Raw genomic sequence first — 72,089 nt, 5'->3', positions numbered from 1 at the left:
GCTGTAGAGGATAGGGGACAGTGAAACAGTGAAACAGTCAGCTGTAGAGGATAGGGGACAGTGAAACAGTGAGCTGTAGAGGATAGGGGACAGTGAAACAGTGAAACAGTCAGCTGTAGAGGATAGGGGGACAGTGAAACAGTGAAACAGTGAGCTATGGAGGATAGGGGACAGTGAAACAGTAAGCTGTGGAGGATAGGGGACAGTGAAACAGTCAGCTGTAGAGGATAGGGGACAGTGAAACAGTGAGCTGTAGAGGATAGGGGACAGTGAAACAGTGAGCTATGGAGGATAGGGGACTGTGAAACAGTCAGCTGTGGAGGATAGGGGACAGTGAAACAGTCAGCTGTAGAGGATAGGGGACAATGAAACAGTCAGCTGTAGAGGATAGGGGATAGTGAAACAGTGAAACAGTCAGCTGTAGAGGATAGGGGACAGTGAAACAGTGAAACAGTCAGCTGTAGAGGATAGGGGACAGTGAAACAGTGAAACAGTGAGCTATGGAGGATAGGGGACAGTGAAACAGTCAGCTGTAGAGGATAGGTGACAGTGAAACAGTCAGCTGTAGAGGATAGGGGACAATGAAACAGTCAGCTGTAGAGGATAGGGGACAGTGAAACAGTGAAACAGTCAGCTGTAGAGGATAGGGGACAGTGAAACAGTGAAACAGTGAGCTATGGAGGATAGGGGACAGTGAAACAGTCAGCTGTAGAGGATAGGTGACAGTGAAACAGTCAGCTGTAGAGGATAGGGGACAATGAAACAGTCAGCTGTAGAGGATAGGGGACAGTGAAACAGTCAGCTGTAGAGGATAGGGGACAATGAAACAGTCAGCTGTAGAGGATAGGGGACAGTGAAACAGTGAAACAGTCAGCTGTAGAGGATAGGGGACAGTGAAACAGTGAAACAGTGAGCTATGGAGGATAGGGGACAGTGAAACAGTGAAACAGTGAGCTATGGAGGATAGGGGACAGTGAAACAGTGAGCTATGGAGGATAGGGGACAGTGAAACAGTGAAACAGTGAGCTGTAGAGGATAGGGGACAGTGAAACAGTGAAAAAGTCAGCTGTAGAGGATAGGGGACAGTGAAACAGTGAAACAGTGAGCTATGGAGGATAGGGGACAGTGAAACAGTGAGCTATGGAGGATAGGGGACAGTGAAACAGTGAAACAGTGAGCTGTAGAGGATAGGGGACAGTGAAACAGTGAGCTGTAGAGGATAGGGGACAGTGAAACAGTGAGCTGTAGAGGATAGGGGACAGTGAAACAGTGAAACAGTCAGCTGTAGAGGATAGGGGACAGTGAAACAGTGAAACAGTCAGCTGTAGAGGATAGGGGACAGTGAAACAGTCAGCTGTAGAGGATAGGGGACAGTGAAACAGTCAGCTGTAGAGGATAGGGGACAGTGAAACAGTCAGCTGTAGAGGATAGGGGACAGTGAAACAGTCAGCTGTAGAGGATAGGGGACAGTGAAACAGTGAAACAGTCAGCTGTAGAGGATAGGGGACAGTGAAACAGTCAGCTGTAGAGGATAGGGGACAATGAAACAGTCAGCTGTAGAGGATAGGGGACAGTGAAACAGTGAGCTGTGGAGGATAGGTGACAGTGAAACAGTCAGCTGTAGAGGATAGGGGACAGTGAAACAGTGAAACAGTGAGCTGTAGAGGATAGGGGACAGTGAAACAGTGAGCTGTAGAGGATAGGTGACAGTGAAACAGTGAAACAGTGAGCTGTAGAGGATAGGGGACAGTGAAACAGTCAGCTGTAGAGGATAGGGGACAGTGAAACAGTGAAACAGTGAGCTGTAGAGGATAGGGGACAGTGAAACAGTGAGCTGTAGAGGATAGGGGACAGTGAAACAGTCAGCTGTAGAGGATAGGGGACAGTGAAACAGTGAAACAGTGAGCTGTAGAGGATAGGGGACAGTGAAACAGTGAGCTGTAGAGGATAGGGGACAGTGAAACAGTCAGCTGTAGAGGATAGGGGACAGTGAAACAGTGAAACAGTCAGCTGTAGAGGATAGGGGACAGTGAAACAGTGAGCTGTAGAGGATAGGGGACAGTGAAACAGTGAAACAGTGAGCTGTAGAGGATAGGGGACAGTAAAACAGTGATAACAGTGAAGGGTAAGAGAGGAGGGAACAGTAATTGAATTACTGATGATACTGATTTAACCAGATCAGCGCAGCCGGGGTCCCAGAGGCAAGCAACACTTCTCTAACTCTTATATTAACATATACTGTGCTGGAGAACATCACTGTACAGTGCATTAAATACCCTCATTTTGTAATGTAGTTCTCTCTCTCTCTCCCTCCTACCCTTGTCCCTTACCCCTGCTGGGTAAAAGCTCAGTAGTTGTATTCAGCAGACTGCCTGCCAAAGAGCCAGTAGAGAAAGAGTACAACATTAAAGCAGTGTTTTACAGTGTGGCACGGCAGGGGCAGGGAGATGGGAACTGCAGCGGTGGCACTTTCCCACTTCTGCCCTCCTCTGCTGCCCCCCCCCCCCCACCCCCCCCCCCCCCCCCCACCCCCCCCCCCCCCCCACCCCCCTCCAGCCCCCCAGCCCCCAGGGACCTATAGCGAGTCAGCACTAAGGATCTCTAGATGCCACCATGCATAAATGTTTAATAGCAGGGAAAACATTAGCATGTGTAATTAAAACAATAATTTATTCTCAGACAACTTTTAGGAAACATGATCTTCCTCAGGAGTATGAGGGCAGAAAGACAGCAACACACACACACACACACACACACACACACACACACACACACACACACACACACACACACACACACACACACACACACACACACACACACACACACACACACACACACAGACTCACACCATACTGCATGCTTTCTGCTGAAACACAGTAATTAGTCATCACTTGATTGCACTGGAGCTGTAATTTAGACAAGACTTGGAGCGGAGTGCTGAAGTGTGTGTGTGTGTGTGTGTGTGTGTGTGTGTGTGTGATTGTGTGTGTGTGTGTGTGTGTGTCCTGGTTACTCTGTATGTAACTGTCAGTCATGTCTTGTGTCTACAGTGAGCACTGGTAAACACTGAGTTAAACATTGGCTGGACACATTCAAATATTGTCTGAGATCCCTCTGAGGATGATGGCTTGCTGTCCTGCTAGCCTACTTCTCTTCTCTCCCTTCATCCTTCTCTCTCTATCTCCGTGTCTCTCTCTCAGTTCAATTCAAAGGGCTTTATTGACATGGGAAACATATCATTACATTTCCAAAGCAAGTGAAATAGATCATAAACAAAAGGGAAATAAACAATCAAAAATGAACAGTGAACATGACACTCACAAAAGTTCCAAAAGAATAAAGACATTTCAAATGTCATATTATTTCTATATACAGTGTTGTAATGAACAACATAAATATGGGTTGTATTTTCAATGGTGTTTGTTCTTCACTGGTTTCCCTTTTCTTGTGGCAACAGGTCACAAATGTTGCTGCTGTGATGGCAGACTGGTATTTCACGCAATAGATATGGGAATTTATCAAAATTGTATTTGTTTTCAAATTCTTTGTGGGTTTGTGTAATCTGAGGAAAATATGTGTCTCTAATATGGTCATACATTTGGCAGGGGGTTAGGAAGTGCAGCTCAGTTTCCACCTCATTTTGTGGCTAGTGTTCACATAACCTGTCTTCTCTTGAGTGCCAGGTCTGCCTACGGCGGCATTTCTCAATAGCAAGGTTATGCTCTCTCTCTCTCTCTCTCTCTCTCTCTCTCTCTCTCTCTCTCTCTGTGTCTCTATGTACTAACCTGTCTCAGACCTTCGGGGGAAAGCCTCATTCTTTTTCATTAAACCACACTGATGGTGAAATGGCTCTGAGGGAAGATGATGTGTTTTTCTGTTTTACTGTGCTATCTAAAATCCTTATGAGTGTTATGGGGTCACGGATCGCTGATTTTGGTGGTTTAATGGTTGTGTTGCGTTTGTGTGTGTGTGTGTGTTTAATGGTTCTGTATAGTCGGACCCTTGGGATGGGGGCTACAGGCCCTGTGAGACCAAGAGCTCTCTCTCATCCTCTCTCTTTGGGTCTTTATAGCTCTTTCTCTCTCTCTCTCTCTGTCTCTCTCTCTTTCACCAGCTCTGAATGTTTCTCTCTCTCTTTCACCAGCTCAATCAGTCTCTAATACAATAGAACTACCATCTGTCCCTAATACAATATAACTACCATCTGTCTCTAACAAAATAGAACTACCGTCTGTCTCTAATACAATAGAACTACCGTCTGTCTCTAATACAATAGAACTACCATCTGTCTCTAACAAAATAGAACTACCGTCTGTCTCTAATACAATAGAACTACCGTCTGTCTCTAATACAATAGAACTACCGTCTGTCTCTAATACAATATAACTACCGTCTGTCTCTAATACAATAGAACTACCGTCTGTCTCTAATACAATAGAACTACCGTCTGTCTCTAATACAATATAACTACCGTCTGTCTCTAATACAATTAGAACTACCGTCTGTCAGTAACACAATAGAACTAACGTCGGTCTCTAATACAATAGAACTACCGTCTGTCTCTAATACAATAGAACTACCGTCTGTCTCTAATACAATAGAACTACCGTCTGTCCCTAATACAATAGAACTACCATCTGTCCCTAATACAATAGAACTACCATCTGTCGCTAACACAATAGAACTACCATCTGTCTCTAATACAATAGAACTACCGTCTGTCTCTAATACAATAGAACTACCGTCTGTCTCTAATACAATAGAACTACCGTCTGTCTCTAATACAATATAACTACCGTCTGTCAGTAATACAATAGAACTACCGTCTGTCAGTAACACAATAGAACTACCGTCTGTCTCTAATACAATAGAACTACCGTCTGTCTCTAATACAATAGAACTACCGTCTGTCTCTAATACAATAGAACTGCCGTCTGTCTCTAATACAATAGAACTACCGTCTGTCTCTAATACATTTTCCACATTCCTGTTTTTTTTTATTATGATATCTGGCCAAACAGCGATCTCCCCAGAGAGTGACCTCCTAAACATATGACCTTCCGACCTAATAAAAAACAACACTTTCTATTGGTTGTCTGTCTGGCTGTGGAATACTCCTCCGGTGGTGTGTCTTTGTCTGCTGACAGCTCTTTACTGTTTAATACTATTGAGTCATGTCACCTCCAAGTTATTATATGGCCCCTTGGAGGGAGGGAGGGAGGGAGGGAGGGAGGGAGAGAGAGAGAGAGAGAGAGAGAGAGAGAGAGAGAGAGAGAGAGAGAGAGAGAGAGAGAGAGAGAGAGAGAGAGAGAGAGAGAGAGAGAGAGAGAGAGAGAGAGAGAGAGAGAGAGAGAGAGAGAGAGAGGCACGCACGCACGCACGCACGCACACACTGATAGTCACATTCCTTGGTGTACTTGAACGCACAGGGACCTTGGTAATCATGTATTTGACAGGAACGCACAGAGACCTTGGTAATCATGTATTTGACAGGAACGCACAGAGACCTTGGTAATCATGTATTTGACAGGAACGTACAGAGACCTTGGTAATCATGTATTTGACAGGAACGCACAGAGACCTTGGTAATCATGTATTTGACAGGAACGCACAGAGACCTTGGTAATCATGTATTTGACAGGAACGCACAGGGACCTTGGTAATCATGTATTTGACAGGAACGCACAGAGACCTTGGTAATCATGTATTTAACAGGAACGTACAGAGACCTTGGTAATCATGTATTTGACAGGAACGCACAGAGACCTTGGTAATCTTGTATTTGACAGGAACGCACAGAGCCCTTGGTAATCATGTATTTAACAGGAACGCACAGAGACCTTGGTGATCATGTATTTGATAGGAACGCACAGAGACCTTGGTAATCATGTATTTAACAGGAACGCACAGAGACCTTGGTAATCATGTATTTGACAGGAACGCACACAGACCTTGGTAATCATGTATTTGACAGGAAGGCACAGAGACCTTGGTAATCATGTAAATGACAGGAACGTACAGAGACCTTGGTAATCATGTATTTGACAGGAACGTACAGAGACCTTGGTAATCATGTATTTGTCAGGAACGCACAGAGACCTTGGTAATCATGTATTTGACAGGAACGCACAGAGACCTTGGTAATCATGTATTTGACAGGAACGCACAGAGACCTTGGTAATCATGTATTTGACAGGAACGCACAGAGACCTTGGTAATCATGTATTTGACAGGAACGCACAGAGACCTTGGTAATCATGTATTTGATAGGAACGCACAGAGACCTTGGTAATCATGTATTTAACAGGAACGCACAGAGACCTTGGTAATCATGTATTTGACAGGAACGCACAGAGACCTTGGTAATCATGTATTTGACAGGAACGTACAGAGACCTTGGTAATCATGTATTTGACAGGAACGCACAGAGACCTTGGTAATCATGTATTTGACAGGAACGCACAGAGACCTTGGTAATCATGTATTTAACAGGAACGCACAGAGACCTTGGTAATCATGTATTTGACAGGAACGTACAGAGACCTTGGTAATCATGTATTTAACAGGAACGTACAGAGACCTTGGTAATCTTGTATTTGACAGGAACGTACAGAGAGACCTTGGTAATCATGTATTTGACAGGAACGTACAGAGACCTTGGTAATCATGTATTTGACAGGAACGCACAGAGACCTTGGTAATCATGTATTTGACAGGAACGCACAGAGACCTTGGTAATCATGTATTTGACAGGAACGTACAGAGACCTTGGTAATCATGTATTTGACAGGAACACACAGGGACCTTGGTAATCATGTATTTGACAGGAACGCACAGAGACCTTGGTAATCTTGTATTTGACAGGAACGTACAGAGACCTTGGTAATCATGTATTTGACAGGAACGCACAGAGACCTTGGTAATCATGTATTTGACAGGAACGCACAGAGACCTTGGTAATCATGTATTTGACAGGAACGTACAGAGATCTTGGTAATCATGTATTTGACAGGAACGTACAGAGACCTTTGTAATCATGTATTTGACAGGAACGCACAGAGACCTTGGTAATCATGTATTTAACAGGAACGCACAGAGACCTTGGTAATCATGTATTTGACAGGAACGCACACAGACCTTGGTAATCATGTATTTGACAGGAACGCACAGAGACCTTGGTAATCATGTAAATGACAGGAACGTACAGAGACCTTGGTAATCATGTATTTGACAGGAACGTACAGAGACCTTGGTAATCATGTATTTGTCAGGAACGCACAGAGACCTTGGTAATCATGTATTTGACAGGAACGCACAGAGACCTTGGTAATCATGTATTTGACAGGAACGCACAGAGACCTTGGTAATCATGTATTTGACAGGAACGCACAGAGACCTTGGTAATCATGTATTTGATAGGAACGCACAGAGACCTTGGTAATCATGTATTTAACAGGAACGCACAGAGACCTTGGTAATCATGTATTTGACAGGAACGCACAGAGACCTTGGTAATCATGTATTTGACAGGAACGTACAGAGACCTTGGTAATCATGTATTTGACAGGAACGCACAGAGACCTTGGTAATCATGTATTTGACAGGAACGCACAGAGACCTTGGTAATCATGTATTTAACAGGAACGCACAGAGACCTTGGTAATCATGTATTTGACAGGAACGCACAGAGACCTTGGTAATCATGTATTTAACAGGAACGTACAGAGACCTTGGTAATCTTGTATTTGACAGGAACGCACAGAGACCTTGGTAATCATGTATTCAACAGGAACGCACAGAGACCTTGGTAATCATGTATTTGACAGGAACGCACAGAGACCTTGGTAATCATGTATTTGACAGGAACGCACAGAGACCTTGGTAATCATGTATTTGACAGGAACGCACAGAGACCTTGGTAATCATGTATTTGATAGGAACGCACAGAGACCTTGGTAATCATGTATTTAACAGGAACGCACAGAGACCTTGGTAATCATGTAAATGACAGGAACGTACAGAGACCTTGGTAATCATGTATTTGACAGGAACGTACAGAGACCTTGGTAATCATGTATTTGTCAGGAACGCACAGAGACCTTGGTAATCATGTATTTGACAGGAACGCACAGAGACCTTGGTAATCATGTATTTGACAGGAACGCACAGAGACCTTGGTAATCATGTATTTGACAGGAACGCACAGAGACCTTGGTAATCATGTATTTGATAGGAACGCACAGAGACCTTGGTAATCATGTATTTAACAGGAACGCACAGAGACCTTGGTAATCATGTATTTGACAGGAACGCACAGAGACCTTGGTAATCATGTATTTGACAGGAACGTACAGAGACCTTGGTAATCATGTATTTGACAGGAACGCACAGAGACCTTGGTAATCATGTATTTGACAGGAACGCACAGAGACCTTGGTAATCATGTATTTAACAGGAACGCACAGAGACCTTGGTAATCATGTATTTGACAGGAACGCACAGAGACCTTGGTAATCATGTATTTAACAGGAACGTACAGAGACCTTGGTAATCTTGTATTTGACAGGAACGCACAGAGACCTTGGTAATCATGTATTCAACAGGAACGCACAGAGACCTTGGTAATCATGTATTTGACAGGAACGCACAGAGACCTTGGTAATCATGTATTTGACAGGAACGTACAGAGACCTTGGTAATCATGTATTTGACAGGAACGCACAGAGACCTTGGTAATCATGTATTTGACAGGAACGCACAGAGACCTTGGTAATCATGTATTTAACAGGAACGCACAGAGACCTTGGTAATCATGTATTTGACAGGAACGTACAGAGACCTTGGTAATCATGTATTTAACAGGAACGTACAGAGACCTTGGTAATCTTGTATTTGACAGGAACGCACAGAGACCTTGGTAATCATTTATTCAACAGGAACGCACAGAGACCTTGGTAATCATGTATTTGACAGGAACGCACAGAGACCTTGGTAATCATGTATTTGACAGGAACGTACAGAGAGACCTTGGTAATCATGTATTTGACAGGAACGTACAGAGACCTTGGTAATCATGTATTTGACAGGAACGCACAGAGACCTTGGTAATCATGTATTTGACAGGAACGCACAGAGACCTTGGTAATCATGTATTTGACAGGAACGTACAGAGACCTTGGTAATCATGTATTTGACAGGAACACACAGGGACCTTGGTAATCATGTATTTGACAGGAACGCACAGAGACCTTGGTAATCTTGTATTTGACAGGAACGTGCAGAGACCTTGGTAATCATGTATTTGACAGGAACGCACAGAGACCTTGGTAATCATGTATTTGACAGGAACGCACAGAGACCTTGGTAATCATGTATTTGACAGGAACGTACAGAGATCTTGGTAATCATGTATTTGACAGGAACGTACAGAGACCTTTGTAATCATGTATTTGACAGGAACGCACAGAGACCTTGGTAATCATGTATTTAACAGGAACGCACAGAGACCTTGGTAATCATGTATTTGACAGGAACGCACACAGACCTTGGTAATCATGTATTTGACAGGAACGCACAGAGACCTTGGTAATCATGTAAATGACAGGAACGCACAGAGACCTTGGTAATCATGTATTTGACAGGAACGTACAGAGACCTTGGTAATCATGTATTTGTCAGGAACGCACAGAGACCTTGGTAATCATGTATTTGACAGGAACGCACAGAGACCTTGGTAATCATGTATTTGACAGGAACGCACAGAGACCTTGGTAATCATGTATTTGACAGGAACGCACAGAGACCTTGGTAATCATGTATTTGATAGGAACGCACAGAGACCTTGGTAATCATGTATTTAACAGGAACGCACAGAGACCTTGGTAATCATGTATTTGACAGGAACGCACAGAGACCTTGGTAATCATGTATTTGACAGGAACGTACAGAGACCTTGGTAATCATGTATTTGACAGGAACGCACAGAGACCTTGGTAATCATGTATTTGACAGGAACGCACAGAGACCTTGGTAATCATGTATTTAACAGGAACGCACAGAGACCTTGGTAATCATGTATTTGACAGGAACGCACAGAGACCTTGGTAATCATGTATTTAACAGGAACGTACAGAGACCTTGGTAATCTTGTATTTGACAGGAACGCACAGAGACCTTGGTAATCATGTATTCAACAGGAACGCACAGAGACCTTGGTAATCATGTATTTGACAGGAACGCACAGAGACCTTGGTAATCATGTATTTGACAGGAACGTACAGAGAGACCTTGGTAATCATGTATTTGACAGGAACGTACAGAGACCTTGGTAATCATGTATTTGACAGGAACGCACAGAGACCTTGGTAATCATGTATTTGACAGGAACGCACAGAGACCTTGGTAATCATGTATTTGACAGGAACGTACAGAGACCTTGGTAATCATGTATTTGACAGGAACACACAGGGACCTTGGTAATCATGTATTTGACAGGAACGCACAGAGACCTTGGTAATCTTGTATTTGACAGGAACGCACAGAGACCTTGGTAATCATGTAGTTGTACAGGAACGCACAGAGACCTTGGTAATAATGTATTTGACAGGAACGTACAGAGACCTTGGTAATCATGTATTTGACAGGAACGCACAGAGACCTTGGTAATCATGTATTTGACAGGAACGCACAGAGACCTTGGTAATCATGTATTTGACAGGAACGCACAGAGACCTTGGTAATCATGTATTTGACAGGAACGTACAGAGACCGTGGTAATCATGTATTTGACAGGAACGCACAGAGACCTTGGTAATCATGTATTTGACAGGAACGCACAGAGACCTTGGTAATCATGTATTTGACAGGAACTTACAGAGACCTTGGTAATCATGTATTTGACAGGAACGTACAGAGACCTTGGTAATCATGTATTTGACAGGAACGCACAGGGACCTTGGTAATCATGTATTTGACAGGAACGCACAGAGACATTGGTAATCATGTATTTGACAGGAACGCACAGAGACCTTGGTAATCATGTATTTGACAGGAACGTACAGAGACCTTGGTAATCATGTATTTGACAGGAACGCACAGAGACCTTGGTAATCATGTATTTGACAGGAACGCACAGAGACCTTGGTAATCATGTATTTGACAGGAACGTACAGAGACCTTGGTAATCATGTATTTGAAAGGAACGTACAGAGACCTTGGTAATCATGTATTTGACAGGAACGCACAGAGACCTTGGTAATCATGTATTTGACAGGAACGCACAGAGACCTTGGTAATCATGTATTTGACAGGAACGTACAGAGATCTTGGTAATCATGTATTTGACAGGAACGTACAGAGACCTTGGTAATCATGTATTTGACAGGAACACACAGAGACCTTGGTAATCATGTATTTGACAGGAACGTACAGAGATCTTGGTAATCATGTATTTGACAGGAACGTACAGAGACCTTGGTAATCATGTATTTGACAGGAACGCACAGAGACCTTGGTAATCATGTATTTGACAGGAACGCACAGAGACCTTGGTAATCATGTATTTGACAGGAACGCACAGAGACCTTGGTAATCATGTATTTGACAGGAACGCACAGAGACCTTGGTAATCATGTATTTGACAGGAACGTACAGAGACCTTGGTAATCATGTATTTGACAGGAACGCACAGAGACCTTGGTAATCATGTATTTGACAGGAACGCACAGAGACCTTGGTAATCATGTATTTGACAGGAACGCACAGAGACCTTGGTAATCATGTATTTGACAGGAACGCACAGTGACCTTGGTAATCATGTATTTGACAGGAACGCACAGGGACCTTGGTAATCATGTATTTGACAGGAACGCACAGAGACCTTGGTAATCATGTATTTGACAGGAACGCAAAGAGACCTTGGTAATCATGTATATGACAGGAACGCACAGAGACCTTGGTAATCATGTATTTGACAGGAACGCAGAGAGACCTTGGTAATCATGTATTTGACAGGAAAGCACAGAGACCTTGGTAATCATGTATTTGACAGGAACGCACAGGGACCTTGGTAATCATGTATTTGACAGGAACGCACAGAGACCTTGGTAATCATGTATTTGACAGGAACGCACAGTGACCTTGGTAATCATGTATTTGACAGGAACGCACAGAGACCTTGGTAATCATGTATTTGACAGGAACGCACAGAGACCTTGGTAATCATGTATTTGACAGGAACGCACAGAGACCTTGGTAATCATGTATTTGACAGGAACGCACAGAGACCTTGGTAATCATGTATTTGACAGGAACGCACAGAGACCTTGGTAATCTTGTATTTGACAGGAACGCACAGTGACCTTGGTAATCATGTATTTGACAGGAACGCACAGAGACCTTGGTAATCATGTATTTGACAGGAACGCACAGAGACCTTGGTAATCATGTATTTGACAGGAACGCACAGTGACCTTGGTAATCATGTATTTGACAGGAACGCACAGAGACCTTGGTAATCATGTATTTGACAGGAACGCACAGAGACCTTGGTAATGTTGTATTTGACAGGAACGCACAGAGACCTTGGTAATCATGTATTTGACAGGAACGCACAGAGACCTTGGTAATCATGTATTTGACAGGAACGCACAGAGACCTTGGTAATCATGTATTTGTCAGGAACGCACAGAGGCCTTGGTAATCATGTATTTGACAGGAACGCACAGAGACCTTGGTAATCATGTATTTGACAGGAACGTACAGAGACCTTGATAATCATGTATTTGACAGGAACGCACAGAGACCTTGGTAATCATGTATTTGACAGGAACGCACAGAGACCTTGGTAATCATGTATTTGACAGGAACACACAGAGACCTTGGTAATCATGTATTTGACAGGAATGTACAGTCACTTAAAAACTTTGGAGTCTGTAACCTTTAGTTCAAGGCCGTATGGGAGGAAGAGAGAGCGTCACTGATAGTTCCTGTGTGAAATACTCTACAAAACAAATGTCATCCCCTTTATCCTGTGAGCTGCTTTGTCTTTGAAAGATGGTTTGATTAATTTAAAAATGATGAATTTTGTTTGAGATAGGATGTTTTCCTATTGAAGATAGAAGGTTGTCCTTCTCTTCCATGTGTACATATGTTGGATCAACAGAGAAGCTGCAGATTTGTCTGGTTTCTGTGAATTGATCCACTCTCTCCCTCTCTCTCTCTCTCTCTCTCTCTCTCTCTCTCTCTCTCTCTCACACACACACACACACACACACGAACACACACACACACACACACACACACACACACACACACACACACACACACACACACACACACCTCCATCCATCTCCCTGAAGTGATTGTTCCTCTCTTGTTACTTTATGTTCTAATCAATCAGCGTTGAGTGAAACGCCAGTTACACTGGCCCATCAATAGCAGCTACAGACACATGCTAGAGTTATGGCACAAGCCTTCACTGCAAATTGTCATTAAAGTATTTTTTTCCTCTAAAGAAGAGGGGAAGGAGGGAGGACGGAGGAGAGTAATGGATAATCATAATAAGGTGCATAGATTTAGCCATCCCATCGGTTTAATTGCTGACGATTAATTTTCTCTCTCTCTCTCTCTCTGTGTGTGTTTGTGTGTGTGCTTCTGTGAGAGAGAGAGGGGGAGGGAGAGAGATAGATAGGGAGGGGGTGGGAGACAGATAGATAGGGAGGGGTGTGGGAGAGAGATAGATAGAGAGGGGGAGGGAGAGAGATAGATAGGGAGGGGGGTGGGAGACAGAAAGATAGGCAGGGGTGTGGGAGAGAGATAGATAGGGAGGGGTGTGGGAGAGAGATAGATAGGGAGGGGGAATGGAGAGAGATAAATAGGGAGGGGGTGGGAGAGAGATAGATAGGGAGGGGTGTGGGAGAGAGATAGATATGGAGGGGGAATGGAGAGAGATAAATAGGGAGGGGGTGGGAGAGAGAGATAGGGAGGGGGAATGGAGAGAGATAAATAGGGGGGGAATGGAGAGAGATAAATAGGGGGGGAATGGAGAGAGATAAATAGGGAGGGGGAATGGAGAGAGATAAATAGGGAGGGGGAATGGAGAGAGATAGATAGGGAGGGGAATGGAGAGAGATAGATAGGGAGGGGGAATGGAGAGAGATAGATAGGGAGGGGAATGGAGAGAGATAGATAGGGAGGGGAATGGAGAGAGATAGATAGGGAGGGGGAATGGAGAGAGATAAATGGGGGGGAATGGAGAGAGACAGATGGGGGGGAATGGAGAGAGACAGATGGGGGGGTGGAGAGAGATAGATAGGGAGGGGAAGGGAGAGAGATAGATAGGGAGGGGGAATGGAGAGAGATAGATAGGGAGGGGGAATGGAGAGAGATAGATAGGGAGGGGAAGGGAGAGAGATAGATAGATAGGGAGGGGAATGGAGAGCGATAGATAGGGAGGGGGAATGGAGAGAGATAGATAGGGAGGGGGAATGGAGAGAGATAAATAGGGAGGGGGAATGGAGAGAGATAAATGGGGAGGGGGTGGGAGAGAGACAGATGGGGGAATGGAGAGAGATAGATAGGGAGGGGAAGGGAGAGAGATAGATAGATAGGGAGGGGAATGGAGAGAGATAGATAGGGAGGGGGAATGGAGAGAGATAGATAGGGAGGGGAATGGAGAGAGATAGATAGGGAGGGGGAATGGAGAGAGATAAATAGGGAGGGGAATGGAGAGAGATAGATAGGGAGGGGGAATGGAGAGAGATAGATAGGGAGGGGAATGGAGAGAGATAGATAGGGAGGGGAATGGAGAGAGATAGATAGGGAGGGGGAATGGAGAGAGATAAATAGGGAGGGGGAATGGAGAGAGATAAATAGGAGGGGGTGGGAGAGAGCTAGATAGGGAGGGGGAATGGAGAGAGATAGATAGGGAGGGGAATGGAGAGAGATAGATAGGGAGGGGGAATGGAGAGAGATAGATAGGGAGGGGGAATGGAGAGAGATAGATAGGGAGGGGAATGGAGAGAGATAGATAGGGAGGGGGAATGGAGAGAGATAGATAGGGAGGGGTGTGGGAGAGAGATAGATAGGGAGGGGGAAGGAGGGAGGGATGCAGGGAGCGAGGGAGGGATGCAGGGAGCGAGGGAGGGAGGTAGGGAGGGAGGGAGGTAGGGAGGGAGGGAGAAGGAGAGGGGAGGATTCTTCAATATTCCTGTCAGGTTAATCATTGATAGTTACGTGTAGATAAGCTCTAGGCCTTCATCACAGCTCAATACTCATCATAACAGACTTTTCAGCCTTTTCACACCTGCATTTCATGTAAGGTGTTTCCAAACTTCCCTACTAAAACTTTCTAGACCTTGTAAAAACAAACTCTACTCAGTAAATATGTGGCAGTACATAAAAATCAATACAGTGTTATAATGTCATCTCTCAACAAGGATGGACATAAATCTGTGTTATTACATCTCAAACACTTAGTTATAGTGCAAGGCCTCGGATGTCTTTAAAAGGTTTATAGGTTTTTAGAAGTTTGTTGTCTTGTGATATTATAAAAACCTGTATTGAAGGCTGTTATTTATCTCTGTTCTATGAGGACCTGGTGGAGAGACCTGTGGTAGAGAGACCTGTGATGGAGACCTGTGGTAGAGAGACCTGTGGTAGAGAGACCTGTGGTAGAGAGACCTGTGGTAGAGATAACTGTGGTAGAGAGACCTGTGGTAGAGATAACTGTGGTAGAGAGACCTGTGGTAGAGAGACCTGTGGTAATGAGACCTGTGGTAGAGACCTGTTGTAAAGAGACCTGTTGTAGAGAGACCTGTGGTAGAGAGACCTGTGGTGGAGAGAACTGTTGTAGAGACCTCTTGTGAAGAGACCTGTTGTAGAGACCTATGATAGAGAGACCTGTGGTGGAGAGACCTGTTGTAGAGACCTGTGATAGAGAGACCTGTGGTGGAGACCTGTGGTAGAGACCTGTCATAGAGAGACCTGTGGTAGAGAGACCTGTGGTAGAGAGACCTGTGGTGGAGACCTGTGGTAGAGACCTGTCATAGAGAGAGAGACCTGTGGTAGAGAGACCTGTTGTAGAGACATGTTGTTGTAGAGAGACCTGTGGTAGAGAGACCTGTGGTAGAGAGACCTGTGGTAGAGAGACCTGTGGTAGAGACCTGTGGTAGAGAGACCTGTGGTGGAGACCTGTGGTAGAGACCTGTCGGGGAGAGAACTGTTGAAGAGACCTGTGGTAGAGAGACATGTGGTAGAGAGACCTGTTGAAGAGAAACCTGTGGTAGAGAGACCTGTCATAGAGAGACCTGTGGTAGAGAGACCTGTGGTAGAGAGACCAGTGGTAAAGAGACCTGTGGTAGAGAGACCTGTGTTAGAGACCTGTGGTAGAGACCTGTGGTAGAGAGACCTGTGGTAGAGACCTGTGGTAGAGAGACTTGTGGTAAAGAGACCTGTGGTAGAGAGACCTGTCATAGAGAGACCTGTGGTAGAGACCTGTGGTAGAGAGACCTGTGGTAGAGAGACCAGTGGTAAAGAGACCTGTGGTAGAGATACCTGTGGTAGAGACCTGTGGTAGAGACCTGTGGTAGAGAGACCTGTGGTAGAGAGACCTGTGGTAGAGACATGTTGTTGTAGAGACCTGTCGGGGAGAGAACTGTTGAAGAGACCTGTGGTAGAGAGACCTGTTGAAGAGAAACCTGTGGTAGAGAGACCTGTTGTAGAGACCTGTGGTAGAGAGACCTGTGGTAGAGAGACCTGTGGTAGAGACCTGTGGTAGAGAGACCTGTGGTGGAGACCTGTGGTAGAGACCTGTCGGGGAGAGAACTGTTGAAGAGACCTGTGGTAGAGAGACCTGTTGTAGAGACCTGTGGTAGAGAGACCTGTCATAGAGAGACCTGTGGTAGAGAGACCTGTGGTAGAGAGACCAGTGGTAGAGAGACCTGTGGTAGAGAGACCTGTGGTAGAGAGACCTGTGGTAGAGACCTGTGGTAGAGAGACTTGTGGTTAAGAGACCTGTGGTAGAGAGACCTGTGGTAGAGAGACCTGTGGTAGAGACCTGTGGTAGAGAGACCTGTGGTAGAGAGACCTGTGGTAGAGAGACCTGTGGTAGAGAGCTGTGGTAGAGAGACCTGTGGTAGAGAGACCTGTGGTAGAGAGACCTGTGGTAGAGAGCTGTGGTAGAGAGATCTGTGGTAGAGAGCTGTATCTGAACTTTTAGAAGACTCTTCCTTCTCATCCTGTCTTCTCTCTAAGTTCTCTCAAGGGATTTTTGCTTCAAAAGTAACTGCCTTCCTCAGTGAGAACATGCTATATTTGGAAGAAAGAAAAAGTTTTGCAGTTTCTTCCCTCTTCCTCCTTTATCATTTACCCCCCCCCCCCCCCCCCCCCCCCCCCCCTCCGGGAGCTTGTTGTGCAGGTAGTTACTGTGCTTTGTAGTGTTGGCTTCACCAGAGACTGCACACACACACACACACACACACACACACACACACACAACTTGTGTTGAAGACTTGCAGTACTGAACACCACCTGTTGAGGGTGCTCTAACTATTATAATAATATTTAATTGAGCCGATATGGCAACTATACAGGGCTCTCTCTCTCTGTGTGTCTTGTGCTGACTGAGTCCATGCAGGCTGTTCTCAGGTTGATGTGTAACCACGGTGACAGGTTTGGTATTCTAAAGGTCACCCATGGCAACTCAGCTGACCACACACACACACACACACACACACACACACACACACCCTCAGGTTGTTAGTGTGTTTGAAAAGGTTACCCCCCTCACTCTGTGCTGTGTATTCTGACCTGGTGTGACAGAAAGGCTTCTGACACATGCAGAGTTTTTTAAAGGTAGCTTCAGAATGGCTTAGATCACTCTAACTGTGTTGAGTAAGGTGTACAAATCATACAAATACAACTCTATCACAATTGCTTTGGCTACGTTAACAATACCACCCTGATCCCTGAATACGGAGTTGGAACAAGTGTTGTATTTGGGTTTAGAACTGTGGAGACTCTCTGGTCTCCAGGGGTGGGACCACGTCACTATTATTCAAGTCACGAGCAAGTCTCAAGTCACAAGGTCTGAGTTTCAAGCCGAGTCCAAAGTAAAACAGGTCAAGATTTGAGTCAAGTCCAAGTCGTGCATTCTAAGAGCAAGTCGAGACGAGTTACAAGTTTTCAAGTCAAGTCTCAAGTCAAGTAAAAATAAATAAGTATTTGTGTATTTATTGAGGCTACCAGACAGCCCTTTTCATTATGTTGTCTACTGCATATTTTATTAGCCTATGTAATGGTGAAATAGAGACCTTGTAGCGGCCATAAGGGCATGACATCAGCAGAAGGCAAAGCAGGCGGACGTGCTCAGTGTACATTTATTTACAGGTCTTGGTGATCCAATGGTGAAAGAGCCATATCACACCAAATATACAAGTAGATTTACCAAATATACACCGGCAACAGCCTCAGTATCAGGCTTGACCTGTCCTATCTGAACAGACACAGGTAGAGGGCAAGACTGTACAGCCTCCCCTTGAGAAACCAAATAGAATCTGTCTAACAGGAGCTCAAACAGGTCTAAGTACATAATATAAACACTTGGCTCCCAGGACCACACAATTACTCAATTGGCAATTACAACCAATACACTGGTTCTACAATGTAAAAGGCAACTTCCACATCCATTGTTACATTGGTACATTGGTCTTAATCAGCGTTATTGATTATTCATGATATTTCAAAACCATGTATACATGGAACAATTATTTTCTCGTATTCAACGTTCTGACTCCAAAGCGTGGACTGCAGGCCACGTAGCCTATAGCGCTCCTACAGTATTAGCCAGACCAGGAGACATATGCTAGTAAATTGTTACCTACCTAAAGATCAGTAGACCTATGCTAGTAAATTGTTACCTACCTAAAGACCAGTAGACCTATGCTAGTAAATTGTTGAAGTAGACCTATGCTAGTAAACCTATGCTAGCAGTAGACCTATGCTAGTAAATTGTTACCTACCTAACGACCAGTAGACCTATGCTAGTAAATTGTTACCTACCTAAAGACCAGTAGACCTATGCTAGTAAATTGTTACCTACCTAAAGACCAGTAGACCTATGCTAGTAAATTGTTACCTACCTAACGACCAGTAGACCTATGCTAGTAAATTGTTACCTACCTAAAGACCAGTAGACCTATGCTAGTAAATTGTTACCTACCTAAAGACCAGTAGACCTATGCTAGTAAATTGTTACCTACCTAAAGACCAGTAGACCTATGCTAGTAAATTGTTACCTACCTAAAGATCAGTAGACCTATGCTAGTAAATTGTTACCTACCTAAAGACCAGTAGACCTATGCTAGTAAATTGTTACCTACCTAAAGACCAGTAGACCTATGCTAGTAAATTGTTACCTACCTAAAGACCAGTAGACCTATGCTAGTAAATTGTTACCTACCTAAAGAGCAGTAGACCTATGCTAGTAAATTGTTACCTACCTAAAGACCAGTAGACCTATGCTAGTAAATTGTTACCTACCTAAAGATCAGTAGACCTATGCTAGTAAATTGTTACCTACCTAAAGATCAGTAGACCTATGCTAGTAAATTGTTACCTACCTAAAGACCAGTAGACCTATGCTAGTAAATTGTTACCTACCTAAAGACCAGTAGACCTATGCTAGTAAATTGTTACCTACCTAAAGACCAGTAGACCTATGCTAGTAAATTGTTACCTACCTAAAGACCAGTAGACCTATGCTAGTAAATTGTTACCTACCTAAAGACCAGTAGACCTATGCTAGTAAATTGTTACCTACCTAAAGACCAGTAGACCTATGCTAGTAAATTGTTACCTACCTAAAGAGCAGTAGACCTATGCTAGTAAATTGTTACCTACCTAAAGACCAGTAGACCTATGCTAGTAAATTGTTACCTACCTAAAGATCAGTAGACCTATGCTAGTAAATTGTTACCTACCTAAAGACCAGTAGACCTATGCTAGTAAATGATGCCCCATTGCTGATGAGTTTGCAAAGTAAACAGTTCATATTCTTGATCAGCTATTTTTTTTGAAGGTGCATATTTATTTATTATGGCAATCCTTTCTTCCTATAATTTGACATTTGCGCTGCAGTCGCTCCTACAGCTGTACAGTAAAGCTCGCCGCCATGACCTGTGTTGATTGACAGTTTGTCCAATCAGAGTGCCGAGTGTGCATTTCACCAGCCAATCTGTTGCAAGTTGTTTTGCAAGGGCGATGCTGAGGCTACTGGCTGCGTGGAGAGTAATCCAAAGAGACTCTGTGCCACGAAATGGGTGACAAAACACCCATTGTTTTGTTTTATTTTTTACCAATGCAGTATTTGATGTGTTTTCAGCCTTGGTTTTTATCCGCCAACGTTTGGGTTTATTTAGTCCAAAATAAAAACAGACACAAATACCATCAGATCTCTGGCTGTGCGCCTCAGGCGGAGAACAGTACTTAAGTGACTGTAGTTAGTGTGTGTGTGTGTGTGTGTGTGTGTGTGTGTGTGTGTGTGTGTGTGTGTGTGTGTGTGTGTGTGTGTGTGTGTGTGTGTGTGTGTGTGCGTGCGTGCGTGCGTGCGTGCGTGCGTGTGTAGAGGTCTACGGGACTGTAGTGTTTTCAACATTGCACACTTAAGGGTAGAGAAGGACTTGGAAATAACCTTTGTGATGTTTACCGTTGTTTTGCCTAAAGTGGCGCAGGCCACGCAACCTATTTCTATGTACACTGAGGCACGAGCTCCTACAGTATTACGCACAACCTGAATGACAGAGACATACTTGGAAATAACCTTGGTGATGTTTACCGTTGTTTTGCCTTATTGTACTCTTCACTGACTGCACTTATTCCCCATCGGTTCCTCTGACCTCCCCTCAACACTTCCTGGTTATTTCTGCCTCTACAGCCTCTTTTCCTGCTCTTGACAAACACACAGAGAAACAATAGAGCTCTGTTTAAAATGACTGAAGAAACATTGGGACATTCGGATGTCCTTCTCTCCGTTTTATGTCCACAGAGGCTTGTTGCTGTTTTAAGTGTCCTGTCATCACCTAGGTGACCGTTATTGGACTTCTTGGTTCACCGTGGTACACTCCAAAACATTATTTTGGATGTCTTTAAGTTTTGCTCTTTCATATTTTGTTAATATTACACAATCAATTCCTGTTTTATGGCGGAATGCAATCGTCCCTGAGAATTGACCTTCGGTGGAATTTGATGTGAACCACATTCATTCGTGTGGTGAAAGAGTTGGTCTTTTTGGTGGCAGAGATTATTAACATAATACTCAGCATGCTGTGAAACTCTACATTGGCACATGTACAATCAGAGTTTGGTCATTTAGCAGACACTTTTATCAAGAGCAACTTCAGTCAGCACATTCAACTAAGGCATGTACACAAACACATGTAAAACCTGTATGTAACGTTACTGAGAATGTCTGTAGTTAAACTGCTTAGTTCGGGATATTGTAAAGAAACTTGTAGATGATTTGAGAAGTAGGTGGGAGTGCAAAGTCTCCTGCTGAAATTGTTTCTATACCATTATGTATTTGAAATGAGACTTTAGAGTGTAATTGTTTTATTTGATGGAGTTGTTTTAAGATGAGCTGGAACAGACACAGTTGATTTATTTGGGAGGTCATTAAAACATGTTTCAATAACACAATTCAATGAAGTAGATCTGTTTCAATAATTGAATGTAAAAAATAACTTGTTTCCATTAGATGTGTAACTAGATTCAAATACTTTTTGTTGTTGTCGCCATCACATATTACCCAGCATGCCCATTGTCAAGTGTGACCTTTGTTGACCTACAGGCAATGTGTGTATGGCAGAGAATCTGTCAAATATTACATTCACATCAAATATTCAGCTGGTTCAGAGTCCATCTTTGAGAACGGAGAAAGGCAGAGAACGAGAAGGTGACGTGTGTGTGTGTGTGTGTGTGTGTGTGTGTGTGTGTGTGTGTGTGTGTGTGTGTGTGTGTGTGTGTGTGTGTGTGTGTGTGTGTGTGTGTGTGTGTGTGTGTGTGTGTGTGTGTGTGTGTGTGCGTGCGTGTGTGTGCCTGATTTTGTTAGTGGTTTCGTCAACATGTCGGCTCTATCATTTCCAGAGACAGAGACATGAAGGGAGAGAGGGGGAGAGAGAGACATGGAGGGAGAGAGGGGGAGAGAGAGACATGGAGGGAGAGAGAGAGACATGGAGGGAGAGTGAGACATGGAGGGAGAGAGGAAGAGAGGGGGGAGAGCGAGACATGGAGGGAGAGAGGAAGAGACGGAGAGAGAGAGAGACATGGAATGACAGAGGAAGAGAGGGGGGAGAGACAAGGAGGGACAGAGGAAGAGAGGGGGGAGAGCGAGACATGGAGGGAGAGAGGAAGAGAGGGAGAGAGAGAGAGACATGGAATGACAGAGGAAGAGAGGGAGAGAGAGGCATGGAGGGAGAGAGGAAGAGAGGGAGAGAGAGAGAGACATGGAATGACAAAGGGAGAGAGGGAGAGAGAGACATGGAGGGAGAGAGGAAGAGAGGGGGGAGAGAGAGACATGGAGGGAGAGAGGAAGAGAGGGAGAGAGAGAGAGACATGGAATGACAGAGGAAGAGAGGGAGAGAGAGACATGGAGGGAGAGAGGAAGAGAGGGGGGAGAGAGAGACATGGAGGGAAAGAGGAAGAGAGTGGGAGAGAGAGACATAGAGGGAGAGAGGAAGAGAGGGTGGGAGAGAGAGAGACATGGAGGGAGGGGGAGAGAGAGACATGGAGGGAGAGAGGAAGAGAGGGGGGAGAACGAGACATGGAGGGAGAGAGGAAGAGAGGGGGAGAGCGAGACATGGAGGGAGAGAGGAAGAGAGGGAGAGAGAGAGAGACATGGAATGACAGAGGAAGAGAGGGGGAGAGAGACAAGGAGGGACAGAGGAAGAGAGGGGGGAGAGCGAGACATGGAATGACAGAGGAAGAGAGGGAGAGAGAGACATGGAGGGAGAGAGGAAGGGAGGGAGAGAGAGAGAGACATGGAATGACAGAGGAAGAGAGGGAGAGAGAGAAATGGAGGGAGAGAGGAGGAGAGGGGGGAGAGAGAGAGACATGGAGGGAGAGAGGAAGAGAGGGAGAGAGAGACATGGAATGACAGAGGAAGAGAGGGAGAGAGAGAAATGGAGGGAGAGGGGGGAGAGCGAGACATGGAGGGAGAGAGGAAGAGAGGGTGAGAGACAGAGACATAGAGGGAGAGAGGAAGAGAGGGTGGGCGAGAGAGAGACATGGAGGGAGGGGGAGAGAGAGATGGAGGGAGAGAGGAAGAGAGGGGGAGAGAGACAAAGAGGGAGAGAGGGGGAGAGGGGGAGAGACAGAGACATGGAGGGAGAGAGGAAGAGAGGGGGGAGAACGAGACATGGAGGGAGAGAGGGGGAGAGGGGGAGAGAAAGAGACATGGAGGGAGAGAGGAAGAGAGTGGGGGAGACAGAGACATGGAGGTAGAGAGGAAGAGAGGGGGAGAGAGACAAGGAGGGAGAGAGGGGGAGAGGGGGAGAGACAGAGACATGGAGGGAGAGAGGAAGAGAGGGGGGAGAATGAGACATGGAGGGAGAGAGGGGGAGAGGGGGAGAGACAGACACATGGAGGGAGAGGAAGAGAGGGGGAGACAGAGACATGTAGGTAGAGAGGAAGAGAGGGGGAGAGAGACAAGGAGGGAGAGGGGGAGAGGGCGAGAGACAGACACATGGAGGGAGATAGGAAGAGAGTGGGGGAGACAGAGACATGGATGTAGAGAGGAAGAGAGTGGGAGAGGAAGAGAGGGAGAGAGGAAGAGAGGGAGAGAGGAAGAGAGGGTGAGAGGAAGAGAGGGGGAGAGGAAGAGAGGGAGAGAGGAAGAGAGGGGGGAGAATGAGACATGGAGGGAGAGAGGAAGAGAGTGGGGGAGACAGAGACATGGCGGTAGAGAGGAAGAGAGGGGGAGAGAGACAAGGAGGGGGAGAGGGGGAGAGACAGAGACATGGAGGGAGAGAGGAAAAGAGGGGGGAGAACGAGACATGGAGGGAGAGAGGAAGAGAGGGGGAGAGAGAGAGACATGGAGGGAGAGAGGAAGAGAGGGGGAGAGAGAGACATGGAGGGAGAGAGGAAGAGAGGGAGAGAGAGAGACATGGAGGGAGAGAGGAAGAGAGTGGGAGAGAGCGACATGGAGGGAGAGAGGAAGAGAGGGGGGAGACAGAGACATGGAGGGAGAGAGGAAGAGAGGGAGAGAGAGAGAGACATGGAATGACAGAGGAAGAGAGGGAGAGAGAGACATGGAGGGAGAGAGGAAGAGAGGGGGGAGACAGAGACATGGAGGTAGAGAGGAAGAGAGGGGGAGAGAGACAAGGAGGGAGAGGGGGGGGAGAGGGGGAGAGACAGAGACATGGACGGAGAGAGGAAGAGAGGGAGAGAGAGACAAGGAGGGAGAGAGGGGGAGAGAGACATGGAGGTAGAGAGGAAGAGAGGGGGAGAGAGACAAGGAGGGAGAGAGGGGGAGAGGGGGAGAGACAGAGACATGGAGGGAGAGAGGAAGAGAGGGGGGAGAACGAGACATGGAGTGAGAGAGGAAGAGAGGGGGAGAGAGAGAGACATGGAATGACAGAGGAAGAGAGGGAGAGAGAGACATGGAGGGAGAGAGGAAGAGAGGGGGGAGAGCGAGACATGGAGGGAGAGAGGGGGAGAGGGGGAGAGAGACAAGGAGGGACAGAGGAAGAGAGGGGGGGGAGAGAGAGACATGGAGTGAGAGAGGAAGAGAGTGGGAGAGACAGACATGGAGGGAGAGAGGAAGAGAGGGAGAGAGAGAGAGACATGGAATGACAGAGGAAGAGAGGGAGAGAGAGACATGGAGGGAGAGAGGAAGAGAGTGGGAGAGAGAGACATGGAGGGAGAGAGGAAGAGAGGGTGGGAGAGAGAGAGACATGGAGGGAGGGGGAGAGAGAGACATGGAGGGAGAGAGGAAGAGAGGGGAGAGAGCGAGACATGGAGGGAGAGAGGAAGAGAGGGGGAGAGAGAGACATGGAGGGAGAGAGGAAGAGAGGGGGGAGAGCGAGACATGAGGGAGAGAGGAAGAGAGGGGGAGAGAGTTAAGGAGGGAGAGAGGAAGAGAGGGGGAGAGAGAGACATGGAGGGAGAGAGGAAGAGAGGGAGAGAGAGAGAGACATGGAATGACAGAGGAAGAGAGGGAGAGAGAGACATGGAGGGAGAGAGGAAGAGAGTGGGAGAGAGAGACATGGAGGGAGAGAGGAAGAGAGTGGGAGAGACAGACATGGAGGGAGAGAGGAAGAGAGGGAGAGAGAGAGAGATGGAATGACAGAGGAAGAGAGGGAGAGAGAGACATGGAGGGAGAGAGGAAGAGAGTGGGAGAGAGAGACATGGAGGGAGAGAGGAAGAGAGGGTGGGAGAGAGAGAGACATGGAGGGAGGGGGAGAGAGAGACATGGAGGGAGAGAGGAAGAGAGGGTAGAGAGCGAGACATGGAGGGAGAGAGGAAGAGAGGGGGAGAGAGAGACATGGAGGGAGAGAGGAAGAGAGGGGGGAGAGCGAGACATGAGGGAGAGAGGAAGAGAGGGGGAGAGAGTTAAGGAGGGAGAGAGGAAGAGAGGGGGAGAGAGAGACATGGAGGGAGAGAGGAAGAGAGGGGGGAGAGCGAGACATGAGGGAGAGAGGAAGAGAGGGGGAGAGAGTTAAGGAGGGAGAGAGGAAGAGAGGAGGGGAAAGAGAGAGAGACATGGAGGGAGAGAGGAAGAGAGGGGGGAGAACGAGACATGGAGTGAGAGAGGAAGAGAGGGGGAGAGAGAGAGACATGGAATGACAGAGGAAGAGAGGGAGAGAGAGACATGGAGGGAGAGAGGAAGAGAGTGGGAGAGAGAGACATGGAGGGAGAGAGGAAGAGAGGGTGGGAGAGAGAGAGACATGGAGGGAGGGGGAGAGAGAGACATGGAGGGAGAGAGGAAGAGACGGGGGAGAGCGAGACATGGAGGGAGAGAGGGGGAGAGGGGGAGAGGGGGAGAGAAACAAGGAGGGACAGAGGAAGAGAGGGGGGGAGAGAGAGACATGGAGGGAGAGAGGAAGAGAGTGGGAGAGACAGACATGGAGGGAGAGAGGAAGAGAGGGAGAGAGAGAGAGACATGGAATGACAGAGGAAGAGAGGGAGAGAGAGACATGGAGGGAGAGAGGAAGAGAGTGGGAGAGAGAGACATGGAGGGAGAGAGGAAGAGAGGGTGGGAGAGAGAGAGACATGGAGGGAGGGGGAGAGAGAGACATGGAGGGAGAGAGGAAGAGAGGGGAGAGAGCGAGACATGGAGGGAGAGAGGAAGAGAGGGGGAGAGAGTTAAGGAGGGAGAGAGGAAGAGAGGGGGAGAGAGAGACATGGAGGGAGAGAGGAAGAGAGGGGGGAGAGCGAGACATGAGGGAGAGAGGAAGAGAGGGGGAGAGAGTTAAGGAGGGAGAGAGGAAGAGAGGAGGGGAAAGAGAGAGAGACATGGAGGGAGAGAGGAAGAGAGTGGGAGAGAGACATGGAGGGAGAGAGGAAGAGAGAGGGAGAGAGAGACATGGAGGGAGAGAGGAAGAGAGGGGAAGAAAGAGAGAGAGAGCGGAAGGGGGCTTTAGAAGAGCTTTCTCCTTTTGTTTGTTTTCTGCAACAAACCACTGAGGCACCTGCCTATTAACCTTTCCTCTCAACCTGTCCGTCACCTTCACAGGTAAACACAACTTCATGACCTGTTCCAAACCTTCACAGGTAAACACACCTTCATGACCTGTCCTTCATCTTCACAGGGAAACACAACTTCATCACCTGCTCCAAACCTTCACAGGTAAACACACCTTCATGACCTGTTCCAAACCTTCACAGGTAAACACACCTTCATGACCTGTTCCACACCTTCACAGGTAAACACAACTTAATGACCTGTTCCACACCTTCACAGGTAAACACACCTTCATGACCTGTTCCACACCTTCACAGGTAAACACAACTTAATGACCTGTTCCACACCTTCACAGGTAAACACACCTTCATGACCTGTCCTTTATCTCCACAGGTAAACACACCTTCATGACCTGTCCTTTATCTCCACAGGTAAACACACCTTCATGACCTGTCCTTTATCTCCACAGGTAAACACAACATGACCTGTCCTTTATCTCCACAGGTAAACACACCTTCATGACCTGTCCTTTATCTCCACAGGTAAACACAACATGACCTGTCCTTTATCTCCACAGGTAAACACACCTTCATGACCTGTCCTTTATCTCCACAGGTAAACACACATTCATGACCTGTCCTTTATCTCCCCAGGTAAACACACCTTCATGACCTGTCCTTTATCTCCACAGGTAAACACAACTTCATGACTTGTCCTTTATCTCCACAGGTAAACACACCTTCATGACCTGTCCTTTATCTCCACAGGTAAACACAACTTCATGACCTGTCCTTTATCTCCACAGGTAAACACACCTTCATGACCTGTCCTTCATCTCCACAGGTAAACACACACCTTCATGGTTTTCCCCTGTGTTCCAACTCCCTCAGATTTCCAGAGTGGGTCTATTTATGGTAGCCTGGAGAGACTGAAGTAAAGAAAACAGCTACTATTTCAGGGTTATTGACATAGTCCTAAAAGGTTGTGACTGGGAGCCTGGATCAATCTGCGGCACTTTATTTTAGTATGCCAAGACAGCCTGAGGGAGAGCTGAACTTCTGAGGAGAAAAAGAGCCAAAGAAAGAGTGTGTGTGTTTTTACAGGTATGATGTGTTGTTACAGGTATGAGGTGTTTGTTCAGGTATGAGGTGTTTATACAGGTGTGATGTGTTCTTACAGGTATGATGTGTTCTTACAGGTATGATGTGTTTTTACAGGTATGAGGTGTTTGTTCAGGCATGATGTGTTTTTACAGGTATGAGGTGTTTGTTCAGGTATGAGGTGTTTATACAGGTATGAGGCGTTTTTACAGGTATGAGGTGTTTATACAGGTATGATATGTTTGTGCAGGTAAGATGTGTTTGTACAGGTATGAGGTGTTTGTACAGGTATGATATGTTTTTAAAGGTATGATGTGTTTGTACAGGTATGAGGTGTTTGTTCAGGTATGAGGTGTTTATACAGGTATGAGGCGTTTTTACAGGTATGATATGCTATGTATGTACAGGTGTGAGGTGTTTGTACAGGTATGATGTTTGTACAGGTATGAGGTGTTTGTTCAGGTATGAGGTGTTTTACAGGTATGATGTGTTTGTACAGGTATGAGGTGTTTGTACAGGTATGATGTGTTTGTACAGGTATGATGTGTTTGTACAGGTATGAGGTGTTTGTACAGGTATGATGTGTTTGTACAGGTATGAGGTGTTTGTACAGGTATGATGTGTTTGTACAGGTATGATGTGTTTGTACAGATATGAGGTGTTTGTACAGGTATGATGTGTTTTTACAGATATGAGGTGTTTATACAGGCATGATATGTTTTTACAGGTATGAGATGTTTTTACAGGTATGATGTGTTTTTACAGGTATGATGTGTTTGTACAGGTATGATGTGTTTTTAAAGGTATGAGGTGTTTGTACAGGTATGATGTTTGTACAGGTATGAGGTGTTTGTTCAGGTATGAGGTGTTTTACAGGTATGATGTGTTTGTACAGGTATGAGGTGTTTGTACAGGTATGATGTGTTTGTACAGATATGAGGTGTTTGTACAGGTATGATGTGTTTGTACAGGTATGAGGTGTTTATACAGGTATGATGTGTTTGTACAGGTATGATGTGTTTGTACAGATATGAGGTGTTTGTACAGGTATGATGTGTTTTTACAGATATGAGGTGTTTGTACAGGTATGATGTGTTTTTACAGATATGAGGTGTTTATACAGGTATGATATGTTTTTACAGGTATGAGGTGTTTATACAGGTATGATATGTTTTTACAGGTATGAGATGTTTTTACAGGTATGATGTGTTTTTACAGGTATGATGTGTTTTTACAGATATGAGGTGTTTGTACAGGTATGATGTGTTTGTACAGGTATGATGTGTTTGTACAGGTATGATGTGTTTGTACAGATATGAGGTGTTTGTACAGGTATGATGTGTTTTTACAGATATGAGGTGTTTATACAGGTATGAGATGTTTTTACAGGTATGAGGTGTTTTTACAGGTATGATGTGTTTTTACAGGTATGAGGTGTTTATACAGGTATGATATGATATGTATGTACAGGTATGAGGTGTTTTTACAGATATGAGGTGTTTGTACAGGTATGATATGATATGTATGTACAGGTATGAGGTGTTTTTACAGGTATGATGTGTTTTTACAGGTATGACGTGTTTGTACAGTACAACTACTGTGATTATTATTATTTGACCATGCTGGTCATTTATGAACATTTGAACATCTTGGCCATGTTCTGTTATAATCTCCACCCGGCACAGCCAGAAGAGGACTGGCCACCCCTCATAGCCTGGTTCCTCTCTAGGTTTCTTCCTAGGTTTTGGCCTTTCTATGGAGTTTTTCCTAGCCACCGTGCTTCTACACCTGCATTGCTTGCTGTTTGGGGTTTTAGGCTGGGTTTCTGTAAAGCACTTTGAGATATCAGCTGATGTACGAAGGGCTATATAAATACATTTGATTTGATTTGATGAGGTGTTTATACAGGTATGAGGTGTTTCTACAGGTATGATGTGTTTGTAGGAAAGTGAGAAAGAGAGATAGAGTTTTCTATACACCAACCCAACTTCCACACACATTCCTTCATCTCTGTCTCCTCTCCACAGAACATCTCTGTCTCCTCTCCACAGAACATCTCTGTCTCCTCTCCACAGCACATCTCTGTCTCCTCTCCACAGAACATCTCTGTCTCCTCTCCACAGCACATCTCTGTCTCCTCTCCACAGCACATCTCTGTCTCCTCTCCACAGCACATCTCTGTCTCATCTCCACAGCACATCTCTGTCTCCTCTCCACAGCACATCTGTTTCCTCTCCACAGCACATCTCTGGCTCATCTCCACAGCACATCTGGTACTCATCTCCACAGCACATCTCTGTCTCATCTCCACAGCACATCTATGTCTCCTCTCCACAGCACATCTGTGGCTCATCTCCACAGCACATCTCTGTCTCCTCTCCACAGCACATCTCTGTCTCCTCTCCACAGCACATCTCCGTCCAGCTCATAGCCTGCTATTAAGGCAGGGAGGCTGTGTGATTTTGGTTTTGCAGTCTTTCTACTGCACCAAGTACCATGGAGACCCAGGCTCAGTGCGTGTCCCAAATGGCCCCCTATTCCTTTCTACTGCACCAAGTACCATGGAGACCCAGGCTCAGTGCGTGTCCTAAATGGCCCCCTATTCCTTTCTACTGCACCAAGTACCATGGAGACCCAGGCTCAATGCGTGTCCCAAATGACCCCCTATTCCTTTCTACTGCACCAAGTACCATGGAGACCCAGGCTCAATGCGTGTCCCAAATGGCCCCCTATTCCTTTCCACTGCACCAAGTACCATGGAGACCCAGGCTCAGTGCGTGTCCCAAATGGCCCCCTATTCCTTTCTACTGCACCAAGTACCATGGAGACCCAGGCTCAATCCGTGTCCTAAATGGCTCCCTATTCCTTTTATAGTGTGCTACTTTTGTGCACTGTAGAGGGAATAGGCATTTGGGACTCACCGTGAACCTGAGCCTGCATGGTATTTGGTATAGACAGCAGGCCTAGCTGTTGTAATGCTCCTGGACAGGAGAGCTGATAGAGACAATAACTGCAGCAATGAAAACCACTTCACTGTCACATTGGACAGAATTTAATTTACAGAAACCACGGCAACATGCACGCTTGCACTCATGCACGAACACACAGACAGAAGAACCAATGCACACAGACACACACACACTCCTTATCAGCCTCCTCCAGCGCAGCGCCACTGTCAGATAGAGATAGCTGTGTGTTATTGTTGAAAAAGATGTGAGAGAGAGAGAGGAGAGAGAGGAGAGAGAGGAGAGAGAGAGAGAGAGGAGAGAGAGAAAGAGAGAGAGGGAGAGAGCGAGGAGAGAGAGGAGAGAGCGAGGAGAGAGAGGAGAGAGGGATAGAGAAAGAGGGAGAGAGAGGAGAGAGAGGAGAGAGAGAGAGAGAGACAGAGAGAGAGAGACAGAGACAGAGAGAGAGAGAGACAGAGAGAGACAGAGAGAGAGAGGGGAGAGAGAGAGGGGAGAGAGAGAGGAGAGAGAGAGGGAGAGAGAGGAGAGAGATAAAGAGGGAGAGAGAGGAGAGAGAGGGATAGAGAAAGAGGGAGAGAGATATACTGTAGCCTCACAACCCCTCTATGCCATCACTGCATGATGGATTACTCTCTCTTCTTCTGTCCTGTGTTGTCATCTCCACAGCCATGTGCTCTTACTGCTGAGTACTGTTACACCATCCACTCTACAGAAAAGCTAGAGCAGCAACAGTACAGCGAGCAGTGCAACCAGGCCTTAGATCCCATCCTGTAAGAGTACAGCTTTGGTATGCTGATAAAGACATCACAGCTGGGTTCTACTAAAGCATAGGAAGTCCTAAAGCATTCATTCTAGCACCAACTAGGACTTTCCCAGTTCAGCACACATAAAGCCAGGCATAACATCCCATCCTTTTTTACGAGGATAGTGTAATGGCTTTTGGGCTCCCGAGTGGCGCAGCAGTCTAAAGGCACTGCATCTCAGTACTAGAGGCTTCACTACAGACCCTGGTTCGATTCCAGGCTGTATCACAACCGGCTGTGATAGGGAGTCCCACAGGGTGGTGCACAATTGGCCCAGTTAGTGTTTGGTCGGGGAAGGCCGTCATTGTAAATAAGAATTTGTTCTTAACTGACTTGCCTACTTAAATAAAGGTTAAATATATTTTTATTATTTTAAAGAATAGAAGTTTAACTCCAGACATTGACCACGTGTCTGTGGTCCATATTGATTCTTGTTGAGCGGTTTAAACCATCACTCTGGGGTTCTTGTTGAGCGGTTTAAACCATCACTCTGGGGTTCTTGTTGAGCGGGTTAAACCATCACTCTGAGGTTCTTGTTGAGCGGTTTAAACCATCACTCTGGGGTTCTTGTTGAGCGGTTTAAACCATCACTCTGGGGTTCTTGTTGAGCGGTTTAAACCATCACTCTGGGGTTCTTGTTGAGCGGTTTAAACCATCACTCTGGGGTTCTTGTTGAGAGGGTTAAACCATCACTCTGGGGTTCTTGTTGAGCGGTTTAAACCATCACTCTGGGGTTCTTGTTGAGCGGTTTAAACCATCACTCTGGGGTTCTTGTTGAGCGGTTTAGACCATCACTCTGGGGTTCTTGTTGAGCGGTTTAAACCATCACTCTGGGGTTCTTGTTGAGCAGTTTAAACCATCACTCTGGGGTTCTTGTTGAGCGGTTTAAACCATCACTCTGGGGTTCTTGTTGAGCAGTTAAACCATCACTCTGGGGTTCTTGTTGAGCAGTTTAAACCATCACTCTGGGGTTCTTGTTGAGCAGTTTAAACCATCACTCTGGGGTTCTTGTTGAGCGGTTTAAACCATCACTCTGGGGTTCTTGTTGAGCAGTTAAACCATCACTCTGGGGTTCTTGTTGAGAGGGTTAAACCATCACTCTGGGGTTCTTGTTGAGCGGTTTAAACCATCACTCTGGGGTTCTTGTTGAGCGGTTTAAACCATCACTCTGGGGTTCTTGTTGAGCGGGTTAAACCATCACTCTGAGGTTCTTGTTGAGCGGTTTAAACCATCACTCTGGGGTTCTTGTTGAGCGGTTTAAACCATCACTCTGGGGTTCTTGTTGAGCGGTTTAAACCATCACTCTGGGGTTCTTGTTGAGCGGTTTAAACCATCACTCTGGGGTTCTTGTTGAGAGGGTTAAACCATCACTCTGGGGTTCTTGTTGAGCGGTTTAAACCATCACTCTGGGGTTCTTGTTGAGCGGTTTAAACCATCACTCTGGGGTTCTTGTTGAGCGGTTTAGACCATCACTCGGGGGTTCTTGTTGAGCGGTTTAAACCATCACTCTGGGGTTCTTGTTGAGCAGTTTAAACCATCACTCTGGGGTTCTTGTTGAGCGGTTTAAACCATCACTCTGGGGTTCTTGTTGAGCAGTTAAACCATCACTCTGGGGTTCTTGTTGAGCAGTTTAAACCATCACTCTGGGGTTCTTGTTGAGCAGTTTAAACCATCACTCTGGGGTTCTTGTTGAGTGGTTTAAACCATCACTCTGGGGTTCTTGTTGAGCGGTTTAAACCATCACTCTGGGGTTCTTGTTGAGCGGTTTAAATCATCACTCTGGGGTTCTTGTTGAGCGGGTTAAACCATCACTCTGGGGTTCTTGTTGAGCGGTTAAACCATCACTCTGGGGTTCTTGTTGAGCAGTTTAAACCATCACTCTGGGGTTCTTGTTGAGTGGTTTAAACCATCACTCTGGGGTTCTTGTTGAGCGGTTTAAACCATCACTCTGAGGTTCTTGTTGAGCGGTTTAAACCATCACTCTGGGGTTCTTGTTGAGCGGTTTAAACCATCACTCTGGGGTTCTTGTTGAGCGGTTTAAACCATCACTCTGGGGTTCTTGTTGAGCGGTTTAAACCATCACTCTGGGGTTCTTGTTGAGTGGTTTAAACCATCACTCTGGGGTTCTAGTTGAGCGGTTTAAACCATCACTCTGGGGTTCTTGTTGAGCGGTTTAAACCATCACTCTGGGGTTCTAGTTGAGCGGTTTAAACCATCACTCTGAGGTTCTTGTTGAGCGGTTTAAACCATCACTCTGGGGTTCTTGTTGAGCGGTTTAAACCATCACTCTGGGGTTCTTGTTGAGCGGTTTAAACCATCACTCTGGGGTTGTGGTCAGATATACAGTGCCTTGCGAAAGTATTCGGCCCCCTTGAACTTTGCGACCTTTTGCCACATTTCAGGCTTCAAACATAAAGATATAAAACTGTATTTTTTTGTGAAGAATCAACAACAAGTGGGACACAATCATGAAGTGGAACGACATTTATTGGATATTTCAAACTTTTTTAACAAATCAAAAACTGAAAAATTGAGCGTGCAAAATTATTCAGCCCCCTTAAGTTAATACTTTGTAGCGCCACCTTTTGCTGCGATTACAGCTGTAAGTCGCTTGGGGTATGTCTCCATTTGCGTCTGGCTGAATGGAGGTTCATATTGTCTCGGCCCTTCAGAGGAAATATTTGCGGCTGCCGCGTGTCGCCATGTTAGAGACTAGCGTAATTACCATCCATCATGTGTGATTATTTTAAAGTAAGAAGCAAAGTGTTCGACTGTGTCACAGGCTGGTCCATTATTGTGTCAGCGACTGTGACAGAACAATAATCTATTGAATCTAATAAGTGAAAAACCCACACAGCCTTCTGTGGGCTTATATTTGTGTTGACTTCCCCTTACCGTCACACACTGGAGCACGGAGGAATTAGTATTGTATTAACCAGGAAATGACATCCTGTCATGTTGGAGTTATACCCTGCAGTTTACTTGTCTTCTCTTCTTCGTGGTTTTATCCTGTACCTTCAGGGGGTTGTAACAACGGCCCTTCACGTAATTGGGGACAAAAATGAGATGTTTCTGCTGTGTTTGTTTTTATCTTGTTTGATTCCACTTGGGAAACTTTAGTTTGACGTATCCCTGTTTGCTCTTGGTTATTGACACTCAGTGTTAGTGGTTTGTGCTCACAGAATGTAAACAGTTTAAATACAAATGTAGGCCTAGATTCAATTGGTTCAAGCGTTAACCAACGATAGCAGACACCAGCCTAGCAGATGTATTGGAGGTGTCGGAGGTGGATCTGTCAAATTGGTGAGCAGCTGCTCTTGTGATCATTGTCACAAAGCCACAACCACGCCACTCCTGTTAGAATTTCAGAAAGAGAAACTTAAAAAGAAATCATAAAAAAAATGATTTCTATCAGCCTAATCTAGATGTAGATTACATCTCACATACCAGTGTTCAAACTTGTAAACAATGCTACATAGGATTTCTGTTTATGAGACTCTGTGCAGCTAATCTGCAATCTTCGCTTAAGGTATAATGATTAAACACCTCCCTCTGCAACTGGATCCTGGACATCCTGACCGCCGCCCCCAGGTGGTGAGGGTAGGTAACAAAACGTCTGCAGCGCTGATCCTCAACACCGGGGCCCCTCAGGGGTGCGTGTTTAGTCTCCTCCTGCACTTCCTCTTCACCCACGACTGCATGACCAAACACGACTCCAACACCATCTGTCACGGATAGCTAGGAGTGGTGTGTGTGGAGTCAGGCGCAGAGAGCAATGCTTCCAATGCATACGTTTATTAAGCTGGGTCTAGCCAACAAACAGGCACAATGACCAATGAACAGGTATGTCCCCAAAACCAGGGAAAATAACAGACAGCAAAATACGTAACCAAAACAATTTCACCACTGACAGTGAGAATAAACCTGCACAAAAGCAGGCGGGCCCTGGAGGTTTAAATAGACCATAATTAACAACAAATCGGTGGCAGCTAGTAGACCGGTGACGACGACCGCCGAGCGCCGCCCGAACAGGGAAAGGAGCCACTTTCGGTGGAAGTCGTGACACCATCGTTAAGTTTGCTGATGACACAAACCGTGGTAGGCCTGATTAATGGCAACAATGAGACAGCCCATAGGGAGGAGGTCTGAGACCTGGCAGTGTGGAGCCAGGACAACAACCTCTCCCTCAATGAGAGCCAGACAAAGGAGCTGATTGTGGATTACAGGAAAAGGCGGGCCGAACAGGCCTCCATTAGAGTTTCAAGTTCCTTGGAGTCCACATCACCAACGAACTACCATGGTCCAAACACACCAAGACAGTCGTGAAGAGGGCATGACAACACCTTTTCCCCTCAGGAGACTGAAAAGATTTGTCAGGGGTCCCCAGATCCTCAAAAAGTTCTACAGCTGCACCATCGAGAGCATCCTGAGCGGTGGCATCCCTGCCTGGTATGGCAACTGCTCGGCATCTGACCGCAAGCCGCCACAGAGTGTAATGCGTATGGCCCGGTACATCACTGGGGTCAAGCTTCCTGCCATCCAGGACCTATATACTAGGTGGTGTCAGAGGAAATCCCCCAAAATTGTCAAAGACTATAGTCATCCAAGTCACAGACTGTTCTCTCTGTTCCCGCACGGCAAGCGGTACCGGAGCGCCAAGACCAAAAAGCTCCTTACACTTAACAGCTTCTACCTCCAAGACATAAGACTGCTGAACAATGAATCCAGTGACCACCCGGACTATTTACATTTACCCCACCATTTGTTTGTACACTGCTGCTACTCGCTGTTTATTATCTCTGAATAGTCACTTCACCCCTACCTACATGTACAAATTACCTCAACTAACCTGTACCCCCGCACATTGACTCGGTACCGGTACCCCCTATATATAGCCTCGTTATTTTTATTTTAATGTGTTACTTTTTACAATTTTTTTATTGTGTTTATTTGGTAAATATTTTCTCAACTCTTTCTTGAACTGCATTGTTGGTTAAGTGCTTATAATTAAGCATTTCGGTGCATGTGACAGTTTGATTTGATTTGATCTTCACAGGGTGGTGAAAGTGCACGTTGACCTTGACGCTCCTTTCCAATAAATATTGATGGTCTTAATCTGGTGAAAAAATGGTTGATGCTTTACTGCCGTTTGACAAATATGCTTTGCTCTTATCCATAATAATGTCCTCATGTAGACTAGGCTACCCTCACAGCCTACAAGCACTGCATCGGCGAGCTGTTGCTAGAGAGCATGTCAAGATCAGTGTAGGCACAGTGTAGGCAAATCTGCTATACTCCATGGGTTCTCCTCTTCAACTCCATATCTTCTCCTCTTCCACTCATTCTCTTCTCTTCTCCTCTTCCACTCATTCTCTTCTCTTCTCCTCTTCCACTCATTCTCTTCTCTTCTCCTCTTCCACTCATTCTCTTCTCCTCTTCCACTCATTATCTTCTCTTCTCCTCTTCCACTCATTCTCTTCTCCTCTTCCACTCATTCTCTTCTCCTCTTCCACTCATTCTCTTCTCTTCTCCTCTTCCACTCATTCTCTTCTCTTCTCCTCTTCCACTCATTCTCTTCTCCTCTTCCACTCATTCTCTTCTCTTCTCCTCTTCCACTCATTCTCTTCTCCTCTTCCAAAACCATACATTCTCCTCTTCAACCCCATCTCTTCTCTTCTCCTCTTCCACTCATTCTCTTCTCCTCTTCCACTCCATCTCTTCTCCTCTTCCACTCCATCTCTTCTCCTCTTCCACTCATTCTCTTCTCCTCTTCCACTCCACCTCTTCTCCTCTTCCACTCCATCTCTTCTCATCTTCCACTCCATTTCTTCTCCTCTTCCACTCCATCTATTCTCATCTTCCACTCCATTTCTTCTCCTATTCCACTACTTCTCTTCTCCTCTTCCACTACATCTCTTCTCCTCTTCCACTCCACTCATTCTCTTCTCCACTTCCACTCCATCTCTTCTCCTCTTCCACTCCATCTATTCTCATCTTCCACTCCATTTCTTCTCCTATTCCACTACTTCTCTTCTCCTCTTCCACTACATCTCTTCTCCTCTTCCACTCCACTCCATCTCTTCTCTTCTCCTCTTCCACTCCATCTCTTCTCATCTTCCACTCATTCTCTTCTCCTCTCCACTCCATCTCTTCTCTTCTCCTCTTCCACTCCTTCTCTTCTCCTCTTCCACTACATCTCTTCTCTTCTCCTCTTCCACTCCATCTCTTCTCTTCTCCTCTTCCACTCCATCTCTTCTCCTCTTCCACTCCTTCTCTTCCCTTCTCCTCTTCCACTCCATCTCTTCTCCTCTTGCACTCATTCTCTTCTGCTCTTCCATTCCATCTCTTCTCCTTGTCCACTCCATCTCTTCTCTTCTCCTCTTCCACTCCTTCTCTTCTCTTCTCCTCTTCCACTCCATCTCTTCTCCTCTTCCACTCATTCTCTTCTCTTCTCCTCTTCCACTCCTTCACTTCTCCTCTCCACTCATTCTCTTCTCTTCTCCTCTTCCACTCTATCTCTTCTCTTCTCCTCTTCCACTCCTTCTCTTCTCCTCTTCCACTCATTCTCTTCTCTTCTCCTCTTCCACTCCATCTCTTCTCTTCTTCCACTCCTTCTCTTCTCCTCTTCCACTCCATCTCTTCTCCTCTTCCACTCCATCTCTTCTCCTCTTCCACTCCATCTCTTCTCCTCTTCCACTCCATCTCTTCTCCTCTTCCACTCCATCTCTTCTCCTCTTCCACTCCATCTCTTCTCCTCTTCCACTCCATCTCTTCTCCTCTTCCACTCATTCTCGTCTCCTCTTCCACTCCTTCTCTTCTCCTCTTCCACTCATCTCTTCTCCTCTTCCACTCCATATATTCTCCTCTTCCACTCCTTCTCTTCTCCTCTTCCACTCCATCTTTTCTCCTCTTCCACTCATTCTCTTCTCTTCTCCTCTTCCACTCCATCTCTTCTCTTCTTTTCTTCCACTCCTTGTCTTCTCCTCTTCCACTCCATCTCGTATCTTCTCCTCTTCCACTCCTTCTCTTTTCTTCTCCTCTTCCACTCCACTCCATATCTTCTCTTCTCCTCTTCCACTCCATCTCTTCTCTTCTACTCTTCCACACATTCTCTTCTCCTCTTCCACTCCATCTTTTCTCCTCTTCCAATCCACTCATTCTCTTCTCCACTTCCACTCCATCTCTTCTCCTCTTCCACTCCATCTATTCTCATCTTCCACTCCATTTCTTCTCCTATTCCACTACTTCTCTTCTCCTCTTCCACTACATCTCTTCTCCTCTTCCACTCCACTCCATCTCTTCTCTTCTCCTCTTCCACTCCATCTCTTCTCATCTTCCACTCATTCTCTTCTCCTCTCCACTCCATCTCTTCTCTTCTCCTCTTCCACTCCTTCTCTTCTCCTCTTCCACTACATCTCTTCTCTTCTCCTCTTCCACTCCATCTCTTCTCTTCTCCTCTTCCACTCCATCTCTTCTCCTCTTCCACTCCTTCTCTTCCCTTCTCCTCTTCCACTCCATCTCTTCTCCTCTTGCACTCATTCTCTTCTGCTCTTCCATTCCATCTCTTCTCCTTGTCCACTCCATCTCTTCTCCTCTTCCACTCCATCTCTTCTCCTCTTCCACACACATTCTCTTCTCCTCTTCCACTCCATCTCTTCTCCTCTTCCAATCCATCTCTTCTCCTCTTCCACTCCATCTCTTCTCTTCTCCTCTTCCACTCCATCTCTTCTCTTCTCCTCTTCCACTCCATCTCTTCTCTTCTCTTCTCCTCCTCTCTTCTCCCTCTTTTTCTTCTTCTCAGTCTCCCCTTGTTTATGTAGAGACCCTGTGATACTTTCAGTGTTTGTGTCTGTGTTCTAACTTAACAAAATGTTTTTAAGAAACTTAAAGACAATCAAGTGTATTGCAAGAGCATGAAGATGTAATGAAACAGACGACAATTTAGAGTGTTACTGTGTTCAAGTAAATACAAGTATCAGCAGATATATGAAACAGTTCACAGAAGATTCCCCCAAAACCCTACTGTCTTGGTTAGTATTTAGTATTGTATTAGGATGCGTTGTGCTGTGATGTGCTGGTCCTTGTGATGTTCAACTAGTTTAGCTGTTTGTTTAAAGCAAAATGACCGATACGTATTGGCTCCTAATTAGCTATTACCACAACCTTGCTGCAAGGAATGAGTAAATCAATGCTTATTTCTCTTTAAAGCCAAACTTAAAGTAGAAAAGGGAAAATGGAGGAGGGGAGAGAGAGAGAGGGATAAAGGAGAGAGAGAATATCTCTATGTTTGTGCTGAAAGCATAAGGTCAGGCTTTGGAGCCATTTTACACACCAGTGAGAAATACGGCCTACAATTGCATCTGAATAGAATTAGCTGGGCATGGAACTGTAGAGGCAGTCTGGCTTTGAGATAAGCATCAGACTTTACTGTAATATCTATCGCAGGCGGAAGGGGAATACTGTTGCTTTGGAGATTAATGAGGCTTTATACAGTATGTGTGTGTGTGTATCTACTCGGTGTGTCCCCTTGTGATTTGTATTTATATCTTCCAGGAAATGTTTCCAGAAGCTAAGACATTTATATGTTTTCATTTTAGACACACTATACCGCACAATAATTGATTGCTGCAGCTGGTGTTCAAAAACCGTTCATACACGTTACCATCTAGTGGACAGATTTATACAAACAGAGTGGAGTGGGGGTCTCTGTTTGGTGGTCTATCGAGACCACCATAATGTGTGTGTGAGAGAGAGAGAAGAGAGAGTGTGTGTGTGTGTGTGTGTGTGTGTTGTTTTGTCAAACTCTTGTTCACACAGATTGCTTAGTCTGTCATCAATTTCATAAATTGTGTATACATACACTTCTCCACTCCCTCTCCATTTGCCTATTTGCTTTTCTCTCTTTTATAAAAAATGAAAACTGGGAGTACCTTTGCTGTCCTATTGATTGCCTGCTTTTATGGAATGGAGCAGGGCTCATATCAGGGCTCATAGCAGGGCTCATTGCAGGGCTCATTGCAGGGCTCATTGCAGGGCTCATAGCAGGGCTCATTGCAGGGCTCATTGCAGGGCTCATTGCAGGGCTCATAGCAGGGCTCATAGCAGGGCTCATAGCAGGGCTCATTGCAGGGCTCATTGCAGGGCTCATAGCAGGGCTCATTGCAGGGCTCATTGCAGGGCTCAGAGAGAAGACAGATAGCCATGTCTGGCTAAATGAGAACAAGAGAAAGCACAATCCACATTGAGCCAGTTAGAGCCCCTTAGACAGATTGGGCTGAAGCCACCTGAGGGCCAAGTACTGATGGAAGCCGCCACACTCTGCTCCCGACAGGCAATAGAGGGCAGGAAAAATCCAATGCTCTGATTGGAGGGACAGGGCAGGAAGTATATTCTGATTGGAGGGAGAGGGTATTAAATATGCTCTGATTGGAGGGATGGGAAAGTGTACACAGGCAGTTTGAGGAAACATATATTTGTGTGTCTCCAGAGAAAGATGGAACTTTGTGGTCGGCACTCATACACACAAATAACCTCTCCACACCACACCACACACACACACACACACACACATTAAGTGCAGCCGAGGTGGCGTACACCACAGTTTTGGACATTAGCTAATCAAGTGTGTTGGTAGAGAGTGTTTTAGGAGTGTGTGTTCTATGGTTCCTTTGTGTATGTGTGTGTGTGCGTGTGTGTGCGTGCATGCATGCGGTGTGTGTGTGTGTGTGTGTGTGTGTGTGCGTTGAGAGGCGGTAATTGGCAGGGCGTGTTTTAGAAGTGTTAGGGTAATGGCAAGGTGCTCCATTATCAGAATAAGACATATGGAAATGGTTCTCACTTAAGCACTTTAGCCACTTCCACACCGCTATGACGAAAACATCAGCTAATATCTAACGCCTGACACATCCCCAGCTACTTACTGTTGGGGCTGGACGCTCCTGTCTATATTTTTTTTAAATCTGTAAAATCATATCTGAAATAACTTTATAATTCGTGGTGACTGGCATATGACAAGCAATTGTTAATACAGGCAATATAGTAATGATGTGATATTGATGTGTAAAGTGTGTAAAAGTGTCTAAATCACACTGTGTCACTCCAGTCTCTAAATCACACTGTGTCACTCCAGTATCTAAATCACACTGTGTCACTCCAGTATCTAAATCACACTGTGTCACTCCAGTATCTAAATCACACTGTGTCACTCCAGTATCTAAATCACACTGTGTCACTCCAGTATCTAAATCACACTGTGTCACTCCAGTATCTAATTCACACTGTGTCACTCCAGTATCTAAATCACACTGTGTCACTCCAGTCTCTAAATCACACTGTGTCACTCCAGTCTGTAAATCACACTGTGTCACTCCAGTATCTAATTCACACTGTGTCACTCCAGTCTCTAAATCACACTGTGTCACTCCAGTCTCTAAATCACACTGTGTCACTCCAGTATCTAAATCACACTGTGTCACTCCAGTGGAAAACATGTTGCAGTATTACTACAAGGGGAAATAAGGATCTGGGTGACTAGAGGGTGGAGACTGAGCTCGTCCTGAATCTGGTAAGTTTTCTCCTACACCCACATACAGTGTTGTATTATTATTTGACCCTGCTGGTCATTTATGAACATTTGAACATCTTGGCCATGTTCTGTTATAATCTCCACCAGGCACAGCCAGAAGAGGACTGGCCACCCCACATAGCCTGGTTCCTCTTTAGGTTTCTTCCTAGGTTCTGGCCTTTCTAGGGAGTTTTTCCTAGCCACCGTGCTTCTACACTTGCATTGCTTGTTGTTTGGGGTTTTAGGCTGGGTTTCTGTACAGCACTTTGAGATATCAGCTCATGTAAGAAGGGCTTCATAAACACATTAGATTTGATATGATTTGGGTTTAGGAGAAAACTTACCAGGTTCAGGACGAGCTCTGTCTCCGCCCTCTAGTCACCCAGTCAAAGCTGCGTACTCTTATTGTTCACATTGATGCACACAATCAGATGTAATGACAGTAGTGATGGTTGGCTCGTTGGTTTGTTACACTAGTTCTAAGGACGGTTCAGTCTTAATTTCTGGTAAAGTCCACAGCCCAGTCCACAGCCCAGTCCACAGCCCAGTACACAGCCCAGTACACAGCCCAGTCCACAGCCCAGTCCACAGCCCAGTTTACAGCCCAGTCCACAGCCCAGTCCACAGCCCAGTTTACAGCCCAGTCCACAGCCCAGTCCACAGCCCAGTCCACAGCCCAGTCCACAGCCCAGTCCACAGCCCAGTTCACAGCCCAGTCCACAGCCCAGTCCACAGCCCAGTCCACAGCCCAGTCCACAGCCCACACACACACAGCCCTGTTTCCAAATCTGTTTAACAGACAATATTCCTCATACTGCTGCAACCTATTTGTCAGGCATTACAGCAACTGCCCCTGGGGACTTGTATTTTTTACAAACTCTCTTTCTCTTTGTTTGATATGATTTGATTCCATGTATTTTCCCCCCATTTGTAAACCCCTGTTGGGTGGATAAGCCTGTTGGCGATGGGTGGTTATCATATACAGTGCTTTCTGAAAGTACCCCTTGATCACATTTTGTTGTGATTAATTTGAGATTTTTTTTGTCACTGACCTACACACAATACCCCATAAACCCAATAATTCCATAAGTGGAATTCTGTTTTTCAGAAATTTTACAAATGAATAAGAAATGAAAAGCTGAAGTGTCTTCAGTCAATAAGTATTCAACCACTTTGTTAAGGCAAGCCTAAATAGGTTCAGGAGTAAACATTTGCTTAACAAGACACATAATACGTTGCATGGACTCTGTGTGCAATTATAGAGTTTAACATGATTTTGGAATGACTACCTCATCTCTGTACCCCACACATAAATATCTGTACGGTCCCTCAGTCGAGCAGTGAATTTCAAACACAGATTCAACCAAAAAGACCAGGGAGGTTTTCCAATGCCCCATAAAGACCAGGGAGGTTTTCCAATGCCCCACAAAGACCAGGAAGGTTTTCCAATGCCCCATAAAGACCAGGGAGGTTTTCCAAAGCCCCACAAAGACCAGGGAGGTTTTCCAATGCCCCACAAAGACCAGGGAGGTTTTCCAATGCCCCATAAAGACCAGGGAGGTTTTCCAATGCCCCGCAAAGACCAGGGAGGTTTTCCAAAGTCTCACAAAGACCAGGGAGGTTTTCCAATGCCCCATAAAGACCAGGGAGGTTTTCCAATGCCCCACAAAGACCAGGGAGGTTTTCCAATGCCCCACAAAGACCAGGGAGGTTTCCCAATGCCCCACAAAGACCAGGGAAGTTTTCCAATGCCCCACAAAGACCAGGGAGGTTTTCCAATGCCCCACAAAGAAGGGCTCCTATTGGTAGATGGGATGGAAAAAAAGCAGACATTGAATATCCGTTTGAGCATGGTGAAATTATTGATTACACTTTGGATGGTTTATCAATACACCCAGTCACTACAAAGATACTTCCTAACTCAGGAAACCGCTAAGGGATTTCACCATGAGGCCAATGGTGACTTTAAAACAGTTACAGAGTTTAATGGTTATGATAGGGGAAAACTGAGGATGGATCAACAACATTGTAGTTACTCCAAAATACTAACTTAATTGACAAAGGGAAAAGAAGGAAGCCTGTACAGAATAAAAAATAATCCAAAACATGCATCCTGTTTGCAACAAGGCACTAAAGTAATACTGCAAAAAATGTTAATTTAAAAAAAACTTTTGGTCCTGAATACAAAGTTTTATATTTGGGGCAAATTCATAACAACACACGACTGAGTACCACTCCATATTTTCCAGCATAGTGGTGGCTGCATTATGTTATGGGAATGTATGCAACTGAGGTGTGTTCTCTCCAGTAAGACCTCTTTTTACTCAGTCTATTTGACTGGTTTTCCCCATCTATAGAATCTGTAGAATCATCTAGGACAGCTGGACTACCAGGTGCATTCACAACTCCAACTTGACCCACAGGCACATAGTCTGTGTCATCTGAATTGGATAGCTCAGATTCTGAGTCAGAGGCACCAATGGCTTCCTCCTCCAGCATCTGTAAAACCATTTTCTTATGAGCCTCCTTATGAAACTCCTTTTACTCAATGAGCTAAAAACGAGAAATGAAAACGGTAATTCATGAACATTAAAGCAAGATATTAAATACATATTTTATTAATGACTTTGATTTTATTGTAGAAAGGTCAGTTTGACAAGTGCAATGCAGTGAATTCCATAGGAAATACAGTTGAAGTCTGGAGTTTACATACACTTAGGTTGGAGTCATTAAAACTCATTTTTCAACCACTCCACAAATGTCTTGTTAATAAACTATAGTTTGGGCAAGTCGGTTAGGACATCTACTTTGTGCATGACACAACAAAGTTTTCCAACAATTGTTTACAGACAGATTATTTCACTCATAATTCACTGCATCAAAATTCCAGTAGGTCAGAAGTTTACATACACTAAGTTGACTGTGCCTTTAAACAGCTTGGAAAATTCCAGAAAATTATGTCATGGCTTTAGAAGCTTCTGATAGGCTAATGGACATCATTTGAGTACCTCATCACTTAGTGCCTCTTTGCTTGACATCATTGGAAAATCTAAAGAAATCAGCCAAGACCTCAGAAAAAGAATTGTGGACCTCCACAAGTCTAGATCATCCTTGGGAGCAATTTCCAAACACCTGAAGGTACCACGTTCATCTTTACGAACAATAGTACGCAAGTATAAGTACCATGGGACCACGCAGCCGTTATACCGCTCAGGAAGGTGTTTCTAACCACTCAGTGAGGAAGAACATAGAAGGGACATTATATAATGAAATATAATATTATATGGATATTATATAATGATTATAGAGGTTGCTCTTCTTTGACTCCTATCACATACATCACTGGATGTGAACGAAAAGACAGAGTCAAATGGCTTGAGAAAGAGGTTCATGAACCATCTAACTGAATATCCTCCTCTCAGCGTGAATCTATAAATGAACCATTTAGCATCAGTGACCACCATGTCTGCCAAAGCAGCAGATTTATGGCCTTTCTAAAAGAAAATCTCCGGGTTTTAATGAAATAAGAAAATGTCCCGGAGGTCCTGCTCGAAGAAATTAAAACATGAAATCATATACGAGCACTTCATTACTCAGAGTAATAACTGGTTGTAGTGCAATAGAGGACTGGTCAGATATAGGATATGATCAGGCATATAGGAGATGCAGTATACTCTAAGGGACAATGTCGGAGATGACAGGGACACACACGCTGTCACACACACATGCACGCACACGCGTACCCACTGTAGTACACTGTAGAATTCTAAACTCTAATATTTAGACCATAATATAATATAGTATTTCTTTATATGAGTAAGCCACATTTCCAAAGCTGTTTTGCCTTTATATAAAGTGTCAGCTTTTTGCATTGCAGTTATTAAACCATCAGTCAGTTTTCATTGTTTTTAAGCTCCTATGCCGACCTAGCAAACAGAAGTCCCACCGCTCGAATATAAACAAGCTGGGCAATGAATCAACAACCACAAATGACATCCTAAAAACAATAGAGAATATGGAATGCAGACTCTCTACAAGCATTAAACGTTTGTACGATACCATCACTGAACAAGTGGCTGCTGCATTCAGAGAGAACATGGATCTTATTCGAGAGGAGTTTAAAAAAGACATTGAGTATCTAATCGACCAAGTCGCTAACTTACAGGCATGGAAAACAACCCCTCTCCCACAGTGTCTCTATCGGACTCCGAGGTTAGTGCTCTAGATGCCCAGCGGAAAGTGCCAGAATCCTGCCCCCTGTGCGGACACCGGCACAAATTGCACTGTGCTTAATGAGGTCATCAGAAATCTCCCATACAAAAAAACCAAGTCAACCTGAACACGGGGAACTGTATTATTAAGATGGGCTGAACATGAAGGACATAGTTAGAGCTCCCAAGTGACGCAGCCGTCTAAGGCACTGCATCTCAGTGCAAGAGGCATCACTACAGTCCCTGGTTCAAATCCAGGCTGTGATTGGGAGTCCCATAGGGCGGCCCTCAATTGGTCCAGCTTCGTCCGGGTTTGGCTGGGGTAGTCCGTAATTTTAAATAAGAATTTGTTCTTAACTGACTTGCCTAGTAAAATAAAAGTTAAATAAAAAAATAAAAAATAAATAAAAGTTAGAAACTGGATTATTAAAGATGGGCTGAACATGAAGGACATAGTGTGAACTGTTTCCTTTCTGCTGTCACACACACTATCACACAATGACAGACCCGGAGGTATACAGACCAGGAGGTAGACAGACTAGGAAGTAGACAGACCAGGAGATAGACAGACCAGGAGGTAGACAGACCAGGAAGTAGACAGGCCAGGAGGTGGACAGACCAGGAGGTGGACAGACTAGGAGGTGGACAGACCAGGAGGTAGACAGACCAGGAGGTAGACAGACCAGGAAGTAGACAGACCAGGAGGTAGACAGACCAGGAGGTAGACAGACCAGGAGGTAGACAGACCAGGAAGTAGACAGACCAGGAAGTAGACAGACCAGGAGGTAGACAGACCAGGAAGTAGACAGACCAGGAGATAGACAGACCAGGAGGTAGACAGACCAGGAGGTAGACAGACCAGGAAGTAGACAGACCAGGAGGTAAATAATCACCAAAGGCAAAAGCCTTTGACCACATTAACAGAAATATGTAATGGGACAAGCTGGAGTCAATTGTTCTAAATGGTAACAACCTGAAATGCCTAATCTCTATGTATAATCTGTGAAATGTTGTTTTCGAGTCCATGGCTGCCAAACTGACTGGTTACATGCTGAACTTGGTGTGAAACAGGGTTGCATTTTATCTCCTATTCTGTTCTCAGTGTATATTAATGATCTCACTCTGGCCATTAAAGCTCTAGGAAAATATGTGTAAACGGTGAAGGAGTGTGGCTTCTTGTAGAGGACATTATAGTCAGTGGTGTAGTGAAAACTCAGTTAATTGCAGTGCACCATTTGCAGAAAAAAGCATTGAAGGTACAAGGAGTGTTCTTTTTTTTTACCAACCCATTTGTTTACCACGACATAACTAATTGTATTGATATCTCAAACTGAAGATTAGCTTCATGAAATGTTAAATATTATTTTTAACTGGTGTGAACAATGGAAACTGAATATCAGTGTAGACAAAACTAAGGTAGTCCACTATAGGGAGTCAGCAGTGTCTAGAACCACTTTTATTTTCTCCCGTGGTCCTAACATACCTCATGTTGTCAGTGAGTACAAATGTCTGGGCTTGATTATCAATACATTTTTTGATTGTAATGTGTCTGTAATAGGTAACGATTTGGGCTACCTGACCAAAATCGTATATAAATATGAGTTATAGATCTGTCATTTTCATTGAAAGCAAGTCTAAGAAGGAGTTCTATCTATTCTATCTATTCTGTTCTATTTGCACTATTTCTATGCTTCGCGTTCTTAAATTCAGTTTTTGCGTCTTTTACTTTCGGTTTTGTACACCAGCTTCAATCAGCTGAAAAGACAACATTATTGGTTATTGACAAGATATTTCACAATGGTTTAGATGGTACAATGATTCTCTACAGCAGTGGTTCCCAAACTTTTTATAGTCCTTTCAAACATTACCCCCTCTGGCACCAGGATCAGCAAACTCTCAAATGTTGTTTTGTGCCATCATTGTAAGCCTGCCACACACACACCACATCGTGGGATGTGACAAATAGCTCTTATAGGACCAGGGCACAAATAATAATATGATAATAATCAATAATTTTGCTCTTTATTTAACCATCTTACATATAAAATCTTATTTGTTCATCAAAAATGTAAATATAACTCACCACAGGTTAATGAGAAGGGTGTGCTTGAAAGGATGCACATAACTCTGCAATGTTGGGTTGTATTGTAATTTTCCACACACAGTCTGTGCCTGTGTTTAGTCATGCCAATGAGGGCCGAGAATCCACTCTCACATAGGTACGTGGTTGCAAAGGCCATCAGTGTCTTAGTGCGATTTGCCAAGGCAGGATACTCTGAGTGCAGCCAAATCCAGAAATCTGTCAGTGGCTTCTGATTAAATTACATTTTCACAGAACCGCTTGTTGCAATTTCGATGAGGCTCTCTTGTTCAGATATCGGTAAGTGGACTGGAGGCAGGGCATGAAAGGGATAACGAATCCAGTTGTTTGTGTCATCTGTTTTGGGAAAGTACCTGCGTAATTGCTCACCCAACGTTCTCAGGTGCTTCGCTATATCACATTTGACATTGTCAGTAAGCTTGAGTTCATTTGCACACAAACAAATCATACAATGATGGAAGACCTGTGTGTTGTCCTTGTTAATACAGACAGAGAAGATCTCCAACTTCTTAATCAGCCTCAATTTTGTCCCGTACATTGAATATAGTTGAGAGTCCCTGTAATCCTAAATTCAAAACATCACCCAGATAGGCAGTCGTGTGAGAAACTCGTCATCATACAAGCAGTCAGACAAGTGAAAATGAGTGTGAGTAAAGAAAGCTCGTCTCTCAATTTTAAAAAACGTGTCAATACTTTGCCCCTTGATAACCAGCGTACCAGCGTACCAGCGTACCAGCGTACGTTGTAAAAGCGTTACTTGGTCGCTGCCCATATCACAGTGTAGTGCAGAAAATACAGGAGCAAGTTGGATGCTAATTAATTGGCCAGGCTACCTGCATTAGACATTGTGTTGCTATTTCGCTGAACACTAGATTGTTTCATTTTATTTTTGGCAGTGAAACGAGCCTACTTAGGTGAGGAAAAAACCTCACCCAAATGTATAGCCCTGTTGGAAATGATAAAGGGATTGTTTGAAAATGTGAAGAAAAAAACGTAATTGTTACATTTTTGCGTCTTATCCGCTTGTCGTCCTCTTATGCCATAGTTTGTACATCTCAATTGTCAGTAGAAACCACATTTGTTTAAGCAAGTCAGCCATATCAGCAATGTTTGTTTAAAAAGCAGTAAATGAGGCTGAATGAACTGTTTCACTGCCAGACAAGGCTCCGCTGATAGCCAGGTGTAGCAGAGGTAAGGTGTTGGGACTGCTGTTGGGACTCTGCTGTTGGGACTCTGCTGTTGGGACAGCTTTATGTAGGCCCTAACAGTATGTGGGCACCGTTTGCCACCGTTATAGTGCAATTAATGTATTGTTTACTGTTGTGTTGTAGAGTGGCTTTGCTGGCATGTGTCTAAAACATGGTTTGTTTTTTTGCCTCACCAAGATGTACATGCTAAAATCATAACTGGATGTAATTCATTATAGATGATTCCTGTACCTTGTTTGATCATGATGGTTTAAAAAAAACATCTGTAGTTTGTATTATTGTATCATTGTGGAGTTATCTAACTGTAAAACACACACACACAGACACACATGCACACGCACACACACATGCACACACACACAAACAGAATGCTCGCACACACGAGCAGACACACTGTGTGAGATGTGCAGTGTACCTCTCATTGGTATTCATTGGCTCAGGGAAGGAAAGATGGGCATCACAGTTTGTATTTAATCAGACTCTTATTATGGTCAGCAGTATGTGTGTGTGTGCGTGAATGCATGCATTTCAGTTTTTATGTGTGTGTGTGTGTGCATGTGTGTGCTTGCATGTGAATGTGTGTGTGTGTGTGTGTGTGTGTGTGTGTGTGTGTGTGTGTGTGTGTGTGTGTGTGTGTGTGTGTGTGTGTGTGTGTGTGTGTGTTGGGCCCAATCTGTCAGCAGATAATAAGGCAGCTTGTCAAGGTGGAGGGGAGAGAACCTGAAGCTGGGTTAAGTAATTGGATTATTGTTCAATAAAGTTTGGTCTGTGTGTGCTTGTGAGCGAGTGTGTGTGCATAAATGTGTGTGTGTATGTGAGTGGCACATGTGTGTGTAAGTCTGAATTGGGGGTGGCGTATGATGCATATTTGGCGAATGTTACTTTGTAGATCAGGAGGCTCAAGGTAGCATCAGATTTGACCAGTCAGTCCTGTCCAGCAGACTGTCTTTCATTTACTGACTACCTTCTTTAGCCTCACACACACACACACACACACGCACGCGTGAGCACACCACACACACACACGCGCACGCACACACGCACACACACACACACACACACGCACGCACGCACGCACGCACACACGCACACACACACGCACACACACACACACAGGCTGGGTTTCAGTCATTTTTTTCTTCATATTTTCTGTCTTTCTACCCCCTCCTCTCACACCTTGGTTTCAGCAGCTTCGAGGAGATAAATGGTGTGAAACTTACTGTGGCTCGTCTGTCTCCTAGTGTCTGTTTCGTTGGAGGAAACGAGAGAGGGAGAATGTGTGGGAGAGGAGAGAGGGAGAGGAGAGAGGGAGAGGGTGTGGGAGAGGAGAGAGGGAGAGGGTGTGGGAGAGGAGAGAGGGAGAGGGTGTGGGAGAGGAGAGAGGGAGAGGGGGAGGGAGAGGAGAGAGGGAGAGGGTGTGGGAGAGGAGAGAGGGAGAGGGGGAGGGAGAGGAGAGAGGGAGAATGTGTGGGAGAGGAGAGAGGGAGAGGGGGAGGGAGAGGAGAGAGGGAGAGGGGGAGGGAGAGGAGAGATGGAGAATGTGTGGGAGAGGAGAGAGGGAGAGGGGGAGGGAGAGGAGAGAGGGAGAGGGTGTGGGAGAGGAGAGAGGAGAGATGGAGAATGTGTGGGAGAGGAGAGAGGAAGAGGGGGAGGGAGAGGAGAGATGGAGAATGTGTGGGAGAGGAGAGAGGGAGAGGGGGAGGTATATTTGCCAGCATTTAAGGCTGTTTCAGGTTAATACAGTACCTCTACAGTCTTGATATGCAATAATATCCAGAAATATACAGCATCATTATACCCTGCATCCCGCTGCTAGCTTGCCTCAGAAGCAGGGATGTTCCTGGTTTGTCCTGGATGGTAGATCAGATGCTGCTGGAAGGGGTGTTGGAGTGCCAGTAGGGGGCATTCTTCCCTCTGGTCTAAGGAGATCCCAATGCTCCAGGGCAGCGAAGGGACATTGCCCTGCGCAGGGTGCCATCTTGCTGATGAGACATTAAAGGGGGGTTCTGACTCTCTGTGGTCACAAAAATGCCCACTTATGTGTCATCGCTAAATTCCCCAACTGATATAATTCCATCATGGCCACCTAATCATTCCCCTCATTCCTAATTGGCATATATCACTCTAGCTGATGAGGTGAGTTTCCCCCCTTACTACGTACCGTGCTTTGAGTGGCTCAGCTGGTAGAAAGGTGCTATTTCAATCCAATCCATTATAGATACAGTATTTATGTCATTCTTCTCTGGGGGGTGGGGGGGGTTCACTTGCAATTGGTAGATCTTTTTTTTTACTTTTAAATAAATTATATACCCAATGATTCTTGAAATAATGCTTTATGAGCTTAGTTCAACTCTCCTACCCAATCAGAAAAATACATGCTTGTTTTACTCTATCGTTTGTATAAAAAAAAATTGTATTGTAAAAATGCCTCAGAAACATGATTGAGTTTGAGAGATCAGTTTGATCTCACAGATGGCCAGTCGGGCATCCGTAGCCCAATCTATGCATTTTGAGTGGTTTCATTTCTCTATCCCTCGACTGTTTTACCAAAACAGTGGCGGGGTAATCATTAATCAATCATTTTGTTGTTGTTTGAACAGCAGATTTCCCCTTTACCTTGGCCCTGTGAGAGCAGGCTGGGGAAAGCTGGCTGGTCTTATTTAGGTACCTGTCAAAGCTGTCACTCCCCAAAGCTGGTCAATTACATTACCAGACCCTGAGGGAGGTGTCTAGGAATCAGGCCTGTCTCGGACTCACTCTCCTGGGCTGGACCTGACCGCTGACTGGGGGAGAGTGGAGGGTCTGGAGGGAGGTAGCAGAGGATTTCCATAATTACCTGTATGCTATGTGGCTTTGGTCGCCCTCCTCTCTCTCTACCTATTTCACCATCTCTCTCTCTCTTTCACTCACTCTCTGATGGTGATGGGCATGTGATGGGGGTGCGGATCCATCTTGTCTGTGGTTAAACAATGACTCAACTGAGGTATGTGATGGGTTACGACAGAAGGAGAGAGGGTGAGTGGAAGATAGGATAGCATATGACATGATGAAATGATGGATGGAATGAGAAACGAGTGTGAGACAAGAGGGAGTGAGAGATGAGAGGGAGTGTGAGACAAGAGGGAGTGTGAGACAAGAGGGAGTGAGAGATGAGAGGGAGTGAGAGATGAGAGGGAGTGTGAGACAAGAGGGAGTGTGAGACAAGAGGGAGTGAGAGATGAGAGGGAGTGAGAGATGAGAGGGAGTGAGAGACGAGAGGGAGTGTGAGACAAGAGGGAGTGTGAGACAAGAGGGAGTGAGAGATGAGAGGGAGTGTGAGACAAGAGGGAGTGAGACAAGAGGGAGTGAGACAAGAGGGAGTGTGAGACAAGAGGGAGTTAGAGACAAGAGGGAGTGAGAGATGAGAGGGAGTGAGAGACAAGAGGGAGTGAGAGATGAGAGGGAGTGAGAGATGAGAGGGAGTGAGTGAGAGATGAGAGGGAGTGAGAGACAGAAAACATAAAAGACTGTCAGTCCTAAGGGGCTTGGCCATCCCACCACAATTCCCTCTTCCAGTCAGCGTTAGCGTGGACACAGGGCAGCTGAGATCTTCGCCAGGGACACGGACATCCGTCACATACCACGAGACACTCAGAATTATATTAAGATGGCTTAAGTCATAATAATAATACATCATGGAGAAATGTGTAGAATTGCAAGAAATGTGCAGTAAAACTGCACAAAAAAAGTGATCTAATGCAAATGCATTTGTTTACCTTTTGTTAATAAAATACTTTTCTAACATATCGCTCTGAACGTATTAAATTATCGTTTTTAATCCCGGTGCTTAGTTAATATGAGTTAATGTGGAGCACACACACACACACACACACACACACACACACACACACACACACACACACACACACACACACACACACACACACACACACACACACACACACACACACACACACACACAGGTAATAGAAAGCAATCTGAGGTCAGGCTCAGAGTGGTTTCAGCCATTTACAATCATAGTGAAATAGAGGCTCAGTCTAACTCTTTCCCTGGGCTATCAAGGTGTCCTTGGATCTATACACATACTGAGAGAGAGAGAGAGAGAGAGAGAGAGCTAGTGATTTTATTTTAAAAAGAAACCTAACCCTAACCCTTACCTTAACCATTCAGGGTTAATACCTAACCATAAGAATTCAGAGTTAATCCCTAAACTTAACCTTAAACACGAATGTGATGTTTGGAACAATTTCTAATGTGAGACTGTGAGCGCTGGTAGAAGAGAAGAGGAGCCAGAGAGAGAGAGACACACACACACACGCATGCACGCACACACACACGTAATAGAAAGCAATCTTTAGCGGTCAGGCACAGCGTGGTTTCAACCTTTTACAATCAGCATAGTGAAATAGAGGCTCAGTTTTACTCTCTCCTTGGGTTATCAAGGTGTCCTTGGATATTTAAACATACTGAGAGAGAGAGAGAGAGAGAGAGAGAGAGAGAGAGAGAGAGAGAGAGAGAGAGACATGAGATAGGTAGGGAAGTGTAGAGAGAGAGCGAGAGAGGGGAGAGGAGGAGCCAAAGAGAGAGCGAGAGAACGCCACAGCAGGAGAGACAAGGCAAGATCCACCAACCCAGCAGACTCCCCCTCCTGGCATCCGCCCTGTCAGCTCACCGGATGGCTTTCCTGACAACACCGCAACACCCACCAAGGACACACAAAAGCCAGAGACTCAGTGACTCCTCAGTGACTCCTCAGTGGCTCCTCAGTGACTCCTCAGTGGCTCCTCAGTGACTCCTCAGTGGGTCCTCAGTGACTCCTCAGTGACTCCTCAGTGGCTCCTCAGTGACTCCTCAGTGACTCCTCAGTGACTCCTCAGTGGCTCCTCAGTGGCTCCTCAGTGGCTCCTCAGTGACTCCTCAGTGACTCCTCAGTGGCTCCTCAGTGACTCAACTGGGAAATACATTGACGAGTGGAAACTTTTTCCAAAACGCCAAGTGGCTAAACTCTAGTGTCCGAACAGCCACATCATAATAAACACAGGCACAAACAACCTCACAGCCTGGCAGGAAAGTGGCTAAACTCTAGTGTCCGAACACTAGGGTCCTCCAGCCACATCACAATAAACACAGGCACAAACAACCTCACAGCCTGGCAGGAAAGTGGCTAAACTCTAGTGTCCGAACAGCCACATCATAATAAACACAGGCACAAACAACCTCACAGCCTGGCAGGAAAGGTTGGCCACAACACTCAAGGCAATGATTGAAAAAGCCTCCTCTCCTTTCCCCAACGCACAAATAGTTATCACCATTCCGCTACCACGAAAATACTTTCACCCTGCCACTATACTGCAGGTGAATGCATGAAATTCACGGGACTGTGCCTCAAAACCAAATGTTTACCTGCCCACCTCTCCACCCTGGACTTGAACAGCCTTTACGACCAGGTCCACCTCTACAAGGCAGCAGAGTCCACCTATGCCAGGACCCTGAAGGACATCACCCTCAACTGCAGCTCCAGAAACTCACACAGGAGCAACAGAGAAATGGACGCCCCGCCCAGACCAGCAAGATACCCTCCTATGACTGCGAGACCCGCTCACGGAGGAGCTGTACCAAGAGGATCCACACCAAGATGACCCAGACCACAGCAACTCCAGCCACACCTACCTAGCCTGTACTATCCTGGAATATACAAGGCCTGAGCTCCTCTGCCTTTGGACTTAACAGCAGGAACCTTCATCAAAGAAATTGGAAATACAGACATTATCATCCTACAAGAAACATGGTATTGAGGAGACGGACCCACTGGTTGCCCTCTAGGTTACAGAGAGCTGGTAGTCCCATACACCAAACTACCAGGTGTGAAACAGGGAAGGAACTGTTAATTTGGTATAGAGCAGCCCTAACTAACTCTGTTATAGTAATCAAAACAGGAACATTTTACATCTGGCTTAAAATGTGTAATGAAATTATCTCAACAGAGAAAAATATCCATCTTGTGTGCTACCTATATTCCCCACTAGAATCCCCATACTTAACAATGACAGCTGCTCCACCCTAGAGGGGAGATCAATCATTTAACACCTAGGGACATGTACCAGTCTGTGGCGACTAAAACAAACTGGACAAGAACCCAACACCATCAGCACACAGGGGGATAAACACCGACCTGTAGGTGACAGCATTCCATCCCCGACATGACCCGTGTTAGGCACAACTATGACAACTCAGCCAACAAAAACAGGTCACAACTCCTGCAGTCAATGATAGGCTTCGAGGTGACTCCTACAGTAGGTACAGCTATGGCTCAGCTCTTGGCAGTAGTACTGTAGATGACTTTATCACTGACTTCAACCCAGAGATTGAAGTCAGACTATTAGCCAACATCAAATTCAATCCCCTTTAGAAAACTTCCAGGACAAAATGTTTCACTGTAATAGTGAAGGTGTAAACTTGGTAGTACAAAGCCTTAACAGTATATTTGACCTTTCAGCTTCACTATCAAATCTAAAAATGTCAACCAGACGACCGAAGAAAATTATAACCACTGACAAATGGTTTGATGAAGAATGCAAAAACCTACAGTAAGAAATGAAACCTATCCAACCAAAAACACAATCCTGAGCCTACGCCTTCACTATGGTGAAATACTAAAACAATACAGAAATACAGTACGGAAGAAGAAGGAACAGCATGGCAGAAATCAGCTCAATGTAATGGAATAATCCATTAAATGAAATCACTTCTGGGAAAATTAGAACACACTAAACAAACAACAACATGAAGAACTATCTTTCCAAAATGGAGATTCTCCAATCTTTTTAGCTCTATAACAAAAAACAAACAGCAAACACATATATGTGATCAATGAAACTGTTCCAGTTATTAAAGACTACCAGAACCCACTGGATTTTACAATGACATTGAATGAACTACAGGACAAAATACAAACCCTCCAACCCAAAAAGGCCTGTGGTGTTGATGGTGTCCTAAATTAAATGATAAAATATACAGACCACAAATACCATTTGGCTATTCTTAAACTCTTTACCATCCCTGACAACAACTTCCTTGGGACAGCAACCTCTGGAAATGTTTCTGCATGATCATTTATGGCAGACTCCTACATTTCCTCAGTTATGTCAAATGTCAAATTAGCTTTTTACCGAATTAGCCCATTTATTCACCCTGAACACACTTATTGACAAACAAAACAAGCCAAAACAAAAGCAAAGTCTTCTCATGCTTTGTTGATTTTTGGGGGACTCAATATGGCATGAGGGTCTGTTATATAAATCTATGGAAACCGGTGTTGGGGGGTGACATACATCATTATAAAACCCATCCAACGTATTTCCTCAGGGCCAGTGGGTGAGACACGGGATGCAGATTAAGCCCCACCCACTTCAACATACATAACAATAAATTGGAGAGGGCACTAGAGCAGTCTGCAGCACCCATCCTCACCCTACTAGATTATGAAGTAAGATGTCTACTGTTTGCTGATGATCTGGTGCTTCTGTCCCCAAACAAGAAATGCCTATTGCAGAACCTTGATCTTTTGCACGATTTTGACACGTTCTGTCAGACTTGGGCCCTGACAGTTAATCTCAGTAAGAACAAAATAATGGTGTTCCAAAAGAAGTCCAGTTGCCAGGACCATAAATACAAATTCCATCTAGACATCGTTGCCCTAGAGCACACAAAAATATTATACATAACTCAGCCTAAACATCAGCGCCACAGGTAACTTCCACAAAGTTGTGAACGATCTGAGAGACAAGGCAAGAAGGGCATTCCAACGCCATCAAAAGGAACATCAAATTTGACATCCCAATTAGGATATGGCTTAAATTTCTTGAATCAGTTATAGAATCCTTTGCCCTTTATGGTTGTGAGGTCTTGGGGTCCACTCACCAACCAATAATTCACAAAATGGGGCAAACACCCAATTGAGACCGCATGCAGAACGTAAAACACAAAATTATGCATGCAGAGCTGAATTAGGACAATTCTCACTAATTATCAAAATCCAGAAAAGAGCAATGAAATTCTACAACCACCTAAAAATAAGTAATTCTCAAACCTTCCATAACAAAGCCACCTACAGAGAGATGAACCTGGAGAGGAGACCACTAAGCAAGTTGGTCCTGTGTTCACAAACAGACCCCACAGAGCCTCTGGACAGAAACACAATTGGACAACAAAATCATGAGAAAACTAAAATTAATTACCTGACACATTGGAAAGAATCAACAAAAAAACAGAGCAAAGTACAATGTTAAATAGCCCTAAACAGAGAGTACACAGTACCAGTGCACACCTGACCTCTGGGACTGACCCAAAATTAAGATAATCCTTGACTATGTACAGACTCAGTGAGCATAGCCTTGCTATTGAGAGAGGCCGCCATCAGCAGACCTGGCTCTCAGGAGAAACCAGGCAATGTGCCAAAGTTGCCCACAAAATGAGATGGAAACCAAGCAATTGTTTTCCCTCAGATTACACAGATCCACAAAGAATTTGAAAACAAATCCAATCTTGATAAACTCCCATATCTATTAGGTGAAATACCACAGTGTGCCACCACAGCAGCAAGATGTGTGACCTGCTGCCACGAGGGCAACCATTGGAGAACAAACCAAAATACAACATATATTTATATTTTTATTTATTTCCTCTTTCACACATAAACTACAGGGCATTCAGAAAGTATTCAGACACCTTGACTTTCTCCACATGTTGTTACATTACAGCCTTGTTCTAAACTGGATTCAAATGTTTTTCTCTCCCCCTCACACAACACCCCATAAAGACAAAGCCAAAACAGGTTATGTGACATTTTTGCAAATGTATAAAAAAAACTAAACGGAAATGTCCCATTTACATAAGTATTCAGACCCTTTACTCAGTACTTTGTTGAAGCACCTTTGGCAGCGATTACAGCTTTGAGTCTTCTTGCATATGACGCTACAAGCTTGGCACACCTGTATTTGGGGAGTTTCTCACATTCTTCTCTGCAGATCTTCTCAAGCTCTGTCAGATTGGATGGGGAGCGTTGCTGCACAGCTATTTTCAGGTCTCTACAGAGAGAGTCTGGGCTCTGGCTGGGCCACTCAAGGAAATTCAGAGACTTGCCCCGAAGCCACTCCGGCATTGTCTTGGCTGTGTGCTTAGGGTTGTTATCCTGTTGGAAGGTGAACCTTCGCTCCCAGTCTGAGATCCTGAGCGCTCTGGAGCAGGTTTTCATCAAGGATCTCTGTACTTTTCTCCTTTCATCTTTCCCTCGATCTTGACTAGTCTCCCAGTCCCTGCCATTGAAAAACATCCCCACAGCATAATGCTGCCACCACCATGCTTCACCATAGGGATAGTACCAGGTTTCCTTCAGATGTGGCGCTTGGTATTCACGCCAAAGATTCCAATCTTGGTTTCATCAAAGCAGAGAATCTTGTTTCTCATGGTCTGAGTGTCTTTAGGTGCCTTTTGGCAAACTCCAAGCAGGCTGTCATGTGCCTTTTACTGAGGGATGGCTTCAATGTAGCCACTGTATCATAAAGACCTGATTGGTGGAGTGCTGCAGAGATGGTTGTCCTTCTGGAAGGTTCTCCCATCTCCACAGAGGAACTCTGGAGCTCTGTCAGAGTGACCATCGTGTTCTTGGTCACCACCCGGACCAAGGCCCTTCTCCCCCGATTGTTCGATTGGGTGGCCAACTCTAGTAACCCGGATGACAGTGGGCCAATTGTGCGCCGTTCTATGGGACTCCCAATAACGTCCGGATGTGAAGCAGCCTAGATTAAAACCAGGGATTGCAGTCTCTTGCACTGAGATGCAGTGCCTTAGACCGCTGCGCCAGTCAGGAGCTGTAGGGTCTTCTGTCCTCATCTATTCTCCACCTCTCTTTGTAATGGCTGCTGTAAATCAATCAGTGATCAGCTTCGGCAGTGTATGTGGGTGTGCATTCATGCACCTGCATGCATGTGCCTATGCATGTGTGTGTGTGTAAGTGTGTCTTTGTGAGAGGCTCTTGAGGTCCTTACAATGAGCTCGAATTGGACAGTAGGCCTGACCAACAACAAGCTCTAATTGGACATTAGGCCTGACCAACAACCCTGCAGCATAATTATAATTAATTTGTAAATTACTCTATGCTTCTTCCCTCCTCTTCTCCTCTTCCATCTATTGTTATGTCTCATCCTTCTCCTCCTCTTCCCTCTATTGTTATCTCTTATCCTTCTTCTCCTCTCCTCTTCCTCCCTTTATTGTTATCTATCATCCTTCTCCTCCTCTCCTCTTCCTGCCTTTATTCTTATCTGTCATCCTTCTCATCCTCTTCCTCCTCCTTTTATTCTTGTCTCTCATCCTTCTCCTCCTATTCCCTCTATTGTTATCTCTCCTCCCTCTCCTCCTCTCCTCTTCATCCCTTTATTCTTATCTCTCATCCTTCTCCTCCTCTTCTCTTTATTCATATCTCTCATCCTACTCCTCCTCTCTGCCTCCTTCTACTTTTGCACCTCATTCGTATTGCCCTTCCCCTCTCTTCTCCTCCCTTTCTCCTCTTCCCTCCTCCCTCTATCCACCTCTCTCTCTCCTCCTCTTTCCTCCTCTGTGCCCTGCTGTACCCCAGATAGCTGGGCAGGCAGATTGAGCAGTAAATTAAATTAATGTAGGCCATTTCTCCATCATTTTTCATTCCTCTAAAATGATTGAAGCTGATGTAATAAGTTCATTAAAACACAAAACATTAGGCTCATTAAAAACCCATTAAAACTATCTCTAGGACCTGATTTATGGAGGCAGCGCATGGACAGGGGGTGGGACATGAGAGGGTGAGGGAGTGAGCGGTCGAGGGGTAGAGAGTGTTGGGGACAGGGGGTGGGAGGAGAGGGGTGGAGTGGGTGGTGGAAGGAAGGAAGGAAGGAAGGAAGGAAGGAATAAGGGTTAAAGATAGGAGATGAGAGAAGGGGTACAGGTAGGAGATGAGAGAAGAGGTAAAGTTAGGAGATGGGAGAAGGGGTAAAGGTAGGAGATGAGAGAAGGGGTACAGGTAGGAGATGAGAGAAGGGGTAAAGGTAGGAGATGAGAGAAGGGGTTAAGGTAGGAGATGAGAGAAGGGGTAAAGGTAGAAGATGGGAGAAGGGGTAAAGGTAGGAGATGGGAGAAGGGATACAGGTAGGAGATGAGAGAAGGAGTAAAGGTAGGAGCTGGGAGAAGGGGTAAAGGTAGAAGATGGGAGAAGGGGTAAAGGTAGAAGATGGGAGAAGGGGTAAAGGTAGGAGATGGGAGAAGGGATACAGGTAGGAGACGAGAGAAGGGGTAAAGGTAGGAGATGAGAGAAGGAGTAAAGGTAGGAGATGAGAGGGGTAAAAGGTAGGAGATGGGAGAAGGGGTAAAGGTAGGAGATGAGAGGGGTAAAGGTAGGAGATGGGAGAAGGGGTAAAGGTAGGAGATGAGAGGGGTAAAGGTAGGAGATGGGAGAAGGGGTAAAGGTAGGAGATGGGAGAAGGGGTAAAGTTAGGAGATGAGAGAAGGGGTAAAGGTAGGAGATGGGAGAAGGGGTAAAGGTAGGGGATGAGAGAAGGGGTAAAGGTAGGAGCTGGGAGAAGGGGTAAAGGTAGGAGATGAGAGAAGGGGTAAAGGTAGGAGATGAGAGAAGGGGTAAAGGTAGGAGCTGGGAGAAGGGGTAAAGGTAGGAGATGGGAGAAGGGATACAGGTAGGAGATGGGAGAAGGGGTAACGGTAGGAGATGGGAAAAGGGGTAGAGGTAGGAGTTGAGAGAACGGGTACAGGTAGGAGATGGGAGAAGGGGTAAAGTTAGAAGATGGGAGAAGGGGTACAGGTAGGAGGGAGGTGAGCAGGGAGGTCTTAGTGGAGTAGTTTGAGAGGGGAAGGAGGGAGGGATGAAAGGAGAGATGAGGGAGGGATAATGGAGGGATGTAGGTAATGAGGGACTTTTAAGATGTAGTGTCTCCATTTAAGCTTCTGTAATTTGTGTTCCTCTACTGCTGTTCTGTTCCACCCAGACAGACGTTTCCATCTCTGTCTCTGTCTCTGTCTCTGTCTCTGTCTCTCTCTTATTGGTACATGGGGCCTGCAGGGGGCGTTATGCTCGTTCAGTGAGGAGGGAGATCTGAAGTTGTGTTCTACAACCTGTTTACCATGTTCTCTCTTACAGTCTGACACTTTGTTTGAGCATGACATCTAAGGGCTGGATGGTGATGTAACACAATAAAGGGGATTTCCCAAATTAAAATTCTCTTCGCTTCTCTTCTCTTCTCTCCAGGCAGCATAATTCTCCCTAACACATACATATCCTGATCCCTGATTTTCTAAAACAGCATTCAGTTCAACTAGTCTCACAGGGTCTGCATATTTATAAAATGCATAAAACTGCACAGGATAAACCTCTCTCTCTCTCTCTCTCTCTCTCTCTCTCTCTCTCTCTCTCTCTCTCTCTCTCTCTCTCTCTCTCTCTCTCTCTCTCTCTCTCTCTCTCTCTCTCTCTCTCTCTCTCTCTCTCTCCTTCCCTCCTCTCTCTCTCTCTCTCTCTCTCTCTCTCTCTCTCTCTCTCTCTCTCTCTCCTTCCCTCCTCTCTCTACACATCAGTCACTCAAATATGTGTGGTGGAGCCAGAATGTGTGGTCCAACTACTGTAAATTGGTTCTCATATAGGGAATACTGAGAGACTTCTAGAGATCACTTACTTACTTACATCCTAACGGTTGTTTGAGAGATGAAGATCAATTGGATCAATACTTTTTACCAAACCAGGGACCATATCCACAAAGCCTCTCAGAGTAGGAGTGCTGATCTCGAGTCAGTTTAGCCTTTTAGATCAAAACGAATAAGACTATTTAGACAGGTGGGGGGACCTGATCCTCGATCAGCACTCCTACTCCTCCTATCTCCCTCATAATGTTCAGTCTCCACTCCATCTCACTCATAATATTCCATCTCCACTCTTATCTCTCATAACATTCAGTCTCCACTCTATATACACCTTTCAAAAGTTTTGGGGTCACCTAGAAATGTCCTTGTTTTTGAAAGAACAGCACATTTCTTGTTCAACAAAATAACATCAAATTGATCAAAAATACAGTGTAGACATTGTTAATGTTGTAAATGACTATTGTAGCTGGAAACGGCTGATTTTTTATAGAATATCTACATAGGCGTACAGTGGCTGATTATCAGCAAACATCACTCATGTGTTCCAATGGCACGTTGTGTTAGCTAATCCAAGTTTATCATTTTAAAAGGCTAATTGATCAATAGAAAACCCTTTTGCAATTAAGTTAGCACAGCTGAAAGCTGTTGTTCTGATTGAAGAAGAAATAAAACTGGCATTCTTTAGACTAGTTAAGTATCTGGAACATTAGCATTTGTGGATTCAATTACAGGCTCAAAAGGTCCAGAAACAAAGAGCTTTCTTCTGAAACTCGTCAGTCTATTCTTGTTCTGAGAAATTAAGGCTATTACATGTGAGAAATTGCCAAGAAACTGAAGATGTCGTACAACGCTGTGTACTATTCCTCCACAGAACAGCGCAAACTGGCTCTACCAGAATAGAACGAGGAGTGGGAGGCCCCGGTGCACAACTGAGCAAGAGGACATGTACATTAGATTGTCTAGTTTGAGAAACAGCCGCCTCACAGGTCCTGGCAGCATAATTAAATAGCACCCCCAAAACAGCAGTCTCAAAGTCAACAATGAAGAGGCGACTCCAGGATGCTGGCCTTATAGGCCCTCATAATATTCAGTCTCCACTCCATCTCTCTCATAATATTCAGTCTCCACTCCATCTCTCTCATAATATTCAGTCTCCACTCTATATGTATCATAATAATCAGTCTCCACTCCATCTCGCTCATAATATTCAGTCTCCACTCTATATGTCTCATAATATTCAGTCTCCACTCCATCTCTCATAATATTCAGTCTCCACTCTATATGTCTCATAATAATCAGTATCCACTCCATCTCTGTCATAATATTCCGTCTCCACTCCATCTCTCTCATAATATTCAGTCTCCACTCCATCTCTCTCATAATATTCAGTCTCCACTCTAGCTCACTCATAATATTCAGTATCCACTTTATATATCTCATAATATTCAATCTCCACTCCATCTCTCTCATAATAATCAATCTCCACTCTATATGTCTCATAATAATCAGTCTCCACTCCATCTCTCTCATAATAATCAGTCTCCACTCTATATGTCTCATAATAATCAGTCTCCACTCTATATGTATCATAATATTCAGTCTCCACTCCATCTCTCTCATAATAATCAGTCTCCACTCTAAATGTATCATAATATTCAGTCTCCACTCTATATGTGTCATAATATTCAGTCTCCACTCTATATGTCTCATAATATTCAGTCTCCACTCTATATGTCTCATAATAATCAGTCTCCACTCTATATGTATCATAATATTGGGTCTCCACTCTATATGTCTCATAATAATCAGTCTCCACTCTATCTCTCTCATAATAATCAGTCTCCACTCCATCTCTCTCCTAATAATCAGTCTCCACTCTATATGTCTCATAATAATCAGTCTCCACTCCATCTCTCTCATAATATTCAGTCTCCACTCTATATGTCTCATAATAATCAGTCTCCACACCATCTCTCTCATAATAATCAGTCTCCACTCTATATGTCTCATAATAATCAGTCTCCACTCTATATGTATCATAATAATCAGTCTCCACTCCATGTCTCTCATAATAATCAGTCTCCACTCCATCTCTCTCATAACAATCAGTGTCCACTCTATATGTATCATACTATTCTTTCTCACAACAATTCTGCTCATTTTGTTCTCTCTCTTCTTTTTCTCAGAAATGTAAAAAGCCTAAATATCTGATTAATCATGGTGACTCTATAAAGCATAGCCTGACAATTCACTGTGTATTCAAATATTCATAGGTCTGTTTGACTGCTGAGGTGTAGAGGATGAGTCCCTACTGGCACCCTATTCCTTTAAGGCTCTGGTCAAAAGTAGTGCACTTTATACAGAATAGGGACACATTTGGACCACACTCCAGTCCTTCCTCAGGACTCATCTGCATGCTATGAGTGTCTGCTTGTGGCTATAACCTCTACATCTCTCCCGATGCATCCCAAATGGCACCATATTCCCTATATAGTGCACTAATTTTGACCAGGGCCCAGGGTTTCCATAGGATATGGGCTCCCTTTTTGGGACACATTCTTGGGCTCCAATCTACATTTCCTTCAATTCGTTCTCATGCTGTTCTCTCAGTCACATGTACCTCTGCTGTTCTCTCAGTCACATGTACCTCTGCTGTTCTCTCAGTCACATGTACCTCTGCTGTTCTCTCAGTCACATGTACTTCTGCTGTTCTCTCAGTCACATGTACCTCTGCTGTTCTCTCAGTCACATGTACCTCTGCTGATCTCTCAGTCACATGTACCACTGCTGTTCTCTCAGTCACATGTACCACCTGTTCTCTCAGTCACATGTACCTCTGCTGTTCTCTCAGTCACATGTACCTCTGCTGATCTCTCAGTCACATGTACCTCTGCTGTTCTCTCAGTCACATGTACCTCTGCTGTTCTCTCAGTCACATGTACCTCTGCTGTTCTCTCAGTCACATGTACCACCTGTTCTCTCAGTCACATGTACCTCTGCTGTTCTCTCAGTCACATGTACCTCTGCTGTTCTCTCAGTCACATGTACCTCTGCTGTTCTCTCAGTCACATGTACCTCTGCTGTTCTCTCAGTCACATGTACCTCTGCTGTTCTCTCAGTCACATGTACCTCTGCTGTTCTCTCAGTCATATGTACCTCTGCTGTTCTCTCAGTCACATGTACCTCTGCTGTTCTCTCAGTCACATGTACCACTTCTGATCTCTCAGTCACATGTTCCTCTGCTGTTATGTAGTGGTGGTCACAACATTACTGTCGAATAACTGTCGATCTCACAGTAATTGACCGTTAATTAATGTAAACACATTTAGCATCTCCTGGCTTCCACACATAACCTACAAGCCACTGATGTTGACCTTTGGACATCTACACTTGAAAAAGTCTAATAAGTCCGTGTAATATAGCCCGCACCTTCACAATAAATCCATTATTTATTTTAGACACATCTAAAGAAGGATGATATGAAGAAAATGTAGTCTATTTCAGAACAGAATAGCATTCTCTGAGTTGTCCTGATGTTAGTCCTGATCTGGCTACTCCATATGGCTGTGGGCTCCACTAGTTCATTTAGCAGTTGTTATTTGCTTTTATAGATGAAGAACAGAATTGAACAAAGCTGAATAAAATAGAAAGGATATTTTCTCCAAACGATTTGAGTGTGCACATGTGGCTATTCTGTGTTGAGCAGTTAACAAGGAAAAAGGTATGTTGATAAACTATTAGGCTATTTGTTCACATTATAAATGCAGCAATGAGCACAGTCTATAAGTGTGAATGTTCCATTAGTGGAAAACACCATTATCAAAAGTGACCACAAATGTGATTATGCATATAATGCTTTTATTATAAAGGTGCATTTTTATGGTGAAAGTTAACTTCCCCAAACTTGAAACTCACGCGCTGCTTATGTTAGGCTCTACACCCCTTGTAAAGCAGATTAATGTGGTTCATTTTAATGAGTTATTTGGCCACTTTAGTTGTGACACAAACCTTATTAAAACATATAGGCCTGTGGCTAGGCTACAGCAGGTGAGCAACTATGAATTGTAAAAAGTCACAAACAAAAGGCATTATTTCTTATGCTGGGCATCAATCACAAGTGATCATATTTAATTCACAGGTGATAGGCTAATATTGTCACCCATCAGACCAGTTTTGATTTAGTCTTGTCTTTACATACACTAAATAATATATGTGTGAAATGTGTTTTTATTTAGAATGGACCATTATTATGCACCTGTATCGAAACAGGGGTAGCTGGAAAAAATACACGTCATCTATGCACTTAAATAGAAAATGGAGGACGCTTTCCCGTGGTTCATGTTCATGCCAGCCAGGTAGGCTATACTCCTGTTGTAAATATAAGCAAGGTGCTTAATATTAGGAAAGCTGATAAATAAATATAGTAGACCAAGCCTATAGACGGCTGATCCTCATCTTTGTATTAGAGGCCATCACTCTATTTGTCATCAGTCACATGTATCTCTGCTGTTATCAGTCACATGTACCTCTGCTGTTATCAGTCACATGTATCTCTGCTGTCATCAGTCACATGTATCTCTGCTGTTATCAGTCACATGTATCTCTGCTGTTATCAGTCACATGTATCTCTGCTGTTATCAGTCACATGTACCTCTGCTGTTATCAGTCACATGTACCTCTGCTGTTATCAGTCACATGTACCTCTGCTGTTATCAGTCACATGTACCCCTGCTGTTATTAGTCACATGTATCTCTGCTGTCATCATTCACATGTACCTCTGCTGTTATCAGTCACATGTATCTCTGCTGTTATCAGTCACATGTATCTCTGCTGTCATCAGTCACATGTATCTCTGCTGTTATCAGTCACATGTACCTCTGCTGTTATCAGTCACATGTATCTCTGCTGTTATCAGTCACATGTATCTCTGCTGTTATCAGTCACATGTATCTCTGCTGTTATCAGTCACATGTACCTCTGCTGTTATCAGTCACATGTATCGCTGCTGTCATCAGTCACATGTATCTCTGCTGTCATCAGTCACATGTATCTCTGCTGTTATCAGTCACATGTATCTCTGCTGTTATCAGTCACATGTACCTCTGCTGTTATCAGTCACATGTATCGCTGCTGTCATCAGTCACATGTACCTCTGCTGTTATCAGTCACATGTATCTCTGCTGTTATCAGTCACATGTATCTCTGCTGTTATCAGTCACATGTATCTCTGCTGTCATCAGTCACATGTATCTCTGCTGTTATCAGTCACATGTACCTCTGCTGTTATCAGTCACATGTATCTCTGCTGTTATCAGTCACATGTATCTCTGCTGTTATCAGTCACATGTATCTCTGCTGTTATCAGTCACATGTACCTCTGCTGTTATCAGTCACATGTATCGCTGCTGTCATCAGTCACATGTATCTCTGCTGTCATCAGTCACATGTATCTCTGCTGTTATCAGTCACATGTATCTCTGCTGTTATCAGTCACATGTATCTCTGCTGTTATCAGTCACATGTATCTCTGCTGTTATCAGTCACATGTATCTCTGCTGTCATCAGTCACATGTATCTCTGCTGTTATCAGTCACATGTACCTCTGCTGTTATCAGTCACATGTATCTCTGCTGTTATCAGTCACATGTATCTCTGCTGTTATCAGTCACATGTATCTCTGCTGTTATCAGTCACATGTACCTCTGCTGTTATCAGTCACATGTATCGCTGCTGTCATCAGTCACATGTATCTCTGCTGTCATCAGTCACATGTATCTCTGCTGTTATCAGTCACATGTATCTCTGCTGTTATCAGTCACATGTATCTCTGCTGTTATCAGTCACATGTAGCTCTGCTGTTATCAGTCACATGTATCTCTGCTGTTATCAGTCACATGTATCTCTGCTGTCATCAGTCACATGTATCTCTGCTGTTATCAGTCACATGTATCTCTGCTGTTATCAGTCACATGTATCTCTGCTGTTATCAGTCACATGTAGCTCTGCAGTATTTGTAGATAAAGTAAAACACATACTTGCACAAAAGTGAGCATGAAAGTGTGTGTGTGTGTATGTTTTTCTTTGTGTGTGTGTGTGTGTGTGTGTGTGTGTGTGTGTGTGTGTGTGTGTGTGTGTGTGTGTGTGTGTGTGTGTGTGTGTGTGTGTAGTGAGTGTGTGTGTGTGTGTGTGTGTGTGTGTGTGTGTGTGTGTGTGTGTGTGTGTGTGTGTGTGTGTGTGTGTGTGTGTGTGTGTGTGTGTGTGTGTGTGTGTGTGTGTGTGTGTGTGTGTGTAGTGAATGTGAATGTGTGTCGGAGTGTCAATGTAGTGTGTGTGTATATGTTTTGTATATATTGTCTGAGTGTGGTTAGGGACTATGGTGTTGAACGCAGAGCTGTAGTCTATGAGCAGTTTCTCACATGTTTATTGCCCCTCTTGTCCAGGTGGGAGAGGGAAGTGTGAGGTGTTATCTGGGGATCTGTTGGGGTGTTACTCGAATTTGAGTGGGTCTAGGGTGTCTGGTAGGATGGTGTTGATGTGTGTCATGACCAGCCTTTCAAAGCACTTCATAATTACACATTTGCGTGCTTCAGGGCGATAGTCATTTAGGCACGTTTCCTTGAAACTCTTGGGATAAGGGACAATGGTTGTCAACTTGAAACATGTTGCGATTAATACGATGGCGAGAATGTCTGCCGTTTTACAGTCTACAAACCATTGCTATTGGGTGTGTTTTTTTGCGTTATTGTTAACTTATTTTGCACATAATGTTTCTGCCACTGTCTCTTATTACCGAATGAAGCTTCTAGAAATCAGGACAGCGATTATGCACCTTGTATTGAAAGTTTTTCTTAAAAAAAAAAAAAGAAAAGGATTTACACCCGACAAGGTCCTCATCCCCATCATTTGCAGGAGAAAGAGCCGGAGATATCGTGGACCAAGGTTGGGATTTCTTGTAAGGATCTGCGGCGAGTGGGTCATCTGCCTTTACCATCGGTCCTATTAGCCAATTTACAATCATTTGATAATAAAATGGACGAACCACAAGCACGTATATCCTACCAACGGAACATTAAAACTGTAATATCTTATTTTTCACAGAGTCGTGGCTGAACGACGACATGAATAACATACAGCTGGTGGGTTATACACTGTATCGGCAGGATAGAACAGCAGCCTCTGGTAAAGACAAGGGGTGGCGGTCTAAGTATATTTGTAAACAACAGTTGGTGCACGTTATCTAAGGAAGTCTCGAGGTTTTGCTCACCTGAGGTAGAGTATCTCATGATAAGCTGAAGACCACTCTATTTACCAAGAGAGTTTTCATCTAATTTCTTCATAGCTGTCTATTTACCAGCATAAACCAATGCTGGCACTAAGACCGCACGCAATGAGCTGTATACAGCCATAAGCAAACAGAAAAACCCTCATCCAGAGGCGGCGCTCCTCTGGATGAGCCGGGGACTTTAATGCAGGGAAACTTAAATCCGTTTTACCTCATTTCTACCATCATGTTAAATGTGCAACCAGAGGGAATAAACTCTAGAACTCTAGAAAAAACTCTTAAACTCAAGAAAAACTCTAGACTAGAGATGATTAATAGCTCTCCATCGCTCTCAATTTTGCTATTCATTGACTACAGCTCAGCGTTCTACACCATAGTGCCCTCAACGCTCATCACTAAGCTAAGGACCCTGGGACTAAATGCCTCCCTGTGCAACTGGATTCTGGACTTCCTGACGGGCCACCCCCAGGTGGTAAAGGTAGGTAACAACACATTCGCCATGCTGATCCTGAACAGGAGGGCACCTCAGGGGTAAGTGCTTAGTCACCTCTGGTACTCCCTGTTCACTCATGACTGCATGGACAGGCACAACTCCAACACCATCATTAAGTTTTCTGATGATGCAACAGTGGTAGAAAAAGTGAAACATCACCTTTGTTCATACTTCCTTTAATTATCTTGGAGAAGACAAATTTGGATAGTTTCCATAAATATGGAGACAACTGGAAAAGGATGGATGAGATTCACTTGCATGCCTACACAGGGCAGCTATTCTTAACGGGTGTGTATAGGTCCTGAGGCGAGGCTACATGTAGTCTCTGGCGTGCAGAGAGTGGAAGGTTGATTTTCTGTGCCACGATGCCACTGAAAGTCTTTCACACTTTCTCAAGAATGCTTCGATTTGATATCCGTGAGTCAAGACCTGCATGACTTGTGAGAGACAATCTGGCAGCCATAAGAGAGGTCTGGGAGAAGTGGGTGGAGCATCTGCCATACCTCTACAACCCTGGGCCTGAAGTAACAGTGGATGAGCAACTGGTTCCATTCAGAGGTAGATTTTAAAATATCTATATGTTTACACCTATGCAGTACCTTTATAAAAAATAATAATAATAGTAAACCTCTACTTTAGTGAAGAAAACATTTATGACAGGTGTGTTGTAATAAAATTGAGTGGTGTCCATTGATTAAACGCAGTCTTTCTGGAAAATCCCAGATATTCACAAAGTTTGTGATGAATGACAGGTTAATTCTTCATGCAAAATAGATTTGGTGTTTAAAATTAAATTAAGCAGCTTTATATTAGGGGTTTAGTGAAGGTGGGTCTTTTTTGACCCTTAGGGTTAAGCTTAACCATCTTATTCTCCAGTGACTGGATATTTGCCAATAGAACAGAGAGCTGTTTTTCTTCCTCAATTTCACACATCTACGGCTGCGGCATTTTGGTAGCCCATGGAACAAAGGAATAGGTTCCGGTTCCTAATTCTAACAGGAAATAATGGATGGATACTAACATTATTCTATCAATCAGAGAACTCAACGGTTGACAAAAGTCCTCTTCCATCATCTTCCAGCTTGTCTCTTTTTCTGTCTCTCTCTCTCTACTTCTCTCTCTTTCTCTATTGCGCTCTCGCTCTCTGTCTCTCTCGCTCTGTCTCTCTCTCGCTCTCTGTCTCTCTCTCGCTGTCTCTCTCTCGCTCTGTCTCTCTCTCGCTCTCTGTCTCTCTCTCGCTCTCTGTCTCTCTCTCGCTCTCTGTCTCTCTCGCTCTCTGTCTCTCTCGCTCTCTGTCTCTCTCGCTCTCTGTCTCTCTCTCTTTCTCTATTGCGCTCTCACTCTCTGTCTCTCTCTCGCTCTCTGTCTCTCTCTCGCTCTGTCTCTCTCTCGCTCTGTCTCTCTCTCGCTCTCTGTCTCTCTCTCGCTCTCTGTCTCGCTCTCGCTCTGTCTCTCTCTCGCTCTCTGTCTCTCTCTCGCTCTCTGTCTCTCTCTCGCTCTCTGTCTCTCTCGCTCTCTGTCTCTCTCTCTTTCTCTATTGCGCTCTCGCTCTCTGTCTCTCTCTCGCTCTCTGTCTCTCTCTCGCTCTGTCTCTCTCTCGCTCTGTCTCTCTCTCGCTCTGTCTCGCTCTGTCTCTCTCTCGCTCTGTCTCTCTCTCGCTCTCTGTCTCTCTCTCGCTCTGTCTCTCTCGCTCTCTGTCTCTCTCGCTCTCTGTCTCTCTCTCGCTCTGTCTCTCTCGCTCTCTGTCTATCTCTCGCTCTCTGTCTCTCTCTCGCTCTCTGTCTCTCTCTCGCTCCCTCCCTCGCTCCCTCCCTCGCTCCCTCCCTCTCTGTCTGTCGATTACGAATTTGTTTCGTAATCGTCTGTTCATAGTTCATAATTTCTTGTTCCTCTGGAACCATGTGTCTGTTGCCATGACACCAAGGACGCATCCAAAATGGCACCCTGTTCTCTATGTGACCCATCCCCAAAATGAAATGGTGTTTTTTTACAATGGATAAAAGTA

Source organism: Oncorhynchus mykiss, chromosome 31, assembly GCF_013265735.2.
Source record: "Oncorhynchus mykiss isolate Arlee chromosome 31, USDA_OmykA_1.1, whole genome shotgun sequence".
Taxonomy (NCBI): Eukaryota; Metazoa; Chordata; class Actinopteri; order Salmoniformes; family Salmonidae; genus Oncorhynchus; species Oncorhynchus mykiss.
This window is presented reverse-complemented; position numbering follows the sequence as displayed.